This window comes from Pezoporus wallicus, unplaced genomic scaffold (assembly GCF_028554395.1).
Source record: "Pezoporus wallicus isolate ANWC-B61680 ecotype Strahan unplaced genomic scaffold, APGP_CSIRO_Pwel_v1 contig_5261, whole genome shotgun sequence".
NCBI classification, from domain to species: Eukaryota; Metazoa; Chordata; class Aves; order Psittaciformes; family Psittacidae; genus Pezoporus; species Pezoporus wallicus.
In genome coordinates, this window is record NW_026642423.1 from 1,960,619 (window position 1) to 2,032,707 (window position 72,089).

Genomic DNA, 72,089 nt, shown 5'->3' on the forward strand with positions numbered 1-72,089 from the left:
CTTGCCCTCCCCCTACTCCCAGAGGGACAGAGAGGAGAATTGAAAAGAATGCAACTCCCACGGGTTGAGATAAGAACAGTTTAGTAACTAAGGTATAACACAAATCACTACTGCTACCACCAATAAGAATAATGATAAGGGAAATAACAAGGGAAGAGAATACAACACCTCACCACCAGCCGACTGATAATTTGCCCCCCCAGCCCAACCAAGCACCGACCCATACCTCCTCTAATCCCGCAGTCCCAGCCCTTCCGGGTAACTCTCAGTTACATCCTGGGCATGATGTGCTGTGGTATGGAATACCTCTTTGGTCAGTTTGGGTCAGGTGTCCTGTCTCTGCTTCCTTCTGGCTTCCCTTCCTCCCTAACAGAGCATGAGGCTCAGAAAGTCCTTGGTCAGACTAAAACATCAGTATTATCAGCTCTGCTCCCAAGCTGAAAGTCAAAACACAGCGCTACACCAGCTACCAAGAAGGAGAAAAAATGACTGCTACTGCTGAATCCAGGACAGAAGGGATAGGGGGGAGTGCAAGAGAACCTGCTATTTCCATCTGAAAAAAATTTTAAGCGGGTATTTATTCCATTGGGTAGAACAATTTCTAACTAAAGCAATGTGCCTGGCCAGTGAGGTACTATGAACAGGGGAAGAAGATCCCTCCACTCTGGGAGACAAAGCACTCCATGAAAAGGTTGAAAAGTGTTCTATAAGAAACACACTAACTGCAGTGCATGTATTTTCTCTGGGGAAAGTGCACGGCATGTTTTGATTTGACAGATTCTCGATATTTTTTCCATCAAAGCAAAGAGGGAGCCAGGAGGTATGTGGAAATAAACTGAATGGCTTGGAAGCTGCTTGCAGTCTTGCCATTGAAAAATTTTGCTTTATACCATTGTCATTTAGCCTTGCTGAGAATTTGTAAATTCTGGTGAAAGTTTCATTAAAACATGGAAAAAAAAAGTGAGGAAACATGAGGAAAATGAGAGATATAGGGTAACACCAGTAGTGTCTTGACTGTTACAGAAACATCATCAGGTTTCCTTTCTAAATTTTTTGCTTGCTTCAATCATACTTAGAAAGGGAGCAGGATCAAGATGTCAGATGGGTTGCCTATGATCCCTTTCACTTCAGTGTTGCTTTTCCCTTTTTCTGTAGTGTGATGGCATTGTATGCTCTGTGGCCAGGGACCAGCTTTCTCAGCTATGCTGATATAGCTCTGAGCACAAGAAGTCTGGGACTAGTACCTGTTGCCACAGTAAAAACTATGTAGAAGCAGAGTAAAAAGGTATTTGCTATGATTTAGACTTTCCTAAGTGTTTGCAGAAATAAAGTGCCCTCTTTCCACTTAATGTAACCCTTGGATTTCCCCAAGAGCTGCTTTATACACTTTTTTTCTCCCAGGAGCTCCCAGACTTGATAGAGTTTGGCATGTCCTTTTGCTGCTAGCTGGTGTGTTCACCTGAGGCATCTCAGACTCTTTTCTCCCCTTGGTAGAGATGCAGACATGAGGGACCATGGGCTGAGATTTCTAGAGTAGGCATTGGAGAGAGCAGGTGAAGGTGATTTGGGGTCTTCACCAGGGTGAAGCACTTGCTCCAGCAAAGGCAGGGCCATGTCAGACAGCTGAGAGCAGAGTCAGCTCTGTTGAAATGCAGATGAAGCTTCTTGTTCACTTGCTCCTGAATTTCTGGATCCCAGAGAAATAGGAAACACTTATTTATTTATTTTTAAAAAGCTCATTTTATCTTACCTTTCCTCTCTTCATTACACATAAATTGCAATGACTCTTTGACTTAACAAAGAAACAACCCATATTTTTTTTCATGCACAGACCTTGAGCTCCTAGTGAAATGTTTTTGCAGGAAAGTGCACAGAGCAGTTAGAACTGGTAAGGTTCATTTGGATGGAGACTGAGGTTTGCAAGTGAGCACAAGTATTTGCCCAGGTCATGCAAGGAAAATTCCTTCCACACAAGATAGCAGACTGCTCTATTCAGGCCCTGAATTAGCCACAAGCCAACCAGAGCTCATATACCTGCCTTCTCAGGAGGTTATATTGCTTCTGGTCTAAAGCCAATCCATGGCTCCTACTCAAAGCTCACTCAAAATGATCTTGTGTCTGTCTGCAAAGTACCATGTAGCCATACCCATGATAACAGGCTTTGGAAAATAAAACCTGAGCACTGATCTGCAATGCTTTGAAGAAATGGCCTTGAATGACAGGACCACTCTTGCTTAACAGATTTTAGTCTGATGTGATTTATTTATTGTTTAACCTGCCATGTGCCTGCAAACCAGCTGGAAACACAGCCCACTGATTAGTGGGCTGTGCCAGCATAGGCTGTGTTTGATTGCTTGAGACAAGATGCTGGTAAGATGGACAAGATTTAAGTCATACAGTTATTGTCTATGACCCTCTTTTAGATCTTAATGAGCTCTGAGAGGCTGAGATGTTCTTTTGGAGAGGCAGCAGGGATCTGGCTGCATCAGGGCAGGGGCTGCATCTGGAAGTTATTTTGTCTTGGGCCTTCCCTGTCTTTTCCCTCATTCTCTCTCTTATACATCTGTGAGGTGGAATGTGTTTAAAGCACAGTCCTGTTAATCCCTCTAGATTTTCTTCTCCCCCATTTGCACCTTTCAGGGGGCATCTGTGCTAACATGTTTCCCAGTTTTGGTCTAGACAAATGAGACATCACTGGGTTTCTCAAAGGCTGCATGAAATCGTGGAGATTTTTCCTTACTCTGAACATGTCCACAAGCTGAAATTCCCCTTTGTAAAGAAGACTGTTAGCTCCAGGAAGCAAGCTTATCCTGAGCAGGAAAAAAGTGTACTGAGGATTACTCTAGACTGAGTGTTTTATGCTTAGTTTAGAACTGTAATTGCAAAGTGAAATCACTCTCTATTCTACCTACTCATGGACTGGTCCTTCCAGCTGCTTCATACACTCCTGTTCTTATATAAAGAAGTGAGGGTGTCATAAGATCTGCAAAAAATCAGCACTTGAGTAAACTAGAGGGGCAATTTTCTTATCAGCCAGTGTTTGAACTCTAACCCTTGGCGGGGGGTAAATATAATTATATGCATATTGCTTTATTGCACACCTATTGCTTTAAGGGCTATTGCTGGCGCCAAACGTTTAAAGAAGTTCACTGGTTCATGTTACATCTGCTCTACTGAGAAGTTGCGGGTCTGGCCCAGAAAATGAGAAAGTACTAAGTAACTGAACACATTAAAAATCACAAAACAGAATAGAACCAAAAAAGAAAAAGATGATCTCAGTAGGTTTAAGTCCTTTTATTGGCCTGGAAAGGGTGGAGGAAGCAAGAGGATGGGAAGGGCAGGAAGCAATCTCTTTACTCCACAAGGGTTCTGGGAATCTGGCTGCCTTTGGGGGACTGGGAGAAATGGGAAAATAAAATAAAAACATGTTCAAAATGCCAAAAATGATAGGAAATGGTTATCAGCTTGAAAAGTTCCTCCAAGGGTTATTAATAGCTAACAGCAAGGAAATCATGACTCCCTGGACAGATAAGTATATCCCAGCCCCTAAAATGTGAATTGGTTCAAAGTTGTTTAACCCCAACTATTCTATCATAACATATACAGGGGAAGGGCTATCACCGAAGTATCACCACATGTGCGTAAAACTATCTCTGTCTTGCAAAGCACTTAAACATGTGCATAAGCCCTGTTACTTTTCATGAGCTGTAAACACATAAAAGTGTGTTAAATCTGGACAAAATTCAGCACTGGATTTTTGACTGCATTGCAAAAAGAGTTAGGATAATGGTCTTTTTCAGATATTTAGAATATTTTGCATTTTAGTGGCTAACTGGTAGTGTTCTGTCTTGGACCGTGAAATAAGAAATGACCTTACAATTTCACCTCCCCACTTGAATCCTAGGCATCCTTATTTTCTGGCATGTGCAGGGAAACTGAGGCACAAAGAAATTATGGGCCATTCCTTCAAATTCTGGTTGCAGAGATGTAGGTGCCAATAGTCTCACAGTAGTCCGTTTCCAGTATCAAAAAAAGCATATTTTCTCAGGAGAATACATGTGGGTTTAACTACGATCTGTAGACACATGAGTAGCAGATTTTTAATCTAACAGACATTCCTAAAGAACAACCAGGAAATCTGAGGGCTGCGAAGAAGCTGGACTAGAGGAATGGTCAAATGGACAACTGTGTTGCAATGGAATGTGAGAGCAACCAGTCAGAACCAGAATCACATTGCCCGCTGCTGCATGTTAGTGTTGTAAAGAAAAATTCTTGTGCTGATAGCTAAGCTAGGTAGAGACTGGGGGTAGTGCAACACTGGAACTGCATTTTAAAGATCAAGAAAGCAAGAAAGCAGTGAGCAAATGGGTGGAGTGGGCCAGGATCAGCTAAATTTTGACCAAATGTGTAAGCCTTAAAATTATTGTTTCTCTCTGTTGAAGTGGTTATTTCCTTTCACATCCAGCAGCTTTTCTGCATCATGTCTGGCTGCAGCAGAGTTGATAAAATTCCTACCCTAAAACAATGACTATGAAAATGTCTTTCTGCATTTTAGATTGCCTAAGAAAGATATTCTCCTAACATAGCAATTGTTGAATTTTGATAATCACTGAATGGGCCAGAGGGAGAAGAGGCTTCAGTGATATCACAGCCCATTTCTCTGTATCACTTCCTCTGATAAGTGTTTTTCTACCTGGCATGTGAAACCTCCAACAAAAGGGTGTGCTCCAAACCCCTAGGTAGTGTGCCTGTGAGGTTTAATATCCAGCCCCTTTGAAGTTTTCCTAATGTCTAGCTTATATCTCCTTTGTGGCAATGCAAGCTCCTGACACTTCTGCCACCAGTGGACATAGAAAACACATTGCTGCCTCCCCTGATGCTGCCTTCTCTATGTTTGGAGCTGGTCCTCCTTTCTACCCTTGCATGGTATAGCACTGGAAGCATAAGAACACAGGGAAAATTTTCAGTGTTTTATACAATGGGAAATCATCTTGATTGGACTGCTAGGAAAGAGAAGAAAGGGAAGCTAATAAATCTTTTCCATCTCTCAGTACTATGGTTTTCTATTTTTGCATTGGAATGGAGCATAATATTCCAAGTCCTTCAGCACAACAATATGTCAAGCAATTGGTAACAATACGTTGGACTTTTGAGTGGGGGATGCTCGTTTTTGCCATCTGTGTGAATGATGATTTTCATCAAACAGTTTTATGGCTTCAATGAAATATTTGTAAAGTGGCTTCTGCAAGTGTGACTGATTGTCTAGTTTCATTCTATTTTCTGTTTTCACTGGGTTATGTAAATCACTGAGTATTATGTACACTCTGCATTTGGAGATTTTTTTTTACTGGTGTAAATTCATGCTTTCTATGAAATTCTTGTTTGCTATAAGTAAAAACCTGTTTACCCACATGTCAGTGAATAAGAACATAAAAGATGTTAGGAATAAACAAGTTATTTTCTTTTTATTTTCTTTATTTCATGAGTATCAAATAAATTTATTTATTGTACGCATTTAGTTTAAGCAAAGGGAAAATGTTTGTTCACTTTTTCATTTGCCATGTATTTCATGAAATGTATTACACACATTTAGAATATATCAGACAATATGGAACATATTACAGCCTATAGCAGCTGTCGTGATATTTCAAATATATTACAGGGAATGACATAAAATATTTTCAACATATTCTTATAATTTTAAAGTATATTGTGTGGTGTCCCATAGTTTAAACAGCAGAACAATGGGCCAATTCTTTTCTTTTTTCTTCTTTTAAAAATTGCATTTTATATATTGTCAGATATATTTTTACCATGTGTGCAATAAATTATATGAAACACATAACACACATATGGAAAAGGTATGACTTTTTTTGAGGGGAGGAGGTTGTGGATTGCTTAGCAAGAAACTTAAATCCTTTGTGCATTGTTTAAGCCACAGTCGGTATCTCTGCTCTGGTCTGCAGGCAGTGAGGTTTGTAGAACAAGCATTTGTGATTTCCAGCAACTGAGCTATTTTCTCTTGAAGTTAAGTTGGTAGCTTAGAATGAGTCACAGAAGTCTGTGGCCTGGAACAAACATCAGGAATAGCTTGTCACAGGGCAATCCATTCTTTGCTGATGACGAGAAAGTCATGAACACATGGCCCTTTTCTGCACCAGGTCCTGGAAAAAAGATGTATCACTCAAAGCGGCAAGTCTGAACTAGGTGATGGCAACCAGTGATGGTAGTGTTATCTATGCCACAAACACAAGCCAGCTTCTGAGGTGGTGCTGTGTCTTTGCCTTCACCCTGGAGGTGATGGGAAACTGAAGAGTAATTTACTTAAGCTAGCTGAGCCTCAGAGAGGCCAATGTCTGTTTAGAGACAGTAATCAGAGTTTCAGCCTTTCAGGTTAGTGCATTGGGAACTGTACTGTGCAGAAATCCTACAAACATAGATTTAAGTTAGTCCCAAGAACAGTTTTTTTCTGTCCTAATGGATTTCAGATGCCTATTGGTCACATATTCAAGAAATATGTTAAAATATGGAGTAGTCTGAAGGTGATTTGGTCAAAGTATCTGTTATTGTCTGCTTTGTGTCCTGTGCAATCCTCAGCTGCTCTTGAATGAGGCCCCACTCCTTTGTGCTCGTTTTTGCAGGCAACATTCCGACCTTTTACTCTGCAGGTGCTCAGGTCTGAACAGTCTTCAAACCCAAGGAAGATGAGATACAAGCCTTAAATTGTAATGTAGATGATACTTTCACTCGTGACTTCAGTAGTGGAGGTTAAATCAAGACTACACCTCCTCTGTGTCCTATGGATTATTACACCTTTTCTAAATGCCTGCAAGAGGTAGGTTGCAAGGTTCCTATCTCATTAGAAATGCAGAGAGCTCAAAACATGTACCACTGGGGGAGGTTTCAAACCAAGGGAAATAATCCAATGCAGGATAACAGTAGTGAGTCTGGGTTTTATAAATATAAATCAGTGCTCTGAAATTGTTACCCAAGCTGTTTAATAACTGCTTAATTCATCCACTAGGACTACGTATTTTATTTTCAGTAAGCCTAGAAGATCAAGGATTTTACTACTTGAGGCAAACAGGAACTAGAGCTGAGGGGAATTGTCTTTTAGACTTTGCATTTAGACAAACAATATTCCTTGTTCTATATGAACATACCAGCTATAGTGAGGGGCTTTAAGGTTAACCACTTGATATTTGAGGAGTGGACAGCCAGCTTCAGGCATCCTTTTATGGATTTGCCTAACAGCATGGTCTTTAATAGTATGATCCTTGCTGCCTTCTCTGTATACAAGCATGGTACACTATGCTTGAATACAGAGAACAGCTCAATACTGCATTTATCCTAATCCTTTTTTACTTTACTGATCATTATTGAGTGTATTCCATCCAAACATTCTCTTACTTGTTTTGTGTTTTTTTCTCTGTAACAGCTGCATTTGAGTGGTGGTCTTCCAGGAATGTCTTCCTAAGTCTCTGCTCCCCACGAAGACACCACACGTGCTGTTCAGCTATGGTTAGGGAGTGTGTGAGAGGGAGGTAAAACATACCACTGATTGATGGGAATGACATGTCAAAAGCACAGTCATCCTAGGAGTTGTGAGAGACGTGAGCTCAGAGACCAATGACTGGAGATTTCAGGTGATAAAATCTAAGAAATGTTGACAGACCATTGAGAAAGTCCAGATTTTCTATTAAAATAATGTGGCATATTTGAGTGGATGTTCACATCCAGGTATAAAAAATTACACTGCTTTTGGTTGACACAACTGCTTCTGCATATCAAATGCCTGATGGGTAGCATAGGAAGTGAGGCCTTTTGAAATAATAATTGCCATTTTTTCTTTGACACTAGAATTGTCAATGATAGGGTGTCATATATCAGTGCCTTTCTGTCATTAGTTATTTCCAGTAGTGCTGGAATCATGTTAAGGGAGACTCTTGGAATAGCTTAGTCTAAGTCAAGTGAATTAGCATAAGTGACACATTGCAAATCAATGCTGTGAGTCTGAGCAATTAGTCCACCATATCTCTGTCTTGCAAGTAACTAGGAAGTTTTGGCCAACACAGGCACAAATATATATGAACAAATATGCATTTACATGCATACACATATACACACATACATAACAATCCTGAAGCAAGACATCCATTGGCAATTACAACACCAATGATGAAAACCTGGCAAAGTTGCAAGCATATTTCTACAGTGGGAAGTGCTAAACAACCTTCCTGTTGTCCACAGCTCTCTTCAGCATCAGTCACACAGACAGACAGGCAGACACTCTGTCATGACTTACTCCTCCCTGAATCACCTTGTCTACATTTTCTCCACAATGAATTCACACCCAGAATTATCCTGTCTCCCTCCTGCCTGCATTATTTCCATTCTGGCACTGCTGGAGCTGCAGCAAGAAACGAGGGAAGAAATGAGGCATGCGTCAGAGCCATTGCATTAGCTTTCCCATGTTAAAGACGCGCGAGGATGAGGCAGAATCTGGTAAAGAAAGCAGGTATGTGTGTGGGACACAAACATCAAATAGTAAGACGAAGAGAAAGCCCCCTCTTCTGTGCTTGAAAAAATAGGGGTTACTGTGCCCCATAGGAAGCAGTCTCATAGGTTACGCAGCTCTGACACAGATTATATGAGGCAGATAAAAGTGTTGTAGAAGCAGGAGAGGAGAGAATGGCTTCAGCTTGTCCCAGTTTCCTCACAGTATTAAGAGAAAGGGGGGAGGGGGAAGATAGAGAAATATATATACTTCTGAGCTAGAAATGCAGGGTTGGTTGTTTTTTTTTAATTATTATTATTATTTGCTTTTTGGCTTTTGAGCCTGCACCATGCATTTGGATCAGATAAAATAATAACTTTTTGGTTTGTTTTTTTTTCCGTACCTTTAGAAGTATTAGTTTTTCATTTACATGATATCATCCCCTTCCTGTCCCCGAGTTGTAATTTTGGGTGGACTGCTGGAAGCAGAAAAGCCTGTATATCTTCTCCTCATCATATGAATTTTCCATTCTGCTTTGTAACGCACCAAGGACCAAGAGAGCACAGGAAGCATGGAGGAAAGGACTTCCTAGTGAAAAAAGTGCATTAAAGAAGAACAGCTCAGTGACGGGCTGACTGTGTGGCCTTTGCTTTACCTGGCTGCTCAGGAGCAACGTGAACTAGGTCATGATCCTTACGTACTGTTCTTCCTGTTCATGGGTTACAGATATACTAGCCCTGAGGTTTTAAGTGTTATTGGTTAAACTAATGGGTGTTATCTTGTGTGCCCAAGCTTTTGGAATAATGAGAGATTGCACTTTCAGTTCATGGGTTATGAGACTTCTCGTTTTTGTGGCCATGACTGGTCACTGTTATCTTCTTGTATTATTATCTACATTTAATTAATATATATAATTGAGTTCTCTGAGTAATTCTTATTTGCACTAACAAACATCACTGAGGGGAAAAAAAAAAAAAAAAAAGAGTTCATTCTTAATGATCTTTTTCCACGGATGGAAATGACACCACAGTATTTAATCATCATGGTCAATGGCAGGTCACTAAGGAAAAATGCAAATGCTATACTAGGCTATATAGAGAGGATTATTGCCTTCAAAGTGTTTTGCTTAAATGGTAAAGCCACACAGAGGTCTTTGTCATCTCTGACAGAGGTCTTTGTCACCTCTGATGCACTGCACTTCTTAAGAAGTGAATCATGTTTTGAGTCCAGAGATGAGTACTGGGGGCTGTCAGAGTATTCAAAAACAAGAGTTATGAGGAAAAACTTGTGGGTTTCAGTCTAGAGAAGTGAGAAGAGGCTGCATAACTTTTTAAATCATGCTATCTTGGTTTGCCTCAGCAAATAAAGAACAGATTATTTCCTCTTCACTGCAGTTGCCTTTTATGTATTAATATTGTAACATGGTAAATGCAAGGTTTCTAAGAGCAGATTATACAGCATCTGTCATAAGTGACTTGGCTGTTGTTTCCACAGTGGGCAGGGAACAGATGAGGATGTCTTTGAAGGATCATGCTGCCACTTCGATGGGATTCTGGAAGTCTCTTGATGTGCTATACTTAATTTCCTTCTGATGAATATTTTCCAATGTAACTAATCAAGCAGCTATACCATTAACCCTCTGCAAATTATCTGTATACTGACTGAATTGCTAATCCTGAATATAAACACTCCACTTCAGTTGTGGTTGCACTGATGACAAGTACGGTTGTCTATTAGCTCTTCTATTTATTTTCAGTGTCTCTTTTTTTTACTTGCAGAAATCGCATTTTCCTTTCTTGACACCATGTCTACAGAGGCCCTCAAATAATTACCAGAACTGCAGCTGCTATGTATGGAGTCCTTTGTCCTATACATAAACTCCATTACACTTTTTGTGCCTAGATGGATGGCTTTACAGCTGGATGCATCTAACCTGTGTGGCATTGTGTTTTCTTCTGTTGATCTGGCTGGTTTACCCCAGGCAGCCTGTACCAATGACCAACCTTCACTATTTGCCATCTCTGTTTCCCCAGCTAAATTTTCTTCTTCTTAAGACTATGAACACTGTGAAAACTTTGCAGGTATTACTTGCTGAGATCCTTGAAGAACAGTGTGACAGGAATGGATGCCAGCTGAGCCTTTCCACAAATCCGTTTTCTTCATAAGAGTATTCTGTTTTACAGTTTCATTTGAGTCCCACGGGTAAGCCATTTCTGAGCTGTTGAATGAAGGCCAACTGCATTTTGTGTCTTTCTAGTTTCTTAATTAAAACATCCTGCAGGGCAAAGTCAGATGCCTCACAGAAGTCTGTTACATCAGCAAGATTATCTTTAGCCACCAAGCTGATAATTTTGTCAAATGAAGATATCAAGTCAGTTTGACAGGATCTGTTTCCCATAAAACCCTGTTGATTTGCCTAATTTATATTTCCTAACATAATTGTTTATTAGCTGAGCTGATGTCATGTCATGATTTCCCTCAGGATGTATGGCAAGCTGTCAGACGTACAGCTATACTGGGAAATCACAAAATCATGAAATTTTGTTTGGAAGGGACCTCTGGATGTCAACTTCTCCAATACTCACAACTCAAAGGAGGTCCAGCTTCAAAGTCTGCTCAGGGCCTTGTCCAGTCCAATTTTGAGTCTCTACGAGGACAGAGATTCCACAGCCTCTCTGAAAATTGCTTCCAGTGGTTTAACAAAGACTTTATACAGATTTTGTTGTTGATTTGAAATCTGAATATCCCAAGAGGTGGACTTGGCCCATTGCTTCTTTGGTGTACATCTCTGAGAATTTTCTAGGTCCTTCTTCTCTGTAAGACTCCATTAAACAGCTGTAGACAGAAATATGTCCCCCCCATTGCCCTTCCCTCTTCAGGATGAACAAATCCCTCTTGCTTTGCTTCCCACTGTATCTTATATGCTTCAGCCCCTAAAAGCTCACTGAAAATTATGACAGTAAAAATTGTTGATTGTGTCACATACCTCAGTACTTTAAGACCTGGAATGCATCCCAGGCTACACCTCCTACACTCCCTACTGTAAATGAAGATTGACAAACATCTTTGAGGGAGGATTGGATAAATCACTTCAGCTGTACCATTCATTGCAGCACAGAGAGTCTCAAAGGCTGGTTTAAAAAAGAATCCTAACTTTGAGACATCTGAAATGTGGTGAGAATAATCCCACCAAAAAAGTGCATGTACTGGCTAACTTCTTCAAATCTTACAGGTGTATGTTGTCTAAGCATAGTATCTACCCTTTACCCTTGCTATTTACTATCCTTATTCTTGCTAGAAGATAGTGTACGTACCTCATACAATACAGTTTTTTCTCAAGTACCTACCCTGAATTATCACATCCTATCTGGTACCAGATCCTTTGTTCATTTTCCTTTGGTGCTGCTTATTTTAAAACAAGTTACTGTCTCGTCCCTAGTACTCATTACTGCGTGTTTCCCCTTGCAGCTTTCTACTCCCTTTTGTCATAGCTTCTTGATTTATGTCAATCACTGTTAGCTTCTCTTTCTTTTGTTTACTTCATATAATATAGGCATGCTGGTGTGTATGTGTGGATGTATTTATGTCTGTAAGTGACTGTATGAGACCTTCAAAGTCCTCCTCTAAGCCAGCATGGCTGTATAACCTGCGTGCCCTCTTTCTAGACTTACATCATTTCCATTTCGGGGAACCTAATATGATTTTTTCAAAAGTGCCTGATTACTACTCATGTTTTTGCCACTGCTTTAAATTCTTTGTCTCTGCTGGCTTGATTAATAATTAGTTTTAGCTTCGTGGACCTAAACCATTTGAGGCATTGAATATATAAAATATCTGTTTATATATTCATACACACACTGCCTCTGTATGTATGAAGACATCACGCACACATGCATGCAAGCATGCACACATGCACACAGACACATACAATATTATTGTATACATGTACAGGTCAGAGTAACTCAGTAACATTCAGCCTGTTATTGGGAATTCTCCTGACTCTACCCATGATCTCTTTCCCACTTGGCATTATGGAAAAAAAGATAACTAAGAAACCTTCCTGGAATCACAAGTTAAGAATCCTGGAGCTTATAATGGTTCCAACCCTACTTTAAAAAATATGAACTTCGTCATTCCCATGGTAACCAAAATGTCTGACCAAGTCATCCTTAAATGTTCTGCCCTAGTTAAATACAGTTTTTATTGTGCATAAAATAAAGTGAAATCATATAACTATCTGATTATCCTCTATGGTAAGCTATAAATAGAGCAGCCCTATCATAGGAAAACTGAGAACTGTAAATTATAAATTCATACAATATATGTTTTTTCATGTAGAACATTTTATTTTGGTTTTGTTGCTCAAAGGCCTTGTTGGGGGGATATTTTATAAGAGTGTTTCCTTCCTAAGTGTTTAGGCAATACAACTACTCAGAAAGACTCCTTTGTTCTTTCTAGTGAAAGAACAGAAATGACAGAATGAAAGAGGCACTTAGATAACTTCCATGCTCTTTAATATTCACATAATGTCTCCTTTTAGCTATCTTACTTACAAAATGATCAGCTTTGAGGACTTCAATACTCTTCGTTAATGTTGATTTTTGGGTGCAAAATGAAATTGTGTCATTGTTCCCTGTGCATTGCCTCAAATTCTGCTTCACACTGTGCTCTCGAAAATATGACCATCTTCCTTGTAACACCAATGATTATACCAGTGTGAAGGAGGTCCAAAGGAGGTAGGATGTATGAAACAGTTGTTTTCAATTTAGCTGGTTTGGGGTATTTTGTCCTCCACCTGAGAAGCTGAAGCACCCTTTTGTTCCTGCTGCTGGGCCTAATACCCTGTTGACCTGCACCACCACAGATGGAGTACCCCTAGTTTCCACTGGTATTTATAAAAACCTTTGTTTGCTTTCTGCTTAGGACATTTTTTTATGCATTGAATATCTCCTAGAGTATATACATAAACCTTTGTAACTTGTACAGGTTTAAAATCCTGTTTACAGATGGAAAGACTGAAACCAGAGGATAAAAGAATGGGCAAGAGATTCACAGCCACACTAATGTAAATATCTTGTTTCCAGTAGTTGGTAATAGACAATCAAACTGCCTGTGCTTCCCAGCTGTGGTGTTTCTCTGAGAGAGACACTGGCAGGGCTAGAGAGATCTGACGGAAAAGAAAAAAAAGTTTTTTTCAGCTGAGCTGTTGATAGAGCTGGGTTCACATCATGATATTTTGGACATTGGTCAAACCCATCCCCAACTTTTCTTTCAAGTTCTTTCCTCTGAGTAGAGCCACAAAATGATTGCCAGATTGGCCTCTTTCCTGTTGCTGCCCTCTGTTTTTCTTCTTTTGGGGGTATGGAGACAGTCACTAGTGTTGTTCTTAGTGACGTGGATTGGTTTCACCAGCTCAAACATCTGCCCAGAAAACTGTTCAGTTAGAGCTGGATGAAACAAATCTTGCTTTTTTTAAAGCTCTCTTATGCTTTCTAGGAATTTGCACTGAGTCTGTTCCATCTCCATGTTCTTTTTCCATATCTCACATTGGCCTTTGTGGTTTCTATCCTGGGAATTGAGCTGAGAGACAAAAAGCATAAGAAAAGGAGTTTGATACTCTTGTTGTTGTGAATTTGGTGAGAACCTTGAGAACACATTAAGCTGAAATTGCAGTTTAGGAAATGTAGCCTGATTAAATAGGAGACTTCACTTTCCCCTGTGGGAATCACAACCAGCAGCTATTTCTGATAACGCAATGAGATGAGGTTTCCCCTCCCCATCTGCCATATTTTCAACTGCCTTTGTTGTTCTGTAAAGTTCATGTTCCTTGCACATGTCAGACCTTAAACCTCTCCCTTGCTAAAAGGCAGTCTTTATCAAAATTAAGGAAGCTGCATGCAAAAGGAAAATAAAAATGTGTGAGACTGGAAAAAGCAAAACACAAAGACAAAACCCAAGTGCCCTTAGCTTCTCCAAACCTTACCCTTCAACTTGGATTTTGATCGATGATGGCTGGGATTTAGGAAGTAATTTTTGTTTGTTTGTTTTCACTACAGGCAGATGAAACACTTGGAGCGAATAACCATCAAGGCACTGGGAGGACACATTTAGACATTATTTCCTCTTGACCTTACTGCTCGCCTGTCTCCCCAAATGGAGATGCTGACTGAGAGACTGGATAGCAGATTTCCTTGGGAAAAGCTCCAATCAGACGGAAGTGAAACCACTTTGTTCCTGTGCTGACAACTGTTTCAGAGCCTAACCAATCTGGTAGTGTCTTCCAGACCTGACCTTGGATGCAGATTTGCTCTGCTTCTAAAAGGCATGCCCTTAAATAGTGGTGTTCAGTCTCCATTTGCTACCTTACAAGAATTTGACTTAGAGGGGAGACTTTCTAGGATCCTGCTAATATTCCCAGGGGAAACCTCATAGCACACCAATCGCTTTTCCACGACTCTCCCCAGGAGATAACAAGACCTGGTTTTTTGTGCAGCATCTGGGTAACAATTTACTTCTGATGACAATAATCAGCAGAGATGATGAAGCTCCCTCTTATGAAGGCCCTGTTGTACCTAACATAAAGGAAAGGATTTTCCCCTTCAAGAAGGGGAAAATGGATGACCCGGGGAATTACAGACCAGTCAGTCTCACCTCTGTGCCTGGCAAAATCTTGGAGCAGATGCTCCTGGAAGGCATGCTAAGGCACATGAAAAACAACAAGGTGCTTGGTGACAACCAGCATGGCTTCACTAAGGGGAAATTCTGCCTGACCAATTTGGTGGCCTTCTATGATGGGGCTACGCAAATGATGGACTGGGGTAGAGCAGTTGATGTCATCTACCTGGACTTGTGTAAAGCGTTCGACACTGTCCCACACGACATCCTTGTCTCTAAATTGGAAAGACATCAATTCAATAGGTGGACCACTGGGTGGATAAAGAACTGTCTGGATGGCCGCATGCAAAGAGTTGTGGTCAATGGCTCAATGTCCAGCTGGAGACCAGTAACGAGTGGTGTCCCTCAGGGATCGGTGTTGGGACTGGTCTTGTCCAACATCTTCAACGCTGACATGGACAGTGGGATTGAGCGCACCCTCAGCAAGTTTGCCGATGACACCAAGCTGTGTGGTTTAGTTGATACACTGGAGGGAAGGAATGCCATCCAGAGGGACCTCGACACACTTGTGAGGTGGGCTGATACCAACCTTATGAAGTTTAACCATGACAAGTGCAAGGTCCTACACTTGGGTCGGAGCAATCCCAGGCAAAGCTGCAGGATAGGCAGAGAAGAGATTCAGAGCAGCCCTGTGGAGAAGGACTTAGGGGGTGTTGGTTGAGAAACTGAACATGAGCCGGCAGTGTGTGCTTGCAGCCCAGAAAGCCAACCATATTCTGGGCTGCATCAAAAGGAGCGTGACCAGCAGGTCGAAGGAGGTGATCCTGACCCTCTACTCTGCTCTTGTGAGGCCTCACCTGGAGTATTGTGTGCAGTTCTGGTGTCCTCAACATAAAAAGGACATGGAACTGTTGGAACAAGTCCAGAGGAGGGCCACGAGGATGATCAGGGGACTGGAGCACCTCCCGTATGAAGACAGGCTGAGAAAGTTGGGGCTGTTCAGCCTGGAGAAGAGAAGGCTGCGTGGAGACCTCATAGCAGCCTTGCAGTATCTGAAGGGGGCCTATAGGGATGCTGGGGAGGGACTCTTCACTAGAGACTGTAGTGACAGGACAAGTGGTAACAGGTAAAAGCTTAAACAGGGGAATTTTAGATTGGATATAAGGAGGAAATTCTTTCCTGTTAGGGTGGTGAGGCACTGGAATAGGTTGCCTAGGGAGGTTGTGAATGCTCCATCCCTGGCAGTGTTCAAAGCCAGGCTGGACGAAGTCTTGGGTGGCATGGTTTAATGAGAGGTATCCCTGCCCATGGCAGGGGGGTTGGAACTAGATGATCTTAAGGTCCTTTCCAACCCTAACTGTTCTATGATTCTATGATTCTATGATTTTATATTGTCGGCCACAGAAGCAGGCAGTTTTTGTGGTTTATCTGAGGGCAAGTAACACGCAAGAGACTGTCAGGATGGTAGGACTCATAGGACCCAGCAAGCAGAGGGGTATGGCTGAGATCACGAGCCCATTTCTGTCTTGCCAAGCATTTAAAGTTGCCCACGGCACTTGAGCTGATGCAGCCTGACTGTTCATCCCACCTCCATGCTGCAGTTCACCAGGATCATGACACTGTCACTTCACAGGAAAGGGCCCCTGGAGGCAAAGCTTTCCTGGAAATTGAACTGAGGATCTTCAGCTCCTTGTTAGACAGCTTAGACTGGGAGCCTCACTATGCCAAGAAACAAAACTACAGTTCATGACTTGCCTTTTCCCTAATCAGTTGTTCATATACACGATGACACAGGCAAACAGACCAGATATTTCTTCTGCTCCATGAAAAGGCAGATGGAATGGCTGCTAACACTGCTTTTCCTTGGGAATTCTTGGAAGGGGTAAGAATATCATGCTGAGGGGGGAATCGAGTTGGTAGAGAGCAAGGGAGAGAAGATAGGACTGTTTCAGTATATCTACAGAAGAATTTTATTATTACTAGTAGTATTAATATTACTTTGGAGTCTGCAGGACACACACACAGACCACATGATTCAGTCTGATTGCATCGCCCAGCAATGATCACACATACCTACAACTGCACCAGGCAGGATTTCTGTGCACATAGTTTTCTTTCTAAAGAAACTTTTAGGAACTCCCAGTCTGACTGTGGCTGAGTATAGAGCTTGGGATCTGGGTCAGGTCTTGTTCTATCCCTGTGTATTTTAACTAATCCTCATTGAGTACTGCCAGAGCTTCTCTAACCCCCCCCCTTTTTTTTTTTTACTTTCAATCCCTTTGATAACATCATGTCCCAGTCATTGTTGTTCAGATGTCTTGTTTTTATTCCTAAAGTAATGTGTGTATGAGAGGAAAGATGCCAAACTACCCCCACACCCCAAAAAGGGCAAGGTGGTAGTGGGGAAAGACTGAATATTAAAAGGAGAAACTCTTGCCTTTGATGCGTGCATTTTCCAAGGAAAATAGAAGAAAATATAACATACACCAAGAATAACATCCGATTTTATGCTGCCAGCCCATTTTATGACTTTAAAAACCAGTAATTTTTATCCATCATAGTTTCTGGGAAGGAAAAAAAAAGTGTGTGGGGGGAAGGATCCACACACTTCTAATCATATTCAAGTAGGCACTGTACAAAACCTGCTGGAAGCCAGCAGTGGTGATGACTGGCTCATTACCATTATATAAATAGTATTTAAAGTGCAGCTGGGCCCTCACATGAGCAGAGACCTAATTGATGCCGAAATACGTTCATTTCAAGTCCTGTGACTTCACGTGGAAAATATTACACTGGCTAATTAATGGCAATGAAAAGAGATGATGCATTGCTTTATAAAACAAGCAACTGAAATGTTGAGCTGCCATCCAAAAGGAAAAAGGGGTGGGGAGAAGGGGGAAGAGCTCTGGAAGTTTAAAGCATAAAAAGCCCCAACAAAATAAAATGCATGCTCATATACTCACAATGACACACACACAATCAAGAAATGGAGACATTCAGGAGGAAATGACCTGCTATTTATTTAACAGCTCTCACGCCAAATCTGAGTTTACTGTATGTCCTTGACAGAAAAACAGCACAAAGCCCAGAGTTTATACAGAAGAGTTCAGGAAAATAGAAATGCCTCCATTCTGGCAATTCTGAACACTACCTAACTAATACCCTTCTCAGGCACTTAAAGTTGCATCTACCATGTCATTGTTTAAACCTTGCAAATATGAATGGCTCAAACTAGGAATACAGGGTTGAGTTAATGGAAGAAATTAATTTGGCACGGTTTTGCAGCTCAACAGACAGGTAATTGTCATGGTCTCCTCTAGCCATAAATTGTACAAATGTGTGAATTGAAATCTTAATGAAAGCCTTTGGTCTAATGTATGGTTAGCCATACTAGAAGGTGAAATGAGCTATGACAAAGTTGTGGGCAAAAAGATTAGAAGTGTGGGTAAGCCATTTTTAGGTAAGGCCATTAAGACTAAATCTGTCACTGGTTAGTTAGGTGACTGTTTATGAATACTAGTTTGTCCCTACCAATATATGACCCTTTTTTACTCTAGAATACATTGAGGAGGAAATACCTCCTGCAAGTAATTTGAAGACACAGACGGGTGCCTCAAAATGCACCTACAAAGTCACAGAAGTTAGAAAATCAGCAGTAGGTGTCCACCAGCTTCCCTGACTTCAGAGGACTGTTTAGCACACACATATCATCCATGCTTTGTCTCAGGATGGGGTCTGACAGTCCTAAATGCTGGATTTTCTAATTCCCTCCTGGAAGACTTTATGATAGTGCCACTGATCTCACTTCAGAAATAAACTGACTCCAAATTTCTCTGGTTTTTACATTTTCTTACATTATTCATAGCACATATCTTCCTATTTTCTGCAGTCTGAATGTTATATCTTCCTTCCCTGCTTACTCAGTGCCTGTTTTTCTGCTTTTTTCTTGGTTTTTTTGCATCTTCAGATCTTTTTTGCGCGTATCATACTTTCCAGTTCTTTCATCATTTAAAGATGTATTCTTTGACTTTCATGATCTTGTCATTGTCTTAATTCAAGAATCATTGTTCTGGGTTTTGATCTGTCTAGATTTTGTGGCTCAGTGACTTGATCCCTTTGACAATTTCCACTGACTTGTCTTGTTGCTAGTTCATGCCATAAACCCTTGCCATAAACCCTCAGCTCTTTTTTCTTTTTCTCCCTTCTAAATCTTACTTTCCCATTAGTTCTTTGTGGTGTTTTCTTTTCTTATGGGCACCAATGAATAGAATTAGACTTCATCCTTCCTTGATGCCATTTACTCCCAAATTATACTCCTCAAACTGCCTTTCGTCTGCTTTTCTGCTATGGTTGTTTCTGTGACTCCTCCCAAATTATTGCTGTTTGTAAATTTCATCAAGCGTCTGATTATTTCCATTTCCAGAGATTAACGAAGATGTTAAATGAGACTCTTGCAGAATCCAAGCAGGCACATCTGTCTCTATGAACAATGTTTATAGATAAGCAAGCTGCAATGGTTTTTGGAGTAGGATCTCAGGAAATCATTTCTGAAAAGCCACAAGTGTATCATCTGCTCAGAGTCATTTCTCAGTGATACTGCAGTACTAGCAAGTGCTGCTAATGTGGAGTGTCAAAAGCCACACCAAACTAGGACTGGTTTTCTTTCCCTGCTTCAGTCTTCTGCAACACAAGTAGGTGTTACTTGGTTTGTGGATAGCTTGGGATACTACTTGTAGCTAGGACGTCACATGAGACAGTATGGCCCCACTGAAGGATAGATTGCATCAGCAGCTCTTTTCAATTAAATTATCTGAGCTTTGCATATCCACCCTTCTATCATGATGGCTACATGTGTCATTTGCGGTTCAACCAACCAATACATTCTTCTCCCCCCAAAAAAACACCCCTAAACCAAACAGAGCAAACCAAACCCTTGCAGACAAAGCTTTATACTCAATGTGCTTCTCCCCTAGGGAAAAGGATGAAGCATGAACAGCAGCAGGGAGATGGAAGCTATGTTATTTTCTGCCCTACTGGCAGAAAGTCCTCAGACGCAATGGCAATGAAAATGCATAAGATCCAGGACAGAACAAAATCAGGTATTTTCTCATAATTTTTATCTCCAACTGTTCAACATTTCATTTCAGCAAATGAGAATGTTGTTATAATGACCACAGTGGCAGAAATTCAAAATACCTATTTATGAAACAATCTCACCCAGAAAGACTTGCTTGTATATTGTGTGCACATTTAACCTTATTGTTGCAGCAAGTGGGGCTAGTATGGAGCACCTGAGAGCTGAATAGGGGGAGAGTGAACTTTATCCAGAACTCTCTTCATACGATCCTCAAGCCTGCCTTGTATTTGTTGTCATGCAGTCACACTTCCCAAATTCATGCCAGGAGTTCCTTTAATCACACCCCCAACATGTTTTTGTTTATTAAGTGCTGACTGCATGGCCTGGGGCAGGCAAAGCAACTGAGACTTGCCACATTTCAGACTCACACCTGCATCTGTGTGATCTTCTGAGTGTGATGTGTCTCAGGTACTGTCTGTTCAATAAGCAACAATGGAGAGGAGGAGGCTGGGTCTAGGCCACCTCTTATAGGTATTTACCTGGAGCTCCATAGCTGTGTGCCAAATGACCTTGTCTTGCAGTCTTGGCCTCCCCTGTCCACTGCTCTGTTCAATGCATATACCTTTTGCACCTACCTAAGCCTGCTGTAATCACTGTGGTGTAGAGCCTGGACAGAGTCCAAAGTGTTTTGCCTGAGGCTGTGAGAAAGATCACTGAAGAAAGCTTTGATTTGAAGCATTATCTCCCAAATCCTAATTAATTTCCCTACTGGCAGGGATGTCTCTCCCTCCTCTTGTGGTTTAATTTGCACACCTGAAATAATGAATGAAAATAGAGCAGGAGTGAGAGGAGAGAGGCTGCTGGGCTTGTGCAGGGCTTTGAACACACCCTTGGAGGGGAGCTCCAGTGTGGAGGCTGGCTCACTTGCTTTGGCGCAGAGGCCTCTTCCAAATTCAACTCAACCTGGGAGCCCAGGTTACAAATCTTCTCAGGCCTTAAGGGTCTGAGATCCCCTTGAGGCATTGCTTCCCTTAACCCCTGCCAAGAGAAAAGACCTCCATTTAGTGCTCCATAGATGAGGAGCCTCTGTGTGCAGCTGTACATTTACATGGTCATTCGAGAAACGTGCACCCTTTGGGAACTCTGTCTGTGACGTTGTGGACAGGGCCATGCCAGAAGACTTCAGAATATTCCTCTAGCTTGAAGGCCTTTAATAATACAGGCAGTTATTGAAAATTTGTGATGAACAAGGGACTGACCTAATTTTCTTGTGGGATAACGTCTGGCATGAATAACGCCTCCCTCCTGTCTCTTGTTTCTCATGTCTGGTTAAACATTGACATGGATGCCCTGTAAGTTTTATCTTCCACTGGCATGAAAACTGTTCTCCAAAGATTTCCGGTTTCATGTTGCATTTTATTGTACAGACAAATATTAACTCAGTTGAAATGTCAGATTCTTATGGTCTATTGTTTCAGTGAACTGGGCACAAAATACCCATGTTAGCAAAAGTAAAAGAGGGAGTGAAATACAGTTCAGCAAGGGTTTTTACACTCTTCTTCCACAGTCTTCTTTTACACTCTTTATTCTCCATTATTTTTAAGTTACTTGGACTGATATTTTTTTTTTAATGATGGCTAGGCAGAGATGTTTCAAAGCTGAACTGTATCATTTAAACAGCTTTGACCTAATGATCTTGGAGAGGAAGAGAAATAGTGGCTGAAACCACCAGCCAATCTCCAGCTGCATCTATGGCTTTGGACAAGTTTGATCCAAACCCAAATGCTGACAGAACAGGGCCTGGTTGTACAGTTTTTCATTTGATACTCTCTAGCTTTGATTTCTGGGGAGAGGAAAGGAAAGGGTGGGTAGGGGATCAAAGGCACCAGCTACATCCACACCCTCACATTAAATCCAAACCCACTTGCTTTAGGATGTTAAAGAAGACATAGAGGAAAAACATTAAAAATATAAGAGGAAAAGTAGAAGACATAATATTTGCATAGAGAGAGGGGAAAAAGGGGGATTTGAAGCTCATATTCCATTGAAAGTTCAGCTGTGCAAATGTAAAACTTACAGAGAAACGTACACTTTTTTTTTTTTTTTTCTTCATTTTTGGCACATATATCACTTGCCATGCTACTGTCCAGAATGGAACAGGAAGGTCAGTTTTACCCAGTCCCTCTTGCACCATACTGGCAAACTTATAATGGCTCATTTGAGTGTCAGTATGGTGTCTTTCCAGCTGGCAAAGAGCAGACACAAAATGGAAAAGGATCGCAAGATGCCACAAGAAGAAGTGAAGTTGCATCAACAATTTCTTTGGGGAGACTAACCCAAGCAGTAGGTTGAGTTCTGATGCTCTTTTTTTGATCCATGTCTAGGTATCCATTCCCTCATATAGATAGGCTGCTACTGTAGAAGTGTATTCTGAGCTTACACAGCCAGCAAATCCCATCTGCCTCTGGGGCATATCATCTCAAGCCTCTTCTAAAGTGGATTCTGGGGTGGGCTTATTTGTCCAACATTGGTTGCCAAAAGAGCAGCTGGGAAATGCGGAGGCAGCTGGGCCGGGCATGGTGAATGTCCTTAAAGACTGATGTAGTAGAAGAGTGTAGTTCCAGACAGGAATCCAGACTAGAGGGATTTAAGGCCATTTGGTTGGCATCAGGGTGGTTGTCTGACCTGGAGGGGATAGGTGGGAGAGGTGCCATTATAGTAGGCTCAAATAAGCCAGAACCTGAAGGTATGAGACTGGTTGAAGAAGCAGGGCTGGACTACAGCCTGTGAACCCTTAGAAGCTGTAACTACATCAGAAAGTAAGATCTGCTGAAACAGATGGACTTTGTCAAAAAGTTTCCTTTGCACCAGATACTCCTGGGGCATAAGAAACTCTTAGTGGAGACCAAAAGCCTTCATTGGGTCAGAGACAGTTTGGAATAATGATTGGATTAAAAAAATATTTTGCATATATGTATCCTAGGGATCACAGACCACTGTACTATAGATAAGGGTGAGTATGTGGTTGTTGTAAAGGGCCTTGATACACTTCTTGCACTAAACTAGGATTTGTCTTGCCCAGACATTACTGCAACAGCTGTTGCTGGGGACAATCCTGCCTTTAATGGAAGGGAGCCAAGAGATAGTTGGCCAAGAGAGAGTCAGTTGGGGGTCTCCATCACTGTACCAGGAAGAGTGCAAAACGAAGAAGGTGGTGTGCCGTACTCCAAAACTCTGAAAGAGCAACCAAAGAGCCTTGGAAAGGACATGTAAGGATGCTGAAATTAATCTGTTAGTGATGTGACTTGTTGCTGGTGAAATATCATGAAGAAAGTTTGGGGAGACTTTTCAAGGGTCTGGCTTCAGGTGTTGTACTATTGCCTGTTTTCTGTGTAGCAGGAAGTGTTAGCCAATAATTTATGGATACAATAGCATTTTCCTTAGGAGACAGAAACACTCTTCTACAACGAAGCCTTTTCAGCAAGAGCTGACTGACCAAAACTCCTTTTTAGAAAGAGACACCTCTGCTGACACAGACAGAATGCCAGTGCCAGCCCCCTTCAAACTTCAACACCATGAGAGACAAATGTGAACAGAAACTAGTGGTGGAGGGCTTTCCTGCAAAGGCAGGGGAGTGTTCTGAAGATGTGATTCAAGCTCTGCTCGAATGTTTCTTTTCCATTGCTGCCCTCTCTGGTTTCCCTTAATTAGTCAGCTTACTGTTACTGGATTGTCCTCCAGGAGGATGTCAGAGATCATATTCATAGTGCCCCCAGCATGAGTGCTTTCTTCATATCTGCTGAAGCTACAAATGCAAAAATGGGTCAGACTCCTTCCCTAATGTGCTGTCAATAGTTACATGCCAAATGAACTTGGTCTAGTAAGCTGCTTTTCTTTAAAACTCCTTTACTAATGCTAAATTAGACAGATTATAGTCAGTAATTTCTGGCAGAACCTTCTTCAAGAAGTTCTCACTGTAGGTAGATGGAAAGATTGGTAGCTTTTCATCTGTTTTAATATCTGCATTTGTGCTGGTACTGGGCCTAAGAGGCCTCTGTCCTCATTGCTAGAACAGCAGCAGTACCCACTGAAATACTTGCACAGTCACTTACAAATGTATTTCTGCCCCAGCCTGAAGGGGTCTACCAGGGAGTTCATTCTGAATAACATTGTTGGTTCTTTGATCTCACTGGTAGTGCCAGCAATAGAGGCCCCACTAGAGAAGCCACTGCAAAAGCCTTATCAGATTGCATTAATTAATACACTAAACTGGGTCTGAGTGATTCATCTAGGAGGGAATGCATCCCACTTCAGAATCTACACACTAAGACACGAAACCCTTGTTTTCATGAGGTAAACAATTCCAAAAGGTGCAGGAGAAAAAACATGAAGAAAGGAGGACTGAACTGGGAAACAATATACTAGCTGATTTGTAGCATCCATCTAATAAGAGAGTTACAGCTGCTAAAGTACCAGCAAGCACGCCAAAGAATGACCTATCTTGTACAGAGCCATAAGCCATGTTACTCACAGGATAGCCTGGAACCCAGACATGACTACCTGGCATTAAGGTAATGGCACAGAGCCATTGGGTGTAAAGACCATGTGGGTTTAAGAGAGTTTGCCCAGACGACTTCTGCCCTGTAACTAGTACAGTCATAAATAGCATGTTCTATTTCCTCATCATCTATCACAGAGGATTCTTTGGGCCAGAGAGAGCAAAAGATTGATTATTCTTGGCTGATCTTTTTTTTGCTGGACAGAAGCTTCCTGGTTCACATTCAGATTTAGTAGAATTTTAGTAGAATTGGTCTTGTCATTCTCAGATTACTAGTTCAGCTGCTTCATTTTGGGAACATTCATGGATGGAGAAGAAGGGAAGAGGTTCCAAAACTTGAGGCTGGAATGTCTGAGACATGTGCATTTCTTTCTTTTTTTTTTTTCCTCTCAATATGAGTTTGAACCATATTTAATGCAATTTCAGCTTGACAAGGTTGTTGGCTCCAAAGTCCAACTCTCAAACCAAAGGTTCATCTGGTAATGTGAGCCATCATGCTTTGCATCTCCCATTTGCCTTGCTGTTTGCATTTACAATAAAAAGCAGTAGGTTAAAATAAACCACATAAGAAAAATGAAGCATGTTCAATCAGGGAAAACTCATGACACAGCTGTCCTCTTAGCCGTCACCATTACAGATATGTGAGCCTTCCAAAGTTGAAAGCTCATATCAACCTTGATAATTACATCAACAGCATGGAAGCACCTCCAGCAATAAAGGAGATCAGATTCTTGATTGCTGGAATTCTAATCATTTGTTTTTAATTTTGTAGGTATTTAAGCAGATAATAAGAAACAAAGATTCTTTGCTGGATCTTTGCCTTGGAACATCTGTTCATCTTGCTCCATTTACCTGAGGCTAACAAGTTCCTTTCTTCACCTCTGTCTAGGTGGTACCTCTAGAGACCAAGTTCCTTGAACTAATACAAGTGAGCAAAAGAACTTGATTCAAAACCTCATACAGGAAAGGAGAATCTTTGCATGGATTTCCAAATGCTACAGGTTAGATCATAAACAAGTACTGCTTCACAGTTCCAGTAGTGCAGTGCTAATCACCTTTGTCTGCAAAAGCAGGGGCCTGAAAAGCTTCTGTCTCTTCAGAAAGTGCAATCTTAAACAGACACACATGTCCCCAATGCCTTTTTGTAATGTGACTGTAAAACCACATTCTACTGCCAGTTCGTTAGTTGCTAGCTTCTGGAATACATGATGGATAGGAAACATCAAGCCAGAAGTTGATGTTACAGTAAGCTGTAAGCAAAAGGGAGTTGTAATTGAAAACGTTTCCATACCATGGGTACTGCTGAGTGGCTGCCATGTTAATTATATGAGCCCTTCTTCTAAAGCAATCTTCCACTTTGATACCAAGTATAACTCCTACCAAGAGGTCTCTGAAATGCCATCAACAATTGTGCTTTCTGACAAAAATATAAAGTTAACTAATTGTAAGCACCCTTTGCTGACAAACTCACAAAAACCCCACTGGCTTCTCTTCCCGAAGAGACAACAAATAAAGTGGGTCATATACGTTAATATTTTTGCACTGACATAACTCTGGCACAGGCCTTGGGCTCTTGCCAAGGTGCCACCTGGAACCGGCAGCATACATTTAATACAACACAGAGCAACAGTCACATAAAATTAAATCACAAGACCCTATGCAGCCCATTGCCTTACCTCTGGCAAAGGGACATAGGGGATATGTGGGGAAGAAGTGCAGAAGACAAGGCAGATACAGCATGATCCTCCTTTTAGCAGTCCTCCCTTGGCCTCTGTGTGATTTAAATTCATCCTGGACTAAAGGTTATTTCTCAAGTTAGGGGCCACCAAAACATATCACTGATGGACTAATCACATTTTGAACCCTTGTGTAAGTTAAATTCCATAATACCCTGTGGGAATACATTCTCTGATTTCAATATACATTGTGTAAAAAGACACTTTTATGAGTTCAATGGGCAATCCATTGCCTGTTATCTTCACTAGTGTTCTGCTAACTTTAGTATAATAGAGAAGTAATTACTAATTGTTCCCTATTCACTTACTTTATTATTCATAATTCTATAGGGTTCTGTCATACTCCCCTCAGCCACCTCTTTTCTAAGTTCTCTAGCCTGCTCAATGTGTCCTGGTAAAACTGTAGTACTGTGTCTTTTTCAGCTTTACAGTATCTTTCTTTTTTAGTGGGGTGGGACCAGAACTCCACATGTGTGCCCTCAGGCAACACCGTAGTGAAACTATATTCTCCAGTTTGGTCTCTGTTTTGTGCTTGACGTTCCATGAGTCTCTGTGACTGCCAGCGGGCACCGAGCTTGCATTTTTACACAACAGTCATGGCTCCAAGATCTCTTTGTGAATAGAAATAGCTGCATTATAGCTCATCTGGACAGTAATTCTTCCCCCCACCCCCATATGCATTACTTCGCATTCATCAAAACTGTATTTATGGAATTGAAATCCCTGATCACTGAGTTTCATTAGTAACTTAAGAGCAGGGAAACAGCTCATCTAGTAATGAAGAGCCATTTTAACCACAGCCAGGATTGTTGTCACCCGAACAGGTTAGCGGTTAATGATTCATTGATATAGAAATCTACAATTGCATTTTACATATATGACTAAGGTAATTTTTCACCTCTACTTTAATTTGAATCAGGCACTTATTTGCCAGGCATGCTGTAACATAATGTAGATGGTTTATAACTGAGCCAAGGCCAACTTCGCATCCAGATGGGAGCAGCACTGCTCTGGCAACTTGGGCAGTCTGCTCAAGAAAGAAAAAGGATTGAAATTGCTAGGGGAATCTAAGTTCCAGTCTTCTTAGCAGTGGTGCATTCCCTGGACACCTCAAGATTTAGAAAGTTTAGCAGGTCTTTGCACTTGTCAGTGCGCCTTTAGCCTCTTCCATTTCCTGATTCCTGTTTTAAACATGCAGCAGCATTCATGAAATCAGCTCCTCTAAATTTCTTCTGAAAATGTAGATCACCATATTGGCTGCAAAACATTCCTCTGTAGAACTGCATATTAAATTAAGTACAAAATTTTCTGGTTACCCTTCATTGTGTTACTTTTTCATAGTGACCTGTTTCTGCAGACATCGGAATCTTGGATCAGGGACTGCCCTGTTTAGTGTTGGTTTGCATAGAGCCTATCCTGAAAGGTACTTGTTTTTAAAATATAAGGAAAAGTTGTTTTACAGGATGATGTTATAACTGTCATAGAAAAAACTGGTATAGTGTATTTTTTGACAAGGGATAAAAGAAATAAGTGTCAGTTTCATTGCTTTTCTGAAATAGTAGTGACCCTGCCTTTATGTTTCTTATCAACTTCTCAGCCTTTCCCCGTTACATGTTAAAATGCTTATAACGACAAAGGATTCTTTTTGCCACTAATCTCGCCTCCTTTTCAGTAATTTTACTATAATCAACCAGAGTTAAAAATGGCAAATATGACATTGTGCCCTCCTGGCTCAGACATGCTTTCAGCTTTCAAAAATTGTCATTTTATTCCTATCTCTTCCACCAGGCTAGTGATTGTGTGCCAAGATGTTTCCTCCTCTGGAAAATAAATGTAATTACTTTGGAATCTCCTTTGCAAGTCTGTTGTGAGATCTGCTGACACAACACACTGTGTAAGAGCTGGACAATATTATGATTATTTTTGTTATTCCTCCCAAAGTTTGATAACTGATTTGCAATCCCTCCTGCTTCTCCTTTTTCTTTTCATGGAGGAGGCAGAAATTGGCAGCTCATGGGAGTTGCAAAATTTATTTCTTATTATTGACCTTTTCCAAAGCCTCAGCAATTATTTCTTTCCCTAAAATACACATGCAGCTCTAAGGATGAATCAAAGGCTGAAGTGTTATTTTTGAATGAGTTTCTACACTTATTTTTCTTTTATTCCTTTTTGTTTCTTTATACCCCCCTGCGCCCCCCCCTTAAGAAAGACAGAAATGAATGGAATTCCATTTTGGAAAGGCATGAGAAACAGATGCAAACACACATGCATCAGGCAAGGCATTCTCTGAAACTTCTTCGGTTGGAAGAGCAGATTTAGAAAGACATTTGAGGCTGGTAGCCTGTTGAACTGCTAGCAACAGGCACAGCAGGATAACTGTCCATCTAGCTATATAAATAAGCTAATAAGTATCATTTACAAGTAAATATATATGTAGAACAGTGTGTATGTATGTTCTTTGGAGCAGAATTGCAAAGCTGGAATTAGGATAAGCAGTCCGTGTACATCCCTCTTAAATTTTACTTCCTGATTAATATGCTTGATGCTATTTACAGAGGTTTTTTTAGAATAGTTGTCTGGTTTTCAACACTTTCTCTCCCTGCATTTTCATAGGATCTTGGTCCAGACTTATAGGAGGGTATTGCTGGACTTCAGTTAAGCCTGGTACAGGACTCATGAGATGGGTGAGATCCCTGGAGGGTTTTCATGTTCTCAGGTTTCCAGATGTTAGCAAGAAATTTACAACAGCCCTGCCTAACCCCATAGTTGTTCTAGCATCTGAAAGCAGCTCACTTTTTACCTGGGATGTCTGTGGAGGGATTGCCCATGAAGGCAGAATGTCTCCTTCACACATGCACAAAATGGCAGTACAGACCTTTAAGCGTTTTGTTGTCAGGCACAGTACATCTGGTCTCTGGTGAATCTTACTCTCAAATCCTACAGATTTGGCCAATTTTATCTGCAGAGCAAAACAATGGGAACTTTCTCCATGTGTCAGGCTTAAAGAAGCTAGGGAAATCATCTTGCTTGGCCTGACAGCCTGGGGGCCGGCTTAGATGATGAATATTTGTACTCTCAGAATCAGGCTGTGATTCCGGTTCATGTGTGTTTCAGTTATGAGAAATTTGACTCACTCTGGCCTGGAAAGGAGCTGAATTGGTGGCCTAGCAATGAACAAGGCTTTTCAGAGGATTCAAGCAGCAGAGCTGTCTCCGCATGAAAGATTGTAATGCAACATTGTAGAGGTGGCGCTTTGAAGACCCTTCTGACATCTCATACTGAAGGGGAGGTGGTTGAAATGATGGGTCCCATAAACTTTGCAGTGTCTGATGTTTTTTATGCAGCCCTGATGGATGGTGTTTTCTCAAAATGCAGAGAGAAAAGCCGATCAGACATTAAACAGCAAAGCCTTTTTCATTCTCTTTGGACATTCTGTGGAGCTCCTTGCCAAAAAGACACTGCAGGACACCAGATTCAAGGCTGAGCAGGAGACCTTTCCTAGGGGGTGACAGTAATGGGCAGAGTTATATCGGCAAGGAATAAAATGGCAAGGATTAGAAGGATGAAAGCCTTTTGTCCCTCACAGCTCAAGTCTGTGCTCTGGAAAGAGATGTATGTGGGACTCATCCATGTAAGGCTTTTCTACCCCTGGCCCTAGTAGCAGGCTCAGGTATTCTTCATAGGGTGGTCAGCAAGCTGTTGTCTCCCTGGACTTCCCCACTCTCATGATGCCTTGCCAGTATCAAAATGAGCCCATCATCCTTTGTCTGCTTTGGAGTGAGGAGAAATACTCTGACTGGTTCTCATCACCTGCTGTTAAGCTTCTACACATGCCTGTACAAGCTGTGAGGAGCTGGAGAACCAGTCTTTTACTCTGCCTCAATTTCCTCATCTATAAAACAGCAATTAAAACCTTTTAGTTCTCCTACTATTAGTGAGCTAAAGATCTAGTGTAGTAAAAAGATACTGTCACAATAATTTTATGTGATGTGACTGTCGCTATTATTATAGAAGTTCTGTTTTCACTGGGTGTCTCATTTCCAAGCTCCAAAGAGCAGTCATGATGTGGCATATGTTTTCTTACCTTGCTTAGGTGGTCATATACAGGGACCTTTATCATAAAAAGCATGATTCTGGAATAGAAGGACAGCACAGATTTTACATTTAAATCTGATCTTCAGCTATACTTGGGAAACATGTTATATGTTCCAAGAGACAGTGCTGTAACCTTTGGTCATATCCCTAATCTCTTTTTTCTTGCCTGGGTTTAACTTTAAATTATAGTGGCTAGTAATATCCACAAGGCGACGCTAAAGTAATCTGAGATCCTGGGGCGCATCGAAGCCCTGGTCACACCCTCTGTGTCTTAATCCTGCTCTTCATTCTAGCTGCAGGCAGGCAAGGAGGTCAGCGAGGAGCAGCCCTGTGCCACGGTTGTGTGTTCTTCCCACCTCCAGAGATTTAATTTGGTTAGTCTTGGTTCAATTTGTTAGTCCAGCACAATGCAGCCCCCCACCCGTTCCACACTGGGCACAGGGTCAGGGTGTGACAATGATTTTACTATTGCTCCTTTGCTTGTGTGGGCTTTATGGCCGGAGGGCTGCTAAAAAGAGAAAAAGTATGTGTGGCTGGCACGTTGAACAAGGGAGGGAGCTCCAGGCACAGGCGTGATGACAGTAGATGGTGAAATCATTAGCCCAGGATTATAGTGAGAGATGGGGCCTGAGCCACAAGAGTGGAATCCGTATCCAGAGCTTGGGGGTGGTGAGGCTGGGCTTGGGCCCATCTCGAATTCATACTTCACTGCAGAATTCAGCAAAAAGACACACCAGGCCCAAGGGAGAAAAAGCAAATTATTCACACATGCAGATTAGCAATAACGGTGGAGAGGATGCAACAAAATACCTGCCAAGTACATTTTTTAAATATTAATGGTCTCTCCTTTTACTTTATTCCTTTTTTTTTTTTTTTTTTCCCTATGGGAAAGCCCCTCCCCACTTTTATATAGGATCTGGCTCCTTGATTTCCTTCTTGCTGAGACATTCCATCCATTCCCAGCACAATGAGCAACATAGCTCTGCTGTGCAATAAACACAGTGACCCAGCTCTCTGGATTCTTCCCTTGGAGAGCAAATGTCCAGCCCACCTTGAAAAGGGCAAACTGCCTATGTCAAGGCACAGGAAGCTGCAGGATGATTCAGAGCCAGGGCACCCAAATTCAACCTTTGTTGGGGAAATAAAAAAAAAAGTAAAAATAAAGGTCACCCTTAGATTTCAATCAAGGTTAGAATTTCCCAGGTTCAAGCTTGTTTTAATAAGGGGGCTGACCCAGACTGCTAAACTGAAGCTTCCTGGCCCACTGGGGATATTTCAGCTTTGGGGTAAAATCTTGTTTCAAGCTCCACAGGTTGGAACTCTTTTCTAGTAATAATTCCATATCCTGCTTGAATAAACCAGTAGTGAAGGTGGTGTCTAGTTAATATTGTGCCTGGTCCTGTGCTTTATAACCATGTCCCTTGCAGTATTTAGGGAAGACTGGGCAGTTGGTGGGAAGGCTTGAACATTAGTGCAGCTCTGGCAAAATATGAAAAAAAACCCAAACAAGAACTGCTCTGTCTTGACTAATTTACTGAAGATTAATTTTAATTATTTCTTATGCTTCTAAGCTAGGATCCTCCTTGTTTTATGCCTTTGCAGTGATTTTCAGTAAGAGCCATCTGATGAAAAGAAAGTTGTTGGTAGATAGGATGCAGTGAAAACCATCTGTGAGGCATGCACTCTTGTAATAGTTTGATGACCCACCTGAAGACAAGGGTCTATACCAGACAAGAAACTTTCTTTGTGGGCTATTAAAATGCAACTGGACTGCTGCAAGGATGTTATTTCTACCACCATTTCTACCTTGGTCTGTAGCTACTGGGTACAAACTGATTGGAGGATTTATGCCTTGAAGGACTGGGATTGCTGCTCTTCATGTTTCAGTCTATTACCCACACGAATAATCTGTGAATGTAAGAACAGCTATTACTGCTCAGGCCAAAATCCATCCCCATCCACAGAAGCTTTCTGTGACACTAGACACCAGTGGGTGCCTGGAAATGAGCATGGGCAGAAGGCAGTCCTGTAGCAGTCTTCCCTCTGTTTCTGCAGTTTCCAGTCACATGGATAACTCTGTATGCAACGGCTTCCCACAGATTTCTCCCTCATGAACTGATCCAATCATTTGTTGCATTTGGTATACTAAGACAAGGAGTTCCACAGCTGAGTTACCTGTTACCACAGGAGCCACCTTTTTTTGTTGTTTTGAACCTGCCACCTACAAGTTTAACTTGATGCCTCTTGATACTTGATACCAGCCTTTTCTTCCCACCATGAGCTGCACAAGGGGAAAAAACAATCCTTCCTGGGAATGGAATCAGCTGGGAAGAAAATGTCCTTTCATAAACTCCCCATAGTGCTTTTAAGCTGTGACAAGATGCGTTCACAGAGCCGCATGGGCTTGTATCAGAGACAGCTTTGCACCAGGGTTGACATGTGTGATAATGCTTGGGTTGGGCTGGGTTGGCACAAGAAGATGGCTACTTACACATCTTCTAGTAAATCTGTTTTGAACTTAACCTCCAGGGCATTAGCTTCTACACTCACTAGTAAGAAGCATTTCTGTTGCTGTTTTTATAGTTTTTCAGGAAACAAATCAATCCAGCCCAGATTTTGACCTTTTACAGTTAAAATGCAAACCACCACCCAGAGAACCTAGAAGGGATGGAAGATGTGGGAATATGTCTCAGCAAAATACAAAGACATTACTTTTCCAGCTGAGCAACTAAGCTTTCAGATTTTGTGGACTATATGACAACAGTAATTGGCAAACATTAATTGGCAAATTTAGAAACTAATCCTACAATGCAGAAGTAAAATAGCCATTCAGTAATAATCCCTCTTGGAACTAAGACAGGAAATTCAGTATCTTTGCAGAGTCCAAAGTTAGACTGGGGCCATGGGTTTAGTGAATGGGCTCTCCAGGGACTGCTTTTGTAAACCATAAACAGATTAAGAAAACCCACTCCTGCAAAATAGCCTCATCACAGTGAATTTTTCCTTTACTTAAATCCTATCTGCATTTGTGCTGTAAAATCTCCAAGAGTCATGGTAGGATAGAATCTTCCTGCAATGCAGTGTTTTGGTTCATGAGAAGGGAGAGGAAAACAGAAGGAGCAAAACAGAGAGAGAAGTCCTGAAAAACAAATATATGACAATGTTTGGTTTAGGCTTGTTTTGGGGGTTCGTTGTTGCTTTTGTTTTGTTCTGTTTTGTTGTTGTTTTTTTTTCCAAAAGCTCTAAGTGTTTCTATGGCTCTGGGAGTCATGAATTGTTTGCATATTCTTCTTTGCTATCAGAGATTGCTCCCCAGCTGTGTTATTAAAAAATGCAAATATACTGGATACAGACAAAGACACCTCAGTGATTGGTTAGAGAGGAAAGAAGAAGAAGGAATTTGTAGTTACCTATCTCCCCTGAGACTGGTCATGATAGCCAGGTGGGTGATACACAGTCGAAATGATGTTTTATGCACAATTTGCAGGCATACCCCTTGTTTTTGTGTCCATATCTTTCACACACTTAAATATCTGATCTTCATGAAAATGGCTTATGAGGATGAAAGATGTAAAACTGTTGTACCCCTGGGTTTGAAAATTATGTCAGTAAGGGAAGCTTACAACTATAAGAAAAAAAAAGGGGGGGGGGGAGAGAAAAAAGTCAACAAAACAGGAACAATGGCAAAAAGCCACAGATCTACATGTAGGGTTATGTAGAGAATTATGCATATTATAGATAGAAAAAAAAAAACACTTTTCTGTAAAGCAAAACCTGACCCTTACACTGCAGAATGCTTCCCAGCAATCAACTCTGTGCATACCCTTCTCCCTGAAGAGTTGTTCTGGTCACCAAGAAGACTGAATGGACTTGACTGGAATGTTTAAATACTGTTGTTTTCAACTGAATGGTGAAAACACTGTTAAAGAACAAATGTCTCTGCATTTCTGATGGAGGTTGAACAACTTCAAGATACCTAAAATGTGGGAAAAATCAAGGACATTCAGATCTTCTTGTGAGCTTATGAAGTGAGTAATTTAAGCCTGTTTTCATTATCAAAATGGAAGCAAAAAGACAAAAAAAAAGAAGTAAAATGAGAAAATTCCTTTGTTGGGTAACTTTCTAGATGCCCTTAAGATCATTCTGTCCTAATGGAGCATCTTCTGATGTGGACATCTGCTCAGTGGGAACTGTGCTGAGCTCATTAATTCATTTCACAGCATCACCGGTGGGTAGCTACATGAAACAAAGTCCAGGTCATGTTCATGTAAATGCCAGGTTCATTGCTGAGAAAAGACTTTGGGGATAATATTAAGATACAATCACACGGAGTTGACTTTCTTCTTTACTTTTTTTGCTAAAAGCTGTTGTCACTGCAAGAGTACATGGTTGATAAACTGCCTGGTTCAATCAGCAGGGAATATGGAATCATAGACATGATAGCCCAGATTTTTGGAGGCATTCAACTAGCCAAGTTGTATTAAGTTCAGAGGGAGTGAAACACTCTGAAACTCTAAGCACTTTGCCGTTTTTCCATCATATCTCAGAACATTATCATCCTTCATGACTTACTCAGCTAATACTCAGCTAATGTCTCTATTAATATCCTTCCTGGATCCTTACTGCTAAGACTACACATTGTATTCTAACTCTCTGTAGCATTATGTCTTTCTCTTGAGTTTATTGCTTTTTTATATCCCTGTGGCATTACCCTGTCACATACACTGGAACTTTTTCTCAGTCCACTATCAAAAAATCCTTTTTCTAACCTTTATGATGTCCTTCGATGACCTGAATACAGAGAATATGCCTGACTTATTTTGCTTTAAAAGGCTATCAGTCTCTCTGTTGTCTTTTTTGAGTACCTGTGTTTCTCAGAACAAAGCAGGAAACAGGCAGGGAAGTATTATACCCATTTTAGAAAACTGAGGCAGAGAGAAAGAATGAGAGAGCAACTGTACATTTGAGTCACCTAAAGAAGGCAGGACATCAAGCTGAAAACTATAAAGTCATAGGATACCCTAAAGCTAGCCACCGAGATTTCCTTCTATTCAGCAAATCATGAAATGGCATGTTTCTGGTGTTCACCAGACTCCATACCTTGTTTTACCCTTTTGTCTCTGCTGATCTTTTCACATAGCACTACATAATTTCACCCATGTGCAATGCTTGAAACACGGTGTAGGAGAGGTACATATGTAAATGCCTTGCATGCTCCTAGCTGATTTCAGCAGTATTGTGCTTCAAATATCAAATCAGCCTTTTCTATATGGAGCAACCAAGTAGCTGTAAACAAGCTCTGGTGGTGGCATGACAAAGGAAGACACGATACCGACCAAAATCAGGGTAATTCTCTTCTAAGTGTAGCTGGACAGATAGAGGATGATAGTGGTAAAACAAGATGAAGGCCAGTGTTAAAGACTGGCTGAAAAAGGGAAGTCCTTGAACCCTGTGAACCTCACAGCACCAAGGAGTCCTTCCATTGGGCCAACATTGTGGAGGAAAACTACTGTAAGAAAGCTAGGGGAATATTGCACTGTCTTTTCCATTCATGCTGTTATGTTTTTTTAAATGTCATCCTCTCAAATGCATCTGTAAAGCTGAAAAAATGATTGTTCCTCTTTTGCATTTTTTTTGAAGCAGACTGAGCAGAAAGAGTAAAATAATTCCAGTTATGACTAGTGTTCAAATAAATTGATTTATATGTTCTTTTTATGCTTAAAAATTGGTAATCAGAAGCACAGAATACTGCATGGAGTGATATTTCCTAGGTAACAGTGTAGGTCTGGAATCTCATCCACAGGTTCCTAGTCCTTGGCTTTGCTATCTGCTGAGTAAAGGTGATCCTGAGAAACTAGGGCATACATACATTCCTACATATATACATAAACTGGCTGAAAGTCACCTAAAGTTTGTCCCAGTGTCACCCAAAACTTCATATGATCTCATATGAAGCTGGCACCAAATTCCCTAGAGGACATCATGGTCATGTTTCCTCATATTAGTAATACGGAAGTAAAACTTTGCAGTCCCTGCATACAGAAATACTGGAATTTGGATATTACTTACGTTAAAAAGCAATGACACCCAGAGAAGATAGTCTGAATTCTTGTTACCACCTCGCCTTTCTAGTCTCATCTACCTGCAGGTGCTTCTGAAATAGAAATCTTTTGGATGCATCCCATGGGAGTCAGTGGGGGAAATGTTTTCTCCTGTGAGATTCAGGCGCCAGCTCTTTGGGGATGTTCAGATTGTATGTCTAGACGAGATAACATCCTTTTCTGAACCCAGGAGCTAACCCCAGGGGGACCTGTTATTCATGTATAAAACACCAAGAGAAACTTTTGCTGCATGGAGCTTCCTTTTTCTTTCCCTCCTCCCCCGTGGGAATTTGCTTGGTTTAACCCTTTCATCCCTATGAAGCAGAAGCTTCCCTGCTCAAAGCTATGAGTGTCTATCCTTCCACCCTTCAGGGCTCAGTACTCTGCACCTGCAAAAACAGCAAGGCTGGCTGAACAAAGCCAGGTGAGCCTTCAGCATCAGCTTTAATGTGAAGCCCAAACCCAGAGAAACCTCCTCTTTTCCCCATGGAGAATAACAGTTCTTGGACTAAATCTTCAGCCCTGCCTATAGTGCCCTGACAGCAAAAAACACCTGGCAATTTGCCCTAAGAAAGCACCTGGAATTGCTCCTGAGATAGAGGAATATCTGGAGTGTAAAAGAGTAATGGGTATATGCAAAGCACAGAATGAATAAAAAATACCTTATTCTGATCTACTTTCAGTGACATCATGCCCCTAGAAAGTCTCATGAGGTGGTATAACATTGGAAAGGTTAAGGAATGGCTTGCATTCTGAGTTACAGTAAGTGATGGCAAAACTCTCAGTGTAAAACCAGTGAATGCCATCCAGACATGTACTTACTGCTTTCTAGACTAACCAAAGGGCTGCATACACCTCTTTTGTGTTTGCCATAGCCTTGTATAGCCCATGGACAGATGCTACTGATTTTACATGATTTAGCCTGTTGTACAAATTCAGCAGATCTTTTTTAGCCTGGTTTCACAATTGGTTCACAAAATGGTTTCACAGCGTTTTTTTGTACTTAATCTTCAGCACTGAATTGTGACACACATCAGGTTCTTGCAAGGTCCTTAATATGTTGAGGCCAATTTAGTGTTTCTGCTTCCTGTTGTTTCTCCTCAACATATTGTCCTTTTTTGCCTAAGGCTTTAAGATTGGATTATAATGATAAGTGTAGGAAAACACAAATCAACACAGAACAGTCTCCCTTCAGATATCTGCTTTGAGCTGTATCTTGCAACATGGAAAGAGACATCTGTCCACAAAAACTTTTGTTCCAACAGCTCAGTTACTGAAAGACATAAGGCAGTTTTGTGTCTATAAATTCAGGTTGGCAGAAGAAAGGAGGGATTTGGTCCCTACAGTGACCTTTATATCCACAAAGAATCTGAATCTTGGATGTTGCTGATCATTATTTGTGAAAGGCACTTACAGGCAACAGTACTGCCAGCTGTTATTACAGCTTGACTCTGAGTCGGAAAAGTCACTTCTAGGCAGGTGGATCCAGCACCTATCGCCACTTAGATGGACAATGAAAGAACAAGTGGCAATGGAGGATGAAAGGTAAGAACATGGGATTAAGTAGGTATAAATTATATTTATTGAAAAAAACCAACCAAATTTATTTTCCTACTCATTGAGAACTTCAGGGTTTTCACAACATCACATCTGACTCATCATGGTAACAGAGGCCCATGGTTAGATCTGAGTAGTAAAATTTTTGCTAGCAACAATATAGAAAAGTCAAACATTTTTAATAAATATTTCTACATTTAGAAAAAAGAACTGGGGGTGTTGCAGTCCTATGGCATGAGAATACTGAACTCAGATACTAGTCCATTAGTAACTAACCATGGCTTTAAACAACTTCACTGGGGGATAAACATTTTGAAATCAGTACTCCTGGATAACTTGCACCCAAGAGTCCTAAAAAGGTTGTCTGAGGAGATGTCTAGCCAGCTCATTTTAGTTTTGAACAAATCTTGTCTTACCCAGTAAATTCCAGTAGGCCAGAGCAGCTAATTTTGTGCCAATATTCAAAAGGGCCAAGTAAGATGACCCAGCTAATAGTAAGTCAGTTAGCTTGACACCAACCTTAGGCAAAATAAAAATCCCCACAAACCCAGGAGACAAATAAATAAAAATTAGAGAACACATCTACTTGATGTCAGTCAACATGGTTTAATAAAAATGGGTCATGTAGAACCAATGCAGTTTCATTCTCTGATGACATGACGAGATCACAAGTTTGGTTAGCAAATGTCACTGCTGAAAGATAATAGACTGTTGTAGGGACTTCATCTTGCCCACCATATAGTCATGGTTTCACCCCAGCCAGCAACAAAGCACCACACAGCTATTCACTCACTTCTCCTCCAGTAGGATGGGGGAGTGAAAAGAAAGGGTAAAAGTGAGAAAACTTGTGTGTTGAGCTAAAGACAGTTTAATAGGTAAAGCAAAAGCTGCATACACAAGCAAAGCGAACCAAGGAATTAACCACTTCCCATCAGGAGGCAGGTGTTCACCCAATCCTACAAAAGCAGGTCACCATCGTGCATAACAGTTACTTGGGTAGACAAATGCCATCACTCTGAATGCCCCTTCCTTCCTTTGTCTTCCCCCAGTTTTGTATACTGAGCATGACACCATACGGTATGGAATATCCCTTGGGTCAGTTTGGATCAGCTGTCTCAGCTGTGTTCCCTCCCAGCTTTTTGTGCATCCCCAGCCAACTCACTGGTGGCGTGGGGTGAGGAGCAGAAAAGGCCTTGACACTGTGTAAGCACCACTCAGTAACAAATGAAATAACCAGCACTGTTTCCAGCACAAATCCAAAACATAGTTCCATACTAGCTACTATGAAGAAAATTAACTCTAACACAGCCAAAACCAGCACAATGTTCATTTCCAAATCAAGTTGCTCTGTCCAATTCCAACAAATTCTGCACTAAATGAGAGCTGATTAAACAGATTTACAACAGAAGCTTGTGAATTAGGTCACTTTTGCAAATGAAGGTTTTCTAGAAAAGTTAGAAGAGGAGATAAAGGAACCAAATCTTTCTCTGATATTATCCAATAGCGTGATCAGATAAAACTACAAAGAGTTGCCAGGAGTGTTTACTTTTTTTTATTTTAGTTAATTTTTTTAAAAAGCACAGGACCGTCTTCCCACACACAAACACTGCTGCCATGCAAGGAAGCAATGAAAAAGATGAAAAATAGGTAAAAATCTGAATCTTAGCCTAATTTGAGCTTGTTTTGAGAACAAATCCAGTATTTCAGCTCCTAACAAGATGTTCTGAGAATATTTTTTTTCCTCTTGAAAATGAAGAGAAACTTTGATTAAAAAGGTAGAAATGTAGTGATCAAGATGCTTGTTAAAATAAGCCCATTCAAGTGAATTGAATCCTTGACAAATAAATAATTTTGGAGAAGACCGTTTTCTGAAAAGTGGTGGCTCCGAAAAGGTCATAATGGGGAGGTAATTGAATATGTGGGAAAATTGTAGTCAGAGAGTAGTTATCAATGATTCACTGTCAAAATGCAATGGTATGGGAGTGAAGTTCTACAGGGATTTGTTCCTGCTTCCTGTGTTATTTACAGAGATCTGTTATTAAGTTCGCAGATGACACCAAGCTGGGAGTAGCTGTAAATGCTGGAAGACAGGAGGACAGTTCAGTATGATTACAACAAATTGGAGAAATTATCTAAAAAGAACGTAAGGTGGTCTTCAGTAGGAGTGAGTACAAAAGTTCATTCCTTATGCAACAATTATCATGTTCCTAAATATGAGGTGGATAATGCTTTCTGGGTAGTGAGGATCTGGGGTTGCAATGGAGCAAAATCTAACATGGGTCAGCAGTGTTATAATATTGCAAAAAAAGACAAACTCTTGCCTGCAATATATGTGCAGCTCAACATTGACAAAGTCTTACCTCAGGGCTTTTCCAAAGTCGTATGGGTAATTTTGAACATGTGATGCCAAACAAGATGCAGATTGACTGGACGAAGTTGAGAGAGGAATGATAAGGTTGGAGGGCTAGAAAACATGACCTTGAGAAAGAGATGTTGTTTATCTTAGAGTGTGGGTCAGTAAAAGGATGCTGAAGAAAGGATTTTCTGTTCCTCCATGCTCATGATAGACCAAAGTCATGGCTTAAACAACAGGAGAGGATTCCAAATAGGAATGAAGAAAAGAAGTTTTCTAATTGAAAGATAGTGAATCTCTCCAGTGTATTGCTTAGGGTGTTGTTCCCCTGGGAGGATTACTGGAGGTCTTTACGAACAAATTAGAGAAACATTTGTAGAGCTAAAGCAGCTGGAATCAATCCTGAGTTAGGGCAGGAAGACGGGCTGGAAAGGGATCTTAAAATCCCTGTAGTTTATGAACATTTTAATGAAAGACACAATTCAATAGATGTTACAATAGTACAGAAAGGAGTGCAGAGGTAGAGTCATGACTCTCACTGCAGGGGTGAGGTCTATATGCAAAAGGTGCCACTGTTCCTACTTTCTTCAGCAGAATGATGTAAATTATGATAGAGAAAACGTTTCATTGAGGCTTAAGATTTGCAGGGGAAATATAAGCTATTTGTAAATTTGATTCTCATATAGGTAATAATTGCAGTCAAAGAAAGTGGGAATATTATTAAAATTAATGAAAAATGGTTTCACATCGTCAAATAAAAATATTTTATTTCTTGGTTTGAAATTGTATTTTATTTTTAAACTGATCTTTTTAAAGACAAAAGCTTCATAGAAGATTCTTAAAGTGCTGAATCACTTCAAAACAAAGACTCATTTTTTAATTTGATCCAGAATTAACTTGAGGATTTTTTTTCACAAAAAATAAAGAAGGTGAGAAAAAACTCAGTCCAAAATAAAATGGTTTTTTTTTCCCAAGCAATATTTTGGTTGGTGGTGGAACAGAAAAAGCTTTTTATTCCTTAGTTCTATTTGTCAAGGTTTTTGCGACTTGGGAGAGCCTTGATTCATGACACCTGTGCACCAGCCCATTTCAACTACTTCTCTCAGGGCAGTCTTGATTAAGACTATTCTTTCTCCTTTGGACTGCATACTTTCTCTCTCATCTCTCAATTTGTAGTAGCCAGGGAGGTAGCTGGGCAGAGGGCCCAGCCCTCACACAGAGGGCATAAAAAGCAATGAAAATTTGGAGTGGTGAAGATAAGGGCCTTGATGGGCCAGTACAAGAGATAACAAAGGAAATGTAGTGGCCTCTGATACCTAGGAAAGTATGGTGGTACTTTTTCTAAATCTCAAGATGAATAGGTGTATGATTTATCAACATATTCTTTCTTTCTTTCCTTTTTTCCCATCAAACACATCTTGTGGATATCTCCTGTCAAGTGTACTTAATTTGTCTTGTACTTTTCTAACCCTTCAGAGAAGAGCAAAATTATACCCTCTGCCTGCAAGCAGTCTCATCAAGCTTCCTTCCACTTCCTTCTCTGACCTAGCACTCACTCCACAGCCTGCTCTTTATACTTAAATTACAGAGTCTCACAGGTTTGTGGGGTTTTTTTGAGCCCTCTTGCCTGTTTCATCTCCCCCAGACCCCCTTAGTCAAGCATCTCCATGAAGAGATGCCAGACTTTTCCTCTCTAGTAACTAAGCTGCTGCTGTTCAGGGAAGAAATTCCTTTTGAAGTGAGGGTATCAGACTTTGTCTAACAGCTGTGGAGACTCCTGAAGGACACTTTCTGGTAAGAAATGCTGTGGGGTGTTGCCTCTGTATTTGGGGGCCTATTTTATTCTGCAGTTGTTCACTTGTGCCTTTAAACATGAGCCTTGAAGAGGGCTCCCGCTTGAGGCAACTTCTTTGTAGTTTATTTATTTATTTTGGGGGTTTTTTGAAGTACAAGGTGCCTGTCTTCTCTCAGGCAACACATGTGAACTCAAGTGTTTGAGTTGCTTCTTGCTTGCACCAGGACTCTAACACCAGCTGTGAAACTCTGTGAAGCAAACCAATGTAAACATGCTCAGTACCATGCCCTGTGTATTTCTAGATATATTATCAGGCTGAATAGGATAAGGAGTATTTAAAAAAATTCTCTGTATCCCCTTCCCAGGCAAATCTGTAAAGCTTACGTTCCTCCTCCACTGCTTATTGAACATGGCTTCTATCCTACAGGTAAGGGAAATTAATACAATTGTTTGTCTTTAAATCACTCTGCAGTTATCATTTAATTCTGTGGCCTGTTAATTCAAAGACTCCAATTCATTTTAGCTTGTCCCAGAAAGCTACAGAAATGATATAATTCTGAAGGATGTTGAGAACACGCCTACTTTGAGGTCCAGCCCTGGGAGCTTTCAAGAGCTATATTTTCTGAATGATTCCTCCAAGTTCAGGGCATGGAAATAACCTATTCTGGTGGTCAACAGATGAAACTCTTTTCCAAGCATCTGCAAAGAATTCTAATCCAAATGAGTCTTGTGTTGCCCTTCATCTTCTCTCCAGACTTTACTACCTGTTTTTGCATCTGAGTTTTTCCACAGCGTGAGTTTTGTATGGAGTCCTGATTAAGATGTCAGGCCTTGAAGCTTATATTTATCTGATTGCAACCATGCTAAGACACAAGAATGAACAAATACATTTGACTGTCCAGAGTATAAGGAACTGGTATTAGTTTATCAAGGTTATTTCCTGACATCATCATTGGCTTCTGGAAGACATGTCCCACTCTCAAACAGAACAGAATATGGATGATTTCGAATGCTGCAGGACCACTTTGTCTTCTTCTCCTCCATCACCTTGTTGAATTGTCCAAGGAACGTACAGGAAAATTGTGACAATGAAGTAAAATTTTTCTTGAGTAAAATGGGGCATAAATTGTCCTTCAGAAGGGCTTTGAAAAGAAAGAGCAACATCACCCAGGCCAGCAAAAGGATTCCTGAGGATAAATCTGGCACTGGGCAGGCATATGCATTTCATCATAAAGTCTGTGAATACAGTAGATGGCATAGAAGGTCTCTTCCCAATATAATGTATATCTCACATGACACAGTATGCTGTTCTGTTTCTCCCTGAATTATAAAAGCAAGTAATGCAAACCACCTGAGAGCAAAAGCAAGGTGCAAGGAATCTCTGTCTTCAAACAGGATGAGAGAGTGCTAATGAAAGCCAAGAGTACGGTGTAAGCGTGTTGCAAAGAAAAACTTTGCCTCTGAAAAGGGTTTTATGTTCCCCTGAAGCCAGGAGTAGCTGCATTTGTACCAACTCCACAGCCTTTCTGTTATTGATATGTCTGAGTCGTCTTTGAAGGCCTGGCTTTTTCTTCTGATAGATAAATATAAACCCAGATTATATTCACCCATCTGCAAGAGAAATCATTATGAAATTAACCAGTGATCAACCAAACCACATGGGAAGCTCAGAAAGGTTTTTTGGGCTCTTTCAAATGGCTGGCTCTTCTGTCTACATCTGGATGTGTTTAGCTCTGAAATATAATTTTTGGTGCTGATCACTTCTGGGTAGAACATACAATTAAGGTATTTGAAAAATAAACATTTCTAAACCACTGATCGTTAGGGAGATGGCTTAGAAACGACAGCCCATTTTCCAAGAAGGCGGTTGGGAAAGGGAACCTGAAAGCTTAAGATAACATTAAAAAGGAAACAGAAGAAGTCCAGGGAGGGAAAAGAAAACAAAAGAAGAAAAAGAAACCCAACAAACAAACCCACCCTCAAAGTATTTTAACTGCTTCTCTAGAACTTTCAGACTAATGTTATTTGAATTCTTTAAGGAATCCAGCCTCATTTCTGTGTATTTCTATGAATTCATGCTGCTACATGAGGAATGTGTTACTGAGAAGTGGAACCTGCAACAGTTTGAAAACGGGAGACATTTGCAGTGATTGGAGGAATTTAATCCTCCAATCTTTTGGACCTTCAATATCAAATTTCAAGAAGGAAGGGTAGCAGGACTGAAGCCCCAGAAACAAATTTGGACGTGCCTCTTCCTTCTGGTACCCTACTGCTAACTTCTCTTTCCCACCTAAACTCAGCTCACTTTGGCTCACCTCCTACTATCCTCAGGCAGCTGCATTTTGCTTCTTAAACAATTCCAAAACTGTTCGTTGCAGAAGATATGTGCCTGGTGCGTTCTCACCTGAAAGATGATTTTAAACCAGAAAGTTTGGTAGAGTTCCATTTTGTCTATTTTATCAGTTAACCAAGAAGATAAGAGTCAGTAAAAAATAAATACCATATGATTTGGTGGCTGGTGCAGGAACACAAGTGTTCAGGAGTGAGCCAGAAATGAACAGCTTTGAACTCCTGCAGAGTTCAGATATAGATGTGAATGCTGCTGAGGCACTACTGTGTAATCCAGTTAAATCAAACCAAATCAGGATGTACATCCTTGATTGAGCCTTCCCCAAGCCTCAGGTGAAGAGGTAAAGCCCATCTAGCAATAGTACTGCTACTGTAATCAGCAGTGTTTTGAAAATAATTGGATAATAAAAGCAGAGGATATAACTGGATTTCCTTGAAGTCAGTGGCTGCCTTTGACTGAGGAGAGAAAAGGTTTTGGATCCTACAAAGGAAAGTGATGGAAAGGCCAGCGTAGAAGCCTCCAGAATCTGAGATAAGCTTTGGCTAAGCCTGTTAATACTTGGATGCTTAAGCAAAGATAACCTCCAAGCTTTTGGCAGCCCTGCCCACAAATAGCTGAAACACAGAAGGACCAGGTAATTACCTAATGTGGTAAGAGCAATTATGGCAACTGTGTAAAAGGTAAAGCAAATTTTACCTGACACCAAGGCTTGCTCTCACATCTGGGATTTTCATACCCAATGCAAGTTCTTTCTTTTCCTTTTGGATTTTAATGTTTACTGAAATGCATCTACTGGTGGGGTGAGGCTTAGCATGGCTTTGCCTCATTCCCAGTCAATGTTCCAAAAAGCTGGAATGACATGGGCTTTTGGAAAATGTGGAGTCAAGTCCCGGCTCCTTCTCTAAGTCTGTAACTAGGATGGGGAAGCTGTAATAATTCTTAATTTCCAATTTTTTGAGCTGTTGCTACTTAGAATTCAATTAGAGTAAAATCCACAGGGCTAGGCCTTCCCAGACTTTGGGAAGACTGCATCCCAGCATTTCAGCTCTTCTAAGCAGTGTGCAGGAATTGCTGAATCCCTGGAAAGCACCTAAGGAGCTTCCATAAACAACTTTTAAAATTATAATGATAGTTAATGACCTAATTTCCTAGCCAGCCAAAATACCTGAGGAATCAAAGTCCCATATCTGAATTAATCTAAACTCCTGGGAGGTTTTGTTCTGGACTTCATATTCACAATTACTGCTTTCTGTCTGGCATTTTTTGGGCCAATTCAAGACCTCAGTTTAGATACCCACACAGTTACAGATCGTTATTTATTTTCTGTAAAATGCCAGAGATTGCAGCATTGTGTAACAGGAAGGGATCTCAAGAGAAACACTATTTTACTGCCCTCCAATGAGGTAGATGTATATGCAGAACATACTGTATAAGCAGCAATATCCTCCTAAATTTCTAGTTCCCATTACAGTTATGTGGTTCTTCATTTCCAGCCCAAATTTTCTTTGATGTAAATTGCAGGTGTTTGCCCCTCATCTTTTTATTTGCTATAGTATAAGAGTCACCATCAACCTCTTTATAATGACTTGCCACATATTGGAAGAGAATTTATCATGTCTCTCACCACCTTATTATTTTTCTTTATTCTTTAAATTGGCATGTAGTGTGCAGTTATTTCCCAAATTTTCCCTGTAACTTCTGTCTGTTCTAGAAAGGCATACAAGCTGCATTGCTGTCAGTTCAGAGTGAGACCTGTCTGTGTGGGACTCACCAGGCAAACTTATGCAAACTAAAAATCAGCATATTCTGCCTGCTCTTGCAAGACAGTTTTTGTGGCGAGTTCCTCATAATTATCAGTTAATTGTCATGAATCCCATGTTGCCAAGAATTTGAAGATGTGAAAATTGGATGCTGGTACAATTTCCAGCCCACAGGATACTTAGCTATTCCAGCAAAGACTGCAGTACCTCCCTACAGCCATATGCACACATGCCTGTGCTCTGGGATAAATGACATTAACAGAGTTTCTGACTTGTGATATCATCCCTCTTTCCTATAACACTGGATAGAGTTGGTTGGTTTGATTTAACCTTCCTTTTCTTGGAAATCCTCCTTTGCAAAAACACCTGTGTAGTTAAAAATCCCTAAAAGTGCATGAAATGTTTTCCAATAGCCTAAGACATGGATAGAAAGTCCTAATTCTAACGTAATGAGAGGAAACATGTTTTCCACTTCCTTAAATTCAGTTTTCTGTAACCATCAGAAAAATTACTACACAGCTGTACATGATAGGTACCCTTTATGCAGATGGCTTCTGTTTTTGCTGGCCAGACTTTCCAGTCTAACACTTAGATACTTTTGGTGAAAAGACAAGGTCTTGTGACCAGCTCTGGACAGTAACCATTGGACTACTTACACACTATATATCAGACAACAGGTCACCCATCTCCAAAATTGTGCTGGTGAGATGTGGCAGATATGGTGTGAAAGTCACCGTGCTTCCCTCATGCTGTGCAGAAACTTGAGCAATATCCCATTGTGCATCCTCTCTAGGAGCAGAGCCATGGGCCCTTGTCATATTCTGTCTATCCAGCCAGAGAAGCACAGCTTCCCCTTTGTGGAGCTTAAGGGCAGATCAGTTTTACAGTCTGGTCACTAAAAAAATCTCTGCATAGTTTTAATTTTAGTAAAATGCCACCATCAGCCCTTTGTGTTTAGGAACTCTCACATTTCCTCTGACTGGTCCATGTAGAGAAAACCAGTTTCTCTTGCTAAACTGATAAAAGTACATTACAATATTTTTAATTTCACACTTACTTGACCTGTTTACAAATTGCAAATGAGGATTATGCACATTTGCTTAAGAACACATTCATTAGGAGGGGAAGACACATAAACTCCATTCATACTGTGTTTGTATTGATTTTTCTTTTAAAATCCATCCAAATGTGAAACAATAGACATTGCACCCAGAAAAAACAAAGATGATCCATAGACTGTTAGTGTTTTATAGTGAATAAACCAGATTCCTATAGCCATGTGGAACTCATGAGCTCAAATATACCACACCATGGATTACACTTTATGCAATTGTATTTGCATTTATTTGGTAGCATTAAAAAGTGCAGAAGGATCCAATAAAATCTCTAAAACAGCAGGACATTAGGAAACAGCCAACTTGGACAAATCCAGGACTTGATTAGCTGTCTGTTTGGCACACAGAATCATAGAATAGTTAGGGTTGGAAAGAACCTTAAGATCATCTAGTTCATGGGCAGGGACACCTCCCACTAAACCATATCACCCAAGGCTCTGTCCAACCTGGCCTTGAACACCGCCAGGGATGGAGCATTCACAACCTCCCTGGGCAACCCATTCCAGTGCCTCACCACCATCACAGGAAAGAATTTCTTCCTTATATCCAATCTAAAATTCCCCTGTTTAAGTTTTAACCCGTTACCCCTTGTCCTATCACTACAGTCTCTAATGAAGAGTCCCTCTCCAGCATCCCTATAGGCCCCCTTCAGATACTGGAAGGCTGCTATGAGGTCTCCACGCAGCCTTCTCTTCTCCAGGCTGAAAGGCCCCAACTTTCTCAGCCTGTCTTCATATGGGAGGTGCTCCAGTCCCCTGATCATCCTCGTGACCCTCCTCTGGACTTGTTCCAACAGTTCCATGTCCTTTTTATGTTGAGGACACCAGAACTGCACACAATGCTCCAGGTGAGTTCTCACAAGAGCAGAGTAGAGGGCCAGGATCACTTCCTTCGACCTGCTGGTCACGCTCCTTTTGATGCAGCCCAGGATATGGTTGGCTTTCTGGGCTGCAAGCGCTCACTGCCAGCCCATGTTCATTTTCTCATCAACCAACACCCCCAAGTGCTTCTCCGCAGGCTGCTCTGAATCTCTTCTTTGCCCAACCTGTAGCTGTGCCTGGGATTGCTCCGACCCAGGTGTAGGACCTTGCACTTGGCATGGTTAAACTTCATGAGGTTGGCATCAGCCCACCTCACAAGCGTGTCAAGGTCCCTCTGGATGGCATTCCTTCCCTCCAGTGTATCAACTGAACCACACAGCTTGGTGTCATCGGCAAACTTGCTGAGGGCGCACTCAATCCCACTGTCCATGTCAGCGTCAAAGATGTTGAACAAGACCGGTCCCAACACCAATCCCTGAGGGACACCACTCGTTACTGGTCTCCAGCTGGACATTGAGCCATAGATGACAACTGTTTGCATGTGGCCATCCAGCCAGTTCTTTATCCACCGAGTGGTCCATCCATCAAATTGATGTCTCTCCAATTTAGAGACAAGGATGTCGTGTGGGACAGTGTCAAATGCTTTGCACAAGTCCAGGTAGATGACATCAACTGCTCTACCCCAGTCCATCAGTTCTGTAGCCCCATCACAGAAGGCCACCAAATTGGTCAGGCAGGTTTTCCCCTTAGCGAAGCCATGCTGGCTGTCACCAGCCACCCTGTTGTTTTTCATGTGCTTTAGCATGCCTTCCAGGAGAATATGCTCCAAGATTTTGCCAGGCACAGAGGTGAGACTGACTGGTCTGTAATTCCCTGGGTCATCCATTTTCCCTTTCTTGAAAATGGGGGTTATATTTCCCTTTTTCCAGTTGTCAGGAACTTCATCTGACTGCCATGATTTCTCAAATATGATGGCCAGTGGCTTAGCAACTTCATTTGCCAGCTCCTTCAGGACCCACCCATGGATTTCATTAGGTCCCATGGACTTGTGCACATTCAGGTTCTTAAGATGGTCTCGAACCAGATCTTTTCCTACAGTGGGCCCAAGGTCTTCATTTTCACAGTCCCTGTGTCTGCCTTCCAAGACTTGGGTGGTGTGGTCAAAGCATTTGCCAGTGAAGACTGAGGCAAAGAAGACCGAGGCACATGAGAAATTGATTTTTTTTTCACTTGCTACCATTATATCGTCCCCCTTTTTTCAGTTTTCCTGACCTTGATCACTGTGAATCACCAGGAACTAAAACACTCAGCCAGCATACATGCTACTTTACCTGCATTGCTTTATGAGTTTGCAGGTGTCAGAACAAAATTCAAATGCTTCTTATCTTCAATTTCACAAATATAAAACCTGGGAGTGCTCTGTAACCCAAAATATTTCCATTTAGGATGAAGACTTGTAATCTTTTTGCTTACAAATCTTCTTTCTAAAAAAAATGGTAATTCACTCTGTATTCTGGATGAAACATATTAATGTTGTATTAATCTTAAATAATTTACTGTTGAGTCAGATTTTGAATTCCTTTCTTAAAACAAATTCCTATTGACTTGCATGTGAGCTTTGTCTAAATGAAGATGTCAGATTCTAGAATTTGTATAACTCCAGGTTTCATGTAATTAATTGCAAAATATTTTTAAAAACTAGCTATATCCAGCTAGTAGGTGTACCACCACAGGTGAAATGCCATGATGAGTGGGACGCGCTACAAGTCATTTGAAAGACTACACAGTAACAATTCACTGTGAGATATGACAGGAAATAAACAACATTACACCTTCAGTGAAAGTTTGTGTAAAAAGAATCAAGTTACCATGTTGGAAAAATATTTCAATGCAGAGTTTAGTGACATTACATCTTGACACCAACACTAAATGAGCCCAGCTTTGTAAAATATCCTGAAGTTGTTCACAGCAGGCCACTGACAGAGAAATAGAAGGTTCTATTTGAGGCTGGAAATAAATTCATCACAGAAAAGGCTTCAGCTTTGCAGCATCCTCTAGAATTGGACTGGGAGCTACAGTAACTCAGTGTTGGTCACTGCCAGTCAGGTAGTTGGACTAGATGTTTGTTGCAGGTCCCTTTCAACTGAAATGTTCTGTTCTTTTCTGTTCTATTGCATATAAGGGGCTGAAAGAATGCATCCAGCCACTCTGTACAAGACTGTTTCTTGACACCCAGTGTTCCTCAGTGTTTATCCTCATTGCTGTGTACGTGAAAGATATACCAAACAGGAAAAAGCACAATCCAGTAGCCAATTCAGATAGAGAACATTGGCTAGGGTTGTGGGGTGGGATATAGTTGTTATCTTGATGAATTGAGGATGGTTTCATACATGCAGCTGTGTGTGTCTGGTGTTGAGCACCCACTTTGCAGGTAGAAGTCCTAGTTCTAGTCTTCTTGCATTGCTGGGCAAAAAAGTGGTTTAGTAAAGGTGTAAATAAATAAATAAATAATAATCCCCAAACCAACCAACCAACCAAAAAAAAAACAAACTCCCACACCATTTTTTGGGTTGTGACTGTCTTGCTGAGCACTTCCCTTGTCATACAATTGTCATGAAATTGCAGCCCATATGGTTAAAATACTAAACAGGATAACATTACACATTTCAATCCACAGTTGAGACAAAGCAAAGACCAGGAATAATCCTGCTCAACAGCACCACATTTACTGTCTGATGTGGGAGATGTTGATTAGCTTTTAAGTAAAAACACATTTTTTAAAGTTACATAATCTGATGCTCACATTCCCCTCCCTTTCTTTACGCTTCCCCCCCCCCCCAAAAAAAAAAAACAAAACAAACCCCCCAAAAAACTAAATATTGTGAAAGATTTAAAAGTTCTTCAGTCCTTTGTTTTCTGGGGGAATTGGGTGCACCTGCAGCTACGTTTTTCCTTTCCCTTGTTCCCAAACCCAACATTCAGTGAAGCATATTTGTGCAGTGTGTCATGTAGAAGATCACACACTCAAGTCTTCAGAACCTGACTCAGCTGTTACTCAGTACTTCCTCTGGAAAAAAACAATGGAAGTTTGCCTGAAGGAAGACTAGGAATTGTGTGAAAATAGCAGGAGATACAAGGAACTGAGATATAGAAACTGGAAGGAGAAAGACTCTCTTACATTGTTCATGACCCATGATGACCTGTCCCAGTGGTTTTGTTCCTTGGGATACCACTTGCTGGGCACTGAATAACTTCCTGCTGTTTTGCTTATCTTGATTTGTTCTTCCATAGAGCTGTTTTCATACATAAGCCTTGGGCCCACACTAAATCAATTTTGTTTCTCGTTGCTCTTCATGAGGTACAAACAGGCAGGACATGAGTCCTTCTATAAGGCATTTCTGGTTCTGCCTGCTACCTGCTGTCTTGTATATAGACTGTGCTGGGAATTGCTCTTGGGTTCTGGCAGCAGGAATGATCTGGGAGAACAATGTTCCCCAGCCTTGATCATGTTGCTTCTTGGAGCGCAGTGAGTAAGGTCCTGGGGCAAAACAGTTCAGCTATGGCCCTCAGGTAACATACAGAAATCAATGGAGTAAATCTATGCAAAAAAAAAATCTTTTAGAAATGTTCTTAATTGGGCATAGCTAGCCTGAGTTAGTCAACATCATTTAGAGCTCTAGTGGAGCCAAACCAATTCAGAATGGTTTGGGTTAGGCCAATAAAGGATCCTAAAGTTGAATTTGAACCTCTGTTTTAAGTCATCTCAAGCTAAGAATACTGCTTACTTTCCATTTTCTTCCTCTCTCAATTTTTTTTTTTTTAATTTGAAGTGTGGACACCCCTGCCAACAAGCACCTAAATAAAATCAGAGGGGTTTCTCAGAAGTGCTGAGCACAAACAAATCTAATCAAAATCAGAAAAAGCTGTGGGTGTTCAGAAATTTTAGGTGCCGAAACAAGGATTTGGCTTCAGGGAGTTAGACGCCCTTGTTTGAGAACTTTTGGCTCAAAAATATACTACCCAACCCATTGTATGAGTGTAATGTTCAGTGAAATGTGAAATGTCAAGCTCTGTTTAAACCTCTGGGAAACCAATAAAGTCCATGTACACTTCTGCAGTATTCACCTGGGAAACTGGCCCTTTTTCATTTCTTGCAATTATTTGAGAAATAAGACTCAATGCAAGAATGATAATGTTGCTTTTTTTTTTTTCTCTGTCTTGATGTTTCTTTTTTTTCTTTTTTAACGTATATTTCTGTTTCTTTATTTTCTTTATTTTTATCATTCTGGAATTCTAAGCACATGAAAGATGCCAAAGTAATAGTCCTGAAAACAATTTTCCAGGTTGAACTTGAAGGTGAAAAATCATACCACTCACCAAGCCTGGGTTCTGGGGTCAGGTCAATAGACATTATGAAGAGTCTTCTGAGGAGCTGCATCATCCTTTGCTTTTGTGTAGTGGGCACAACTGGCTGCTACAAGCTAGATAGATAACAGCATAAACTGGAAGACACAAAAATGACCCTCATTTTACAATGACTGTAGACATTCAACTCCTTATGGTGAAGGAATGTCAAGCCCAAGGTGATCTAAATGATAGCAAGGTCTTTTCAGCGCAGGGAGAATTTCTTTGCAGAACAGAGAAGTTTTGCTCCCATGCACAAAGCCGCTGCACAAGAGGATCCAAGGGCAAGAGTTTGTGATCTTGGGGAAAGAGAGAGTAGAAAGAAAAGCTGAATTTCAGGCTGTGTCAAAACAACCAAGCAGCTGGAAACAGGGCTTGGCTAAAAGAAAAAGGACGAACGTCAATCAATACAGATGCTATTTCCAAGCTTCCGAGAGGGTATTGCAGTTCAGATTTCTGGCCCAAGACTTAGACCCTTGCCCAGTAGCAGATGTGTTTTATGTACCCGATCCCCCCTTAACATTTTCCATTTTAGCCAAGTCTCTCTATACTTCCTCTATTGCTCTCTGAAATTCAGATGAAACAGCTGCAGGCTGCACCATGCCAGGCAACTCCTTCTTCAATTTTTCTCTCTCACAGCAATAATAAAAAAATTAAGCTGGTTGACGCTGCATGAATGAGAAGGTTAATCAAAACCAGACCCTTCTCGTGGCCCAGTTCCAGTTCAGCTCAGATGGGTGGAAGGGATGGACCCAGCTCCATCCAAACTTTAGAATTAAGATGCATTTGGCTGGACAGGGCTTGGATGTATGGGGCTGTGCTGAGAGGTTCTTTGCATTATAGGCTTTACCAAGGATGGGCACTGAACCTGTTGGTGCTCAGCCCTCTGCTCAGAACATCTGGCTCCTCTCCTTTCCTTCCTAACTTTCAGCCTGAGGTGATTGCTCACTGGAAAACCACCCACTGACTGTTGCTCTTAAGTATGAACAAGCATTCTCAGAAAAGACCATCACGGGCCACAGGGAACATATGTATCTATTTATTTTCCATTAGTATTAATTACATTTTTAAATGCCAGCTCTTTCATTCCCCTCTTTGGTTGGAACTAGCAGAGGCAAGTCTGGTTCTGGGAAGCACATGTTTTTTTTTTTTGTCCTAGTGTGAGTATAGACAGATACATGTGTTCAGAGGAAAGTTACAAGCCTATGACCCAGATGACCAAATGTCTCCAAGTTGGACTGACGAGCTCTGAATTAAATTCTTTTTCCTTACAGAAACACCCTGAAAAAAGTCATCAATTTGTTTTTGAGAGGTGAGAAGCACCTATCCACCTGAGTGAAGTCAACAAAAACTGCAGATACTTGAATCACCCAACTCTTAGACCCTTAGGCCAGGGTTCATGCCATTAAACATTAGACATCAAACTGAAGCGTCTTAATCAAGTGTGTAATAGCTGAAGGCTTCCTCTGTGAAACAGATATTGGCACAGAGGAGTTCAGAGCTTTAATTTTTCTAAATTTCTCTTCAACGTAGATATGGATGGAACGTATTGCTTCTTAACACTGCAGTCAAGAGAGTGACTCAAGGTCTCAGCTCTTCAGCCTGTGCCTGCTCTAAGTTCCTGTTTCCTACTCTTCAACTGGAAATAGCTATGAAAATCTGCACCCTGCTATGTCTCTCTACAGAGCCTAACACCGTAGTAATTAATACTAAAAATTATAAGTAATCAAAGTAGGAGATAGTGGGGCATTCTTTCTTTTTTTTTTCTCTGAGTTCTTGCATGATATCAAAGGGTTAAACCAGTTTAAAAATAAAGTGCAAATTTCACACTTCACTGCTGAATATGAAGGACGGGAGCTGAAACAATGAGAGAGATACATTCCAAAGGTTGATAATACAAGAAAAATCTATCAGCTTGGCTTTCAGCCCCCAGTGAAGACCACTTGGATAAAGCAAAACAAAAGAAAACAAGATAAAATGAAACAAAGCAAACAATGTATTCATCTGGAATTCATTGAGGCTCACTCCCTAAGAAAGAAATACAAGGAAAGTGGGCCTAATTATATACATACAATACAGAAGAAGTAAGGTGTCCTCCTTCAGACCAGTTGCCAGGGAGGAGAACTAGAACTGGCATCTTAGTAATACAAGGACAATTCTCATCTTTAGTGGCTTGGCTGGATGTCCCAGCGAGAAAAGACAAATCACGGAATTTTTTGTAGAGTATCCCAGCAGCCTTCACTCAACATATGTGCCCAGCAACAGACTCATCTGCTCAGTCAGGACCTTGGCACTTGTTTTTGCTAGCTCAATTCTCCTGTAAAGAGGAGTCCTTGAACAGTATTAATGCTTTCTCTACTTACCCTCTGACAGCCCCTAGATCCATCATTAAATTGGTGCATTTCCCAGCTCCTCTGGCCACGCTCATTGGCAACAGCAAAATCCCCCAATGTAGCTGTTCCTAATCCTCACCACTGGTACACTGGCAAAAAAACCAGCCCTGCTATCCTGAGGATGTCTTCAGATCTTTGAGAAGCATTTTTGAAGACTTTTACCCATCTAGCGCGTTCCTTCCTGCTATGCCGGGGGAAAAGGAATTCCAGCATATTTTGTACAATTCAGGGTCTCTGAAAAGTTGCCTGTATGCCATCATCTACTGAAACAAAGGACTTTTCATGTGGGTTTGGCAAGGGACTGGCAGTGGAAACCTCTGTGATACCTACTGCTACCCAGTGGATAGTCTAGTTTTCCATTTGGAAACATTTTGCTGAGTAAAATCCTGGCTAGGAAAGCTCCCTGGCTATCCCATTTATATTGTTTTTCAGAAAAAAGTGAAATGTTAGGTTCCTGCAGCATGGAACAATTGCAGAACCTGCTTCTGTCCATTTCCTCATTAATTCCTTTAGCAACCAGGCAGATCAGAACATTTCTATAGTGAATCCCTCTAGGAGGGATTTATCTAAGTGGGTATCCTTTTCCCAAGGAGAGCTCACCTCCAGGTTACTCAGAAGTTACTTAGTGATACCTGGGCCTTAATTTCCTCCTTTTATAGAGGTAAACAAGACTTTGTGGAGGAACTCTGGAAGAAGGTTTGTGGATACCAGTGCAGGTATTAAGGGAAAGGAAATGCACATATGTAACACAGATTACATTTGGTAGCATTAAAGATTGCCTAGAGAAAGAGGCAACAACAAACCCTTGGTTGGTGTTCTGAGTGTTCTTCCTCAGAGAGATCAGTTTGCATGTTCGAACACTGACATTTCAAGTGCACGTGAAGGTCCCTTCAAGTGTTTATACCTACAGGTGTTTGAGTTACCCCTTCTAATGTTATTTCCATTTATTAGATCAAAGACCAGAAGTTAACATGTGTAATTCAGGCAAAAAGTATCAATCACTGCTCTGACACTGTTTCCCAGTCTAAGACAGTTTGCTGCCTGTTGTCTGCTTGGTGTCTTTATGGAATGTTTCGAAATGATAAATGTTTCCTAAAAGCAGAACTACTTCTTCAAGTCTACCAAAATAAAAGCTAGTCACTTTGTTGCTCTACTTATAATGTACCTGTTCTTATTGTTGATACCAGACAAGCATGGGTGAATGAATCGAGTATAAAAAGGGGAGTGTGACAGGAATATGACTTTGAAGTCCATTTTCAATTTAGAGTTCAAAATAAAAAGAAAATCCTACAGCTTCATACCAGTTTAACCCAAACTCAAAAGTTCTGATTTTCCCTCTTTGTTTTTTCTCTCTATAAATTGAGGGTGATTGGAGAGTTTGAAATTGTTTTGAAGAAAATTGAAAAATTTTCCTTCTGTTTTGGCCCTCAGAAGTTCTCAAAGTTCATTTCAGAATGAAAATGTAGAGACTAAAGTGTAAAATTTCACAGAAAAATTGCTAGTTGAGAGAAAGTCAATAAAATGTCAGTCTTGACCCACAACTGCCTTTTTTTTTTTTTCCCCACAGAAAGAAGCTCTTTAAAAAAAATTCTCCTGTCTTCTCCCTAAATCTTGCGCAGTCCAGGTTTCAGAGGAATATGTCATGTTCTGCTCCTTTTTCAGTCAGGGAGCAAAGAAGCTGGTAAGTCATCCGCTTTTACAAAACTGCTTGCAGTGGCACCTTGAGCTGTTTGATCACAGAATGGATAAGGAAACTTGTGATGGTTAGTGAGGCCTGTGTTAGAGCAGTGAAGTAGAAAGATGCATGTGCTCTATCTTGTATCCAGCACAGGGCACTATAGTAAGAATGCCTAAGCTTAATTAGAAAGCAAATCATACAAGCAAGGGACACAGGAAAAATCCAAAGCAATAATGACTAGCAGTGTCAGGCTCATATATAATTTACTTCCTCTGTAACACCCACCATATTCATTGAAGCTATCTGTTTTTATCAGTTCTGATTTGGTGGAATTTCAATTATTTCACATGAGCCATCTGTTCTGTAAAAGTTTTTTCCAAAAAAAAACCCCGTTTCCCAGAATGACAAAGCCATGGAAATAAGTTTCTGAATTCATTTGTCTGGCTAAGTTCCTGCTAAAATCATTCATATAATGCTACTGGAATTTCCAAACAATAAATTAATTAAGTAATGTGTGGGAACTTTGGAAAAGTACATGCTGCATATACACATATTTATACATGCACATATACATGTACATAAACGCATATCTCTTTGTATACCTGAGTAAACTGCAGACTATACTCCAAGGAAGTTCAGGGCTGAAGAAGCTGTTTATGCATCAGTGGCCTTGCAAATTCAATCACAGGATATTAGGGAGAGTGGCAAATCATGACAGGGAAACCTGGAGGTGAGGCTGAGTTATTACTGGTGTATGATACATTTTGTGAGTCAGAAGTGAGTTGCTTCAGCAGAACTGGCTTTAGGAAGACATGCTCAGCACTCTGTTAGGCCTGTCTTTAACAAATCTTGACGCTTTCTCATTTTCATGAGTTTCACTCAATAATATTTTCAATAATGGTGATGTTTTCCAAGGCCAAATAATAAAAGGATATGGAAGCTGAAATATGGTAGCAATTTAATTCTTGGTATATCTCCAGGAAAAGGCTGAATGCATTCCAACCCAAACAGATCCACTCACCTTTGTCTTCAGCACATTGCTATTGTGTGTCATTTAGCCTTTTGTGTTAGGTCTTGTTGAAACACTCCTTTCTAAGCCTCCTAATTTATTCTGAATGACATCCAGCTTCCTAACAAATAGTACGTAATAATACATGCTACTATACTATTCTACTATAATAATACATTATACTATTCATACAGATACAGTGCAAGTATTAGTACAAACGCTGCAATTCTTTGCCACATGTAGTTGTTTTTTTCCACTAAATAAAATCAGTTTTAACTCAGCATTTTTATTCCCTTTTCACAGATGGGTCAGTTGAGAAATGAAGAGATTTGTATTTGTTTCAAAGCCAGAAAATGAATCAAGCCCCCAGAGACTTTCTTAGTGCATTTCTATGGTGCGTATTGGGTCCTCTTCCCTTTTGCCCCTCAATCACTAGCCTAATAAATATTTGAGAGAGTCTGAACCTGAGACTCACAGTGTTTTCCTGTGTTTTGCTTTCATGGGATGTAGAAGCAGGCTGCATGTCTTCCACCAGTGCAACCCAAGCACAAAGACTTAGAGGCTTTGTATTTCCCACAGAAGTATGTGCCAGGCAGCTGGCTGAGATATCGCATGCTCTTCATCTGCATGTTGTGTGAGCAGATCACCTTCAGCATGACTTCTGGTAGTCGTTTGCTTGTCTATCATCTCCCAGCCTCCTCCAGATATTAGATTTCCTTAGGAAGGAGCCAAGAAAACTTTCCCTCCTGCTTTTTTGTTGCCAGTATATAGAGGAAATCATGCATAGATGAATGCATGGTTGGGACCAGCATAAGGGATGACATGGGCCCAGGCTCTCTCATCATCATATTCCAGAACATAATTAAAATCTGTTTCTGGGCTGAGCTTTCTGTCCAGGCTGGAAGTGAAGGGAAGTCCAGGATGCTCTCTGAAGAAGTAAAAGAGTCTCAGGCAAATCTGGGGCAGTTACCTGGCAAGCTGGCATTATTGTGGCTTTCAGCTACAGGCACCAGGGAGATTGGTCCAAGTGGGTGGCAGTTGGCAGACAATGGTGTTATGACATGATAATGATGATACTTCTGCCATGATTTTAGGACCTCAGACATGGAAGGAGCCCAGCCTTGGACTGCCAGCATCAGAAGAAAACTGCCTGTAGAAAATCACTGCAGGGAATTATGTCAGAACAGGGATTGAGTCTGAATATTCCACTTTCTCCAGGAGAAAAACAAAGGAGAGGCCAGCACAGGCAGGTGTGTGAACACTGCTGAAATATGAAGCGCACTCCAGAGATAGACAGTGCAATCAAAAGAAGGACTTGCCTACTTTAGACCTGAACTCTGCATCATGTTTGTCTCCCTCTACCAATTCAGAAAGTTCATCCTGCCTGTGATCTCTATTTAGTCCCCAGTGTATGCTTTAGAACCAGTAGTAATAGATTTCCAAAACAGGATTAAAATAGGGCTAAACAGTATTGGCCCCATGGCAGAGAGCTGTGGTCAGATTTAGTGGGAGGGAGGGGAAGCCTAGAGATTGGAAAGGATTAGGGTTACACCAGTATACCTGGTCATCATCTCGCTGTTCTGCTTTGATGTGGTTCTCTAGAGAAGACTGCAAGAACAGGTTTTGCAGCTCTTGCTAGATGTGAACTTCTGAGCAAGGAAGCAAAACATGGAGGAAGGACTAGGAAAATACCAACATCCAATCTCTTAGAGCTCTTTAGTACATCTGGCTTCTATTTAGTTTTTTAAGTGTCTGGGTACTGTAGCTATGGGCACACTCTCCTGGAGACAGACCTTGCATGACATAGCCTAGCAAAGGCAAGCTTTAAAATGCTCATCACCAATCCAGTGACAGAAGTGGTGCTGTGCCTCACCTGGAGCGTGAATATTATTTTATGGCACTGTGTTGTCTTATGTGTACATCTATGTGTCTACAGAAGTAGTACAAGGGTGGTGGTGGTGTACTTCCATATATGCAAAAGAAGTAATCTCTAGGGGCATATCTAGCTGGATTTCTGGTAGTCTGTACATTGTAAACTGATACTGGTCACTCATCAGTGACAAAGGCTGGTAGAGCACATCCTCTGGAGCATACATTACCAAAAAAGCCTAACCAGGCTATCTGCAAGCTCTGAGCAGCCAGGAGCGAGACAGAACATGCCATGCTCAGTCACTTATTAACAATGCATCAGGCTCAGGCCCAGGGTGGACCAACCTATTCAAAGGTTTGGGCTAATTTCAGGACATGTACGTAGGCTGGTTGAGTTGGCAGGATGGGGCAAGGTGCCCAAAGCCTCCTGCTCCAGAGCAGCACACCTCCCCATAGAAAGGGAACATTTCTTTGCCCAACTGACCTACCACAGGGATGACAGGACATGCTGCAGAGGGGCAGATTCACCACAGCAGAAGATGAGAGGCAGGACCTCTTTGCATTCCCATTAGTGCTAATTCTCTTCCCCACAACCCTGCAAAGAGATGGCAGCTGTTGTGGACTGGGCTGTCTGCTCCTTCTCTTGGTGCGGTCAGGGCCCTCCCTGAAACACAGCCTCATGCCTCCTCTGCAGGATGAGCACCTGGGGAAGTACCTGGAGTCAGGTCATGACTAGCTGGGTTATGCTGACCACAGCCTGGGAATTACCATCTAACTAGATCAAGAGACTGATGGCAGATTTCCTTTACCTTCTTAGAGAAAGGGAACACAGCCATAGATTGTCAAAGGTTTTTAGACACCTAAGTGTTAGCACTGGGACCAGCAGCACTTACCCAGGGACCATGGAGCAGAAAATGATTTTGAATCAATTTTAAAGCTTTAACCTAGACCTGCCTCGTCCTATAGGTGCTGCATGAACATCAGCGATCCCGGTTTTCCAAGTACCTGTTAAAGGCAACAGCAGCTCTCAGCTCTGGGAGCATCTCCTTTTAATTCCCTTGTTAAATTTGTTAACTCATTTGCCCCCTGTGAGAAGGCAAATGAATCACGGATATCTTTTGTTTGCTAAATGTTAACAGCCCTGTGGAAAAACCCTCATAAAATATTCATCCAATCCTGTTCTTCTAAATTAGACTGTTACAGTTCTAACAAGCCCCAGAGAAGAGTTCTTCATTCTCTTAGTCAAAGGTAGAGTCAAACATTTCTGCAGGCTTTTCTGTACTCTGCATCACCCCCAGCCAAAGCCTCAGCTCCCCCCAGGCCCTGTGCTGCTTTTGTTCTTGCATATCTTTTTGTGTATAGGACCTACAATAGGAGAAGTAAAGGTTTCCAAATGCATTCATCCTCATTTTTGCTTTAATGGTAAATGAAGATATTTGCTATTGCAAATGCAAGAATGAAGGGAGATGTCAGCAAGTGAATACTTCCCACCTGGCGAAAGGAGAGAGAGAGGTCTAAGATGTTTTCAAACCAGAAGGTAATTGCAAGACCTTGGACATGACACCATCCATTGCTTTCTTGAGTGGAGGGAAACGTTTTTATTCTTTGGAGTGCTCACCCTCCCTCTTGATTGTGTCAGCAAGGCAGAGCAAAGATACCTTCATGGTCCCTGTCTCCCCATGCGCTTGCATTCATGCTTTCTCATTCCAGCCAGGGGTATGCTTCCATGAGGAGGATGGGCACAGCTGAATTGGACCAGCTCTCTCTGCCCCTACCTCCTGCTAGCCTTTCCTTGTGGTTCAGCTGTGCCTTGCTCCTGAGCTGATTTCTGATGACTCACAACAGGAGGGAAACAATCCTCAGACACTCTTTGTTGCTTGAAAGCACCAGGGAATGAAAGGAAAGGGGAGGGGTAGAGGTTTAGAGTGGAGGAGAGGGAGGGGGGTTTTGATGCCAGCTCCCTTTCTGAATAATCATTACAGTTAATGATTTGCTTATCTTAAATGTGGCCTGTGTTACTTCAGGCTGATTTGTTCCATGCAGTGACCTGAGCAAGCCTGCAAGCCTGGAGACATGTACCTTGCTGTGTTTCAGGCTCTTCTTGGAGTCTGGAGCAAGAAGTTGCCCTGACCAAGCTAGTGATGACCTCCTGGGTATGATCTGGGCTTCTGCCTGCAACTCAAAAGGTTTCTTGGTGAGCAGGAGTGAAATACCATGCATGGGGTCCTGTTCATAGCTTTGAGAGCTGTACTCTTCTCCTGTGGTGCTTGTTACCATAGGTCAAGGTTTGCTTTCCCAGTCCTGGGCAGGCTGCACTGCATCCTTCAGCTCCCCCCATGGTCACAGCCAAACAGAGAAAAGTTCAGCCTGGTTTGTGCAGAAGATGAGGTCTCAAAGGGGTGACATTGGTTTTTCCAGGCATTATCATTTACTGGCTATAACTAAGAGTGTCCAAGAAGCTTCTGGTGAGCAGCTGGCCTGCAGAAATGCCTCCCACAGCTTCCTTTCTTCCCCACAATGAGAACATCATTGCCAAGGGTAAACTGCTGGCTGGCAAGGGCTGTCAGATTCTGAGGGTTGAGAGGGCAGTGAGGATAGGATGGTGCCTCTTTCTAGAAGATGAAGGTAATTCACTCAGGGAACTTCCTACTCCAGAGTGATTAACAAAGTACATGTGTGTTTGTAGGAGGAAGCTGTTGGAGAGGGTGGTGTTACATCCTGCGGCAAGAGTAAGCAGTTATAGCTCTGCTCCAAACCACTGGGAAGTGTCACAGGCCACCAGGAGAGCCACAGAGGCAGAGGAGGGTTTGCAGAAACAACAGGAAAGACTGGAGAGTTATTCTTCGGGAATAGATTGTTTCTGAGACCCTGAGGCAAACTTCTTGATTCACAATTGGGTAGAAGTCAGTTGACCTCTTCTGTCAGTTTTGCTGGCAGGATTTGATCTAATTTGAGAAAGCACACAAGCTGATGGGAGGGATAGAGTGTTTCAAAGAGAAGGAAATAAGGCTCTCCCCTTCTTTCTGAGACGCTTGTGTGGTGTGTGCCGTGTGTCGGCAAGTGACTTCCCAGACTGGCTGCAGGGCTGCACTGAAATTAGCCAACAACCCCACTGAACCTTTCAGGAGTGGGTTGGACTTTCAGACATGTCGCAGCTTGAGAAACAAAGCATGTATTAAAAAAGAATACCCTAAATCCTCTAAAAAAAAAACAAACCCAACCCTCTCTTTTCACAGTGTATAAAGTGCTTTTGCTTCCCTAGGACATATTCTATATGTGAAAAACAAAAAAATAAAATAAAATTACAGATAATACATTTTTTAAGTGCAGAAAAGATTCCTTTTTTTACATGTAACAGTGCTCAGTATCACCACAAAAGTTAGAGGTCTATCAACATTTTTATTAATAACTCCCCAATATTCATGAATTTATTACTCAGCCCAAAAAGCCTGCTTCTCTGTTTAACTTCCCATGAGTCCTCAGCTCCTGCCCCCCTCCAGGCTGAAGCCTGGGGATTACACATATATGTGATCCAAACCTTTATTACACCCTGATTTTTACACCACCAGAACACCATTAAAAAGATTCCTTATCTGTGTTTCAAAGAAATAGAAAAAGTGGAGGCGCAGGTCTTTATACCGCAGAGGAATGGTGTTAGAATTAGAGCCCTTTTAACAATACAATGACACCAGCTTGGCTGCATTTAGAGCTGCAGGAATGCAAAATGGAACAGGAGGCAAATTTCCAGGGTAGTATTTCCTGTGAAGCAATCTGACTTCATGCAGGAGTTGTGGAAGAGGGAGGGGCAAAGATATCCTGTCTGATATTTTGGTGTCTAGTGCTCTATTATCTCCCCTGCTGCACAGGTGCTTTGAGCTTCCCTTGCTCCTCAAAGGTAAGGGTTATTTAAGGGACAGGAACCTTGAGAGACTTCTGAAAAAACCCAAACCCAAAGCAAACCAACAAATAAACCCTACCCCAGAATTGTTCAGTTCTCCTACTCCTGTGGTCACATGTATATGAAGGTCCTTCCTCCAGATGTCTCAAGGCATGAGGAGGACAAAGGGTAAAAATGGGAAATAAAAGCAATATCAGTTTTTCAGAGTCAAAACTATCAGTTCGAACAGGAATAGGATTTGTTTTCCCTGCATCCCGGCCCTGTGTTCCAACCACCAGAGAGTGTTGCTTTGTGATTAGGAATCTCCTTCTGACTTTAAAAAGACAGCTCACTAGTTGCTGTCTAAACCTAAGGGAAAGCAAGTGTCAAGACACCAACACATCCAGGGCAAAAGTGCCTTGATCTTGAATCTTCTTATTTCTCATGAGTAAGCCTGATTCAGGATTGATAAACATCTTATTCTTGCTTTCCTCTAGACAAGTTCACTTTTGACATGTTTTATACAGCCACTTAATCTGACCTGTTGGAGGATATTTGGCATCTGGCCAGGTCCCAAGAATATGTCTTGTCCTGCTTGGGATATGCAGCCATGAAAGACTCTTTGTGCTAGGAGCCATGATATCTTATTCGCACAAAAATCAATAGTCTTTTCTCTAGGATACTCACTGAAAGAATTAAAAGTATTAGCTCAACTACCAATTACTTATGAAGCATCTTGTACCCAGATGTCCTAGAAGATGCTCCATATCATTAGATGTTAATTTAGTCTGCTTTGAGTTTGTCATGGTCTCTAGCTAAGGGCTGGATTGCCCTGTGACTCCAAAGTGTTTCTTAGATATCTCCTATGTGGTTGTAGGGCAATCAGATGTCCAGATGATCCAGATATTCCTCAAAATTCATATTCAAATGGTTCAGCTTTATAGGAAAGAATTCAGCAAAATGAGAACAGATTTGCCAAGCCAATAATCACTAGTGTGGACCCCAATAAATACCAGAGTTGTCTAGGAACTATAGATCAGCTTCCATGTGAAGGACTCAAGAAGAGATCCCCTGGTACAGCCAAGGTCCTGGTTCTATTTCTAGGAAACATATATTCAGATTCCTTTAAATGTCAGGAACCTGGGTATTTGCTCTCACCATGGATTTAGTTAGGGGAAAATTCCCCTGTAGGCATGAGTCTGGCCATATAGGATTATGGCTTGGAGACCTTTTAGAAAGCTAATGTGTGGGACTGGACTTTGGAGGCGCAAGCACCTTCTGTTACATTAGTGTTGAAGTTATCGGTAGGATTTCTTAGTGATCCTTTGTACTGTTTACCTCTGCCAGGCTTATCCACTCCTTTCTGCTCCCTTTTTTTGGCAATATGCTGCAGAGACACAAAAAGGTGTCTATGAAAAAGGCTATTCATGGCCTGGTAGGTGGAAGATTAATTCTGACATAGGAAGTATTTCTTGATTAAGTTACTTCAAAGGCAAAATACTGTGGAGAGAGAGGGTGAAGCAGGCAACCCTAGTGTGAAGGAAGAAGAGGGAAGCTGTGCCAGTTGGCATCAAATGCTAGAAGAATAACCTCCATCCTCAGGGCTGACACTGGCAGTTCAGCTTAGTGCACTGGCAGCTCTTCTTGTATTGCAGTTTCGGTTTCCCCCTTCTGCTGTCTGATTCATATCCAGGGGCACAAAGGGCATCTGGCCCATATCAGTACGTACACTGGGTAGAGCAAAGAAAGCTTTGAAAGAAACAATATAGGTATGTAACAAATCCCTCCTGCGAAAACTGAGCTTTTTATCCCTCCTTCCTGCTCAGCCTGTTGTAGAGCTAACTAAATCCCTCATGGCCTTGAAGCCTTTGTGTAAAGTTTCTCTCCCCTGTCACAGCCTGTAGTAGGCAGTGGATGATGATGATTATCATCATTATGTCACATGGTCTTCAGGCACACGAATGAGCTGATCCACCTGCCTTGATGAGCACCAAGGGAGATGTCTGACTGACTGCTGTCCTCCTTTCTGGATGACCTTGCAGTGGAAATTTCTCTCATAAGGTGGATGTCTCAAGGAAATTATGGTGGCATTTGAAAAGGAGCAAATATGGAAATACCAGAAACAATTTCCTGCTAGCAGGGGCCAGTATCTCATCCAAAAGCACAGTTTCTGCAAGGCATCCACACAATCAAAATGAGCAACCTGTGGGAGTGGAGCAGGAATTAGGCATGAGCCTTCACAACTTTTCCACCAAAGCACTCTTATTCTCTTTCAAGCCATATTCTTCCATGTCTTGGGTGTCTTGGATGGGTGAAGCTAGGCAGACATGCTGTCCTGTGGAGATAGCTGAATTTCATCCTGAAACATATTATCTGAAAGGATCATACAGCAATCTTCAGTGTGGGAAGCAGCAGCTCTTGTACAGCAGAGATAAATGCTCCTTGTACTCCAGATCAGGAAGTGAAGCAGAATGTTGTATCAAGATCAAACTATGTGGGAAATTGAAGGAGACAGAAGCTACCACATTAGCAAAGTAGCAAGAGCTTTGAAACACATCTTCAACCCTTGTGAAAAGTGTACTTTAGTATCTTAAGATATTTTAAAGTGTGCTACACAAATGCCAAGATAGTTCAGAAACCCCAACATAGTTCTTCTCAGAAGTTTTTCATTCAAGAGTTAAGTAAGCTCATCCTGGCTTAATCTACAAGGTTGTTAGCCATTTGCAAGCCAAAGTCACTTAAGGTTCACAAACCACAGAAGTCTTTGTCTCAGGTGACTTGTTAACATGACTTTCACATGACCTTCTTTCCTTCTGTTGAAAGTGGCTGACTGGTTTAGGCAGTAGAAAGCAAAAAAAATGAGACTTTAAAGTAATACAGCCTCACCAATATGCTGTGTAGGTTCTCTAATGTACCAAACTCAGTATTTGGGGTTCTCTTAGAAGGTGGGTTCCAGAGATGGCAAATTTCTCTGAGCTGGGCTGAACCTGGGGAAAGATCAAGGAAAATCAACATGAATGATTTTTAATGCAAACCAGCAAAGATTATGTACACATGTCATGGAGAGCCCTTTCATCAACTTCTTCTACCACCAGGCCAGGAACAACTTTATTTGGTGTGGTGGATTATGTAGACTTTTAACCAGATTTCTCTTTTGGTTAAAGCCAATGGAACAGTGCCAAGTGTGTTGTTTCTGATAACGCCTATGGCCATATAAATGGATAATAAAAGCTCTGGTGGCTCAACTGCAAAGGGCAAAATGAAGTGTGAGGTAGAGGAAAAATGGAATTCAGAGGCTATTGGCAGCTAAGCCTACAGTTTCATACTTCAAAAGGTATTGAAACCACTGTAAGAGTTTCCTGTGGCACCATGCAGCCTTAGCTGCTCATTCTAGCCTCTGAACCACAGCACATTGCTCCCTCCATGTCATATAAACACTGCAATTGAGATCCATGCTCAGAGTCCTTTGTATTGCTGTTTAGGACATATTTCTTTCTTATGATGGAGAATGATGAGGGGAATGAACAGCTAGAAGTAAAGGGGTAGGGGACTCCCAGCATTAGTGGAATGGTGCTTGGAAACAACTTTGAAACACAAAACAGAAAATGCTGCTTCTGACTTCTTCCACCTACTGCAGCCTTTCTAATGTGTTAGTGGCAGATCTGAAGCAATTGTACTTGAAGAGATTGCTGTACTCCTATAGCAACCTCTGTAAACACAATATCACAGAAGTGAGGCCAGCGGCCAAATTACCAGCTCACTCTCAGGGAAGCAGCAGCCACCACCTCTTGTCCTCCTCCAAGAATGCCACAAAGTCCCCACTGACTTCTGTGGCTTCCTTTAGCTTACATGGTTTCTTCCATTCATGTGTTGTCTTAACTTCTAAATCTTGCAGCAACACAAGTTGGTGATAGGAGTGATCCTCAGATCTCAGACCATCTCTCTCTTTCCGTGCAGACAAGAAAATACTCCAAGAGTAAAAGATGGGCTACAGCCATGTCTTCAGATATAATCTACACCATAATCTGCCTTTTCTCAAGGGTCAGAAATTCCCTTCTGGCTCATTATAGGTATGGAGGTTAGCATTGGCTTCCCCTGAAATTCAAACGTTTAAGCGGCTGGGGCTTAGTTGTCACTTCTTGAAACAGAACCCAGCAGGAAGGACAGCTGTTGCAGATGTCTGCCAAGTGATGGCTTCTCCTGGAAGCCTGCAGAGCTGGGGAATAACATGTGTTTGCTCCTGCTTACCATTACTAAGAAGAAGAAGTCATAGTTCCTACAGCACTAGTAAAAGCAGGGCTTTGCAGTGTATGGCAAGGATATGATCCTGATTTCAACTAAACTGAACAGGTCCCTAGTTCTGTAAAGAATCAGAGCATTGCTGCCAGGGAAAGGAAAGACAAGTATGTTTTTAGACAAACTAAAAAATTTCTAAAACATGTATTTGCAGGCCATGATGTACCTTATGAAGCCTTAAAGGAAAAATATCATTGACAATGGTCTTGTGTGTCTTTGAGACACAACTGAAAGGAGAGACGAGATGCTAAAACAGGCAGGGATATACCATAGATGGGTTAGTGGGACTGCTTTAGACCGTCAGTGGCAGATTCTGTTGTTTTAAACTTTTTCTTGTATGCCCTTGACACGCATTCCTCTTCTGTTCCCTGTACTCCGTACTCTCATATCCTCTCCTCCAATTTTATCTCCAGATTTTACACTCTGCCCAAATGCAAACAGTAACCCAAAGGGAAAAAGGCTATCCTGAGGCTATTGCCTGCCTAAGGAAAATAACCTCTCCATCCATCCTCAGTGAGTACATAACACATCCCTTTCATTCTCCTCAAGTGACTCTCTCTTGTGCTAAGCAAGAAACTGAAAAAAAAAACAACCAAGCCATAACCAACCCAAAACAAACCTCTAGCATTTTAAAAGACAAGTGACAGTTTTAAAGGAACTGCCTGAACAGTTTAACCCACAAGGACAAACAATATTTTTGTTTCTCTAAACAAGTTGCCTTGTTCACTGAGAATTACTGAAAAACCAGAGGAATCTCATGTCTGAGCTGAGAGATCCTTTGAGAGTGGACTCCCAAAGTGCAATGCTTTCTGAGCATGACCCTCTGAAATCTAACTTACAGAAGTGTGCAAAGTCCTGGCCTTACAACTCAACTTAGATCTGTAACCACAGGGTACGTTTTATTGCTCAGGAGAAGGAACAATACATTCATTTGTAGATGGAGGTTTTAAAGTACAGATTTATGCAAAACCTGTCATTTTGGATCCTACCATATGGGAAAAGATGGACAAGAGGCCACCTTGTGATCCCTACTGGGTATATTAGCATTAAGCTTCATGTACAGCTTGCAGCCCAGAAAGCCAACCATAAGCTAGGCTGCATCAAAAGGAGCATGACCAGCAGGCCGAGGCAGGTGATCCTGCCCTTCTACTCTGCTCTGGTGAGACCCCACCTGGAGTCCTGTGTTCAGCTCTGGGATCCCCAATACAAGAGGGATGTGGACCTGCTTTAGAGAGTCTGGAAGTCCAGAGGAGGGCTGCAAAGATGATCAGAGGACTGGAGCAGCTTTCCTATGAAGACAGGCTGAGAGAGTTGGGCTTGTTCAGCCTGGAGAAGAAAAAGCTCAGGGAAGACCTTATAACAGAGGACAAGGGGGAATGGATTTAAGCTGAAAGAGAGGAGATTTAGATTAGACATTAGTAAAAAATTCTTCCCTGTGTGGGTGGTGAGGCACTGGCACAGGTTGCCTGGAGAAGTTGTGGCTGCCCCGTGCATGGAAGTGTTCAAGGCCAGGCTGGACAGGACTTTCAGCAACCTGGTCTAGCAGAAGGTGTCCCTGCCTGTAGCAGGGTGGTTGGAACTAGATGATCTTTAAGCTCCCTTCCAACACAAACTGTTCTCTGATTCCATGACTCTATGATTCTATGATTTTGTGAAGTACTAGCTAGAATTGCAAGTTTGCCTTCACAGTGTCTTGTCACTACTGGGTCTTGAGAAGACATCCTTCCACTTTCTGTCTCTGACAGGAGCTCTGATGTCAGGATCAACACAGATTTCAGCTGCTGTTCAAAGTTTATACCGCTTGAACCACATGCGAGCTACCATTTTATAACTCTGGCCAGCTGGAAGGGTGTAGAGTCTTCCCTAACCTACCTTTCCCTTGCCTTTCCTTTCTTTACTGTGTGATTGATGGTAAAATCATAGATGTGGTGGGACTTGAGTGAGTTAATAGTGCTCTTTTAGTCTTATGTCCCTGGCCTATATCAGAAGAGACTGACAAGGCTTTGCTGAAGTCAAAGAACTGAAAAGTTGCCCCAAATGCCCATCTATCTTCAGTACTGCTTTTCACTACACCTTCAGTTTTAATCTGTGTTTTATTGCTTGTTTGTGGGATGTTTACAACATCCTTGTTCTCTGATTCCCTCCTGTGTGCATTTAAATTCCTGATGTGTACTTAACCTGAGTTCCAGGTAAGCATAATTTTTCTATATACAAATATATATTTACTGAATAGCTCTTAAAAGTATTTGTGTGGGATTTAAGATAACATTTAAATTCCTTTTGCTGATGACTTATAAAGCTATTTTCCCTCTGTCTAGACACTTTCAGTATTTGCAATTAGCTGATGGAAAAATAAGTGGTATTCTTTCCAAGGCTCTATTGGAGAGTGGAAAAAAGGTCTCCATCATGCAAAGTAAATGCTCTTCTGTCAAATCAGCCAGGAAGAAACTTCTAAGAGGCAAAGAGTCCGGTTAAATGCTGTACTCAGGTGTGGAACTTGTATAAGGAAAGGGACCATATTTTTTTAACAGCTGCAGGGAAAAGAAGGAGAAAACAAGCTATTATGCCAGAGACATTTTTCTTGGGCTGATTGTAAAATTAGCTGGAGCTGAAGTTAATTGATTGTGTAGGCAGATGAAACAAACTTGAGATGACTATAAATAGTAACATCTTGTTTTCCATGCAGCTGTAAATCTGAGTTGAAGATGTGTCTTAAATTCATTCTGAACGTTCTCGAACAAGGGAGAGAGAATAAGGTAAAGTAAAATAAAATAAAACAAAGCATGGTCAAATAAAATATACACACAGAGAACTCAGCACAAAGAGAAATTGTCAGGGCCAGCCCTTCCAAGACAGATGAGAGCTAGAATTTGATCTCAGAGATGTTGTGGCCTGATGTATTTTACCTGTCTCGCCCCCTCAACCACAGTGTGGGAGAGGCAGGATTCAGCTATTTCTTTCTTTTGTCTTTCCAGGATTTTAAGTCAGAGAGCGTTCCTGCATCTTCATTAAGGAAGAGAGGGAGTGGAGCAAGAAGTTAGGTCTGTTTGTCTGGACACTGACTGCTAGGGATGCCAGAGAAAGACTGCCACATCCTATCAACCACTGGAAATTGGAAAGACATTGTGTGCTCTACGGAAACTGTGAATACGTGTGGGCAGACCCTTGCCATGACTTTTTTTCCTTCTTCAGTGTCTCAATTGTTTCGGTTTTGTTTGTTGTTTTTGGTGTTTTTTTTTTCATTAGGATTAAACTTCATGTTTAAACTCTGCTCTATCAGCTGGGATAAGCAATAGATGGATGAGACACAGTGATGGCTGAAAATTCAGAAGGGAGATGGCTCTCAAGGTCTCCTTTACATGTGGCCTGTGTCAGCTTTTAGTATCTGCACCTGTACCTCCAGCCTAGCTTTCCAGAGAAGGTCTCTCTATGGCGCAAAGATTACAGGCATGGGTACAGCCTTCCTTGCATCACTCCCCAGAGAACTGTAGGTGGACTTAAGCTTTCATCCACATGGGTCTGCTCTTGGTCATTTGTCTGTACATCTGCAGGAGGGGGTCACCCTGTAAATACCAACTGACAACATAATTCTCACAGTTTAAGGCCAAAAGTGTAGAATGTCATCACCTGAAATTACAGAGTAATTTGAAGTAATAACTGCATACTAGAATTCAGCTAGGATGAAAGATTAACATTTGGTCCTTTTCAAAAAGGGGTCATGGGTCTTTTACCACTAGAATTACCATTCGAGTCATACCTGTGGGCTGCACTTTGCTCTGTTGTTTTGGGATCTGTATTTATCAGGAGAAACTTCCCGCACTGAGGAATTATGGTTTACAGATACAAGCCAGACAAAAGGGTAGGAGGACAAAAGACAAACACAAAGGTTTACCCAGACATTTTAGCAGGCTGCTGGCTGGTCTGGAGGCTTCCTGCTTCTCACATCTCTCACAGGAAAGTGATTGGAGCAACTGTTTTACAAGTAGGATGAGCAAGGAGCATTCACATGATCAGCTGGCTACAGAGGGTGAGCAGTAACTTTTCCAGCTTGGGGACCTTCGTCGGTTAGACACACTTCTGCTGTTCTGCTGGGTGATGACAAGGCAGTTCCGGTGCCAGCGAAGGCTGTGTGG